Below are 70,716 nucleotides of genomic sequence, written 5' to 3' on the forward strand. Positions count from 1 at the left end.
ACAATATAGGCACTCGGCAAGGAATGAATGGTATGCTGCCGAGTGACAAGATGGCCAGAGAAAAGCGGAGGTCAGTGTGCGGCGCCGATACAAGTCCGCAAATAAGTGGGGTCGGTGCGGTGCCGACACAAGTCCGCGAACAGAGGTTGATCTGCCAGCACTGTCACACAAGGACAGCATGAAGGCCAACAGAGGTACAGAGGGGAGTGGGAGTGTTGACCTGACCAGAGGTGTCAAGGTCAACCAGAAGTGGGCAGAGGGTGCAGAGATGGGCAGAGGGTGCAGAGTGGGCAGAGGGTGCGGAGTGGGCAGAGGGTGCAGAATGGGCAGAGGGTGCGGAGTGGGCAGAGGGTGCGGAATGCACAGAAGCGGGGCATGGCTGTGACCACATAGCAGGAAGCGATGAGTGTGGTTCAGATGGAGACAAGGCAGGCATGACTGAATGCCGGGAGCGCCAAGGGCTCTGGAACTGGAGGTAAGGTCGGAATACTGGCAGGGTCTAGGTTCTGATTATTGGCCAAGTCTCATGCAGTAAGGCAGGGGGCCAGACATGGGGTTGGGGGCTGGTTAGGATGGGTTTCGGGTCGGCGGATTCGCCTATCAGCATTGGTTCGCTGCTGACAGAGCCCCGGGATTTGTTGGTCATGACATCCTCCACCAATTTCCACCATCACACCACACTCATCTGTCTCTTCCTACCCGTAGCACCCCTTCCTGACCTCCCCATTCGATTCCCCAGGTTCGTAGCTTTCTCCCGATACCAAATTTGTCCCAAATGGTTGAGATTTGACTGAGTGGTGGGCATGAGAATCCTGAAATTAGGCCTGTGTGCAGGTTTAGACATCCCAGAAAGTGTCCATGAGAGTCCCCGTGTCAATTGGATCTTCATACACATCCTTTGTGATTTTTCTGAGCACTCCAGAGTGCATTTTGGTTGTTTGTTTACTTCGGTATGGCTTGTGATTTCCATTTTGGGCCAAAAACCAGTTTCACAATCTCCTGAAGTACAGATCTTGGCTCCACCACATGGGACTTTCAACACTGTCATATCCCGGAATCCCGACCCCGCGCACTCCCACCACACCACACCTTCCTAACAACTTCACCATCCCCTACACCATGCCTCTCCACTCCCCAAGTCACCTTCCTGACTGTCTCAGCTCCGGCCTGGTTGCGGCACACCGAACCTTGGCTACTCCCATCCCGGAAGCTTGGCCCCGAGTTGGAACATTCAGAGACTCTGGATTGCTCTGATATCCCAACAGACCTCCGACATCCCATGACATACCCCTAAACCATTCCTCCACCCATTTCATTTATTGGAGTCACCCAACATCCTTTGGATACGTAACTCCACTTTTGGAGCTACCTGCATCCTTCAGTGACCCTGCTCTCGTCATCTCTTATTAGTCACCTTCCATTCTTAGCATGACTATCTTCTTCTTCTTACCATTCAGTCACCTAACCCCCACTTACCCATTTCTTGTTCCCATTCATTCTCCGGCCTCTTACTCCACCCTCCTCGACCCGACACCTCAGTTCCCCGATAAAGATATCGTTCGGAACCTTTCGGTATCTCTCGGTATCATTCGGCACCTTTCGGTGTTCTTTATTGTCATTCAGACTTTGACTAAGTCCTTTCCCATTCTCCCTTATAAATACCTGTAGATTAGAACCTGCAGTTTTCCTCAGTTCTAATCTCGACTAAAATGCTACCCCAAGTCCCTCTGAGTGAATCCCGACCCCTTCCTACAAGATACCTCAGACATAAGAAATACAAGGACTAACTGAGACATAACGGAGGCACAGCGCTCCCTCCAAGTCGCTGAGGCCACGTCCTCCTTAGAGCCTCTTGTACCATCCAGCAGAACCGGGCTTCCTGGGGAAGCTTCAGTCCACTACCGGAGCTCCTGGATCCCATCTAGTTGAGCCCCTGCCTGCATTTGGACTCACGTATTTTCCCCCACGATCCGGGGTTTTTGACAAACACCACCACCCTCACGTGCCTTTCAACATTGTGCAGAACCTTGCGGTAAGATGAGGAATCATCACCACCATTGTTCCACAACAGCTGGGTCAATCAGGATGAAATTTGGGGAATCCATATTTATGAATTTTTCTCTATTTTCTGAGCCCTTGATCATCTCTCGGTGACCAATAGCGCCAAGCGTAGTTTTCAGGCTGGACCAATTCAGTACCAGCATGTTATGTGCAATTGTACTCCGTAATAAAATGAAATAAAATGTTTTTATGCACCATGGGCTTTGGTAGCATTGGTAGGTTATCTTTGCATGCAGGGAACCCTTAGTGAGCGTAAACTGCAAAAATACTGGTGGTGTAGAGTATAGTAGGTTATCCCACCTACAGCGTCATGGTGTAGCCACACCAGGTCATGGCGGAGTTGCAGGTCTTTTGGGACATATACCTTCCCCTGGTAGAGGACCAACTCTCCATCTCTGCTCCATTTGTCTGTCCTGAGGGTTCCATCTCCCAGCTCCTTCAGTGCTTTCACCACCTTCTCGTTGCAGTCCTTCACTGTGCATATCCTTTCCAGGATGGCTGTTTCTTCTCCTTCCACTGCAATGGCCTCAGTTGCACAGGCTTCAAACCACCCCGGCTGTAGGAGGGTCAGGCTTTCATTGTCATCTCTTCCCTTCGGGTGGTTGATGTGGCAGGAGAGGGTGTCCGGTTTCCCCATGAGCTTCCCTGGTCAGTGGATGAGGGTGAAGTGGAAGCGGGACAGGAACAGTGACCACCGTGCTTGGTGGCGATTCAGCTGCTGTGCAGTGCAGAAATAGCCTAGGTTGCAGTGGTCGGTGTAGATATCGACCTTCTCCTCTGCTCCTTCTACGAAATGGCACCACTCTTCTAGCACTCGGACTATTGCGAGCATTTCTTTGTCATAGATTTCATAGTTGCATTCCACCTCGGTGAAGCTCTTGGACATGAAGGTGATAGGGTAGGGACCCATCCTTCTTCTTGACGAAGAATACGGGGGCACCTGTTACAAAAATGGGGCCGGAGGCGCCCATTTTCGTCCGTTCTGGCACAGGAATAGGGAAGGGGGTTGGACATAAGAGTTTACAGGTGTTTTCACAGATGATTTAACATGTTGTTTAACAGGTAGTGTGGCAGCGGGTTTTCGTTGATTATTGATTCGATAAACTCAATTACTATACAAATCATGTGATACAGAACCCATAAGAGTCTAAAATGGGAAATTCCCATTTCCATAACATCGCCCCCAGACTCTTATGGGATTCTGTGCAGAAGGCCCCAAAATGGAGGAAAGGAACAGAAGAGAAAGGTTGTGAGAAGTCTCACAATAAAGAAAAAGTCCCTCAGCCAGCACCAAAACCCAGTGGGAAAGCTTGGCATGAGGTTTAAATTATGAAACAAGGCATCAAAATTATAAGAAATTATAAGAAATAATGTAAATGAGGCCTCAGCCCCCCAGACCTCTATGGTCTCACAGGGAGGTGGCTCACCAGGTGGTCGCATAGGCCCTAAAAGATTTGGGGCAGGCAGAAAGGGTGCCCCAGAATGAACTCGGAGCTGAGTCGAGTCCGCGCTACAAATAGCAGAGCAGAGCCGACCCAAAGGTGTTGGAGTGCGGTGGAGAGGAGGCCGCACTGAAGGAAGTGGGGGAGAATGGTGGGAGAGAGGGAGCGGATGTGGATGTGGATTTGTCGGAATCGGCAGAGGTGTCGGAGTGGGAAGTGGAGAAAGAGAGAGGGGATGCGGCGTTTCTGGGGGTGGCACAGGGATGAGGGGATCCAGAGAGGGTGTGGGGCGCGTGGAAATGGGCCGGGTGTGCCAGGGAATCAGTGGTGGAGCAACTGGGTGTGATGGAGGGAGCGGCAGTTGCGGCGAAATCGACATTTGCGTCGAATTTGGCGGATGCGACGGCGTTGAAAGGCGCTGAGGGGCTGGAGGGGGAATTGGAACGACCAAACGCGACGAAATCGCCGGTTTGGGTGTCGATTTTGACCCAAAATCCATCAACTCGTGAACTGGACGCGTCTGCGCAAGCGGACGCGCGATTGCATGAGAATGACGCGAATTGGGGGGGTTGGACAGCGTTAGAGTGGTCGTTTGAGGGAGGGAACTGGCTGGGGAGCGCTGGGATCGCGTCAGAGCGGCGCTAGAAGGCTGCATTTCCAGCGAATATGAGGCAACAGCCTCCTTGACGCGTTTGAAATGTAAATAGAAGTCAGCCAGTCGCCTAACCAAAAAGTTCCAAGCTATATGCGAGCTACTCAGCTGGGATCCACCCAGTATCAAACTACAATCGCCCCGGGGGTCCACCTCAAAATCGTGCGGCATAAGTCCCAGTGCTGCTGCTGCCTGGGTGAATTTTCGCGCTTCTTGGACAAGAAAGCGCAGTTGGTGACGGCGCGAGCGTACGAGGCGATAGAGGGCTGATCCTGTGGCCCAATCGCGCTTGCTTTCCATCCCAATCGTCTCCAGATTCAGCTGTCTCCATTCCAATAACAGATCCAGCGGTGCGCGCGCGCCTGGAAGCGTTCCACTAGAGAACTCCTCCAGGACTTGCTGCAGAACAGAAATCGCCCTCTGGCGATTGTCTGGGGGCCTCAATGCGGGGTATCGATGCGGTATTTCCTGCGCAGGGTGTTGCATCTCTGGATTCCTGAGTGCAACCGGGGTTGGGGCACCAATGTTACAAAAATGGGGCCGGAGGCGCCCATTTTCGTCCGTTCTGGCGCAGGAATAGGGAAGGGGGTTGGACATAAGAGTTTACAGGTGTTTTCACAGATGATTTAACATGTTGTTTAACAGGTAGTGTGGCAGCGGGTTTTCGTTGATTATTGATTCGATAAACTCAATTACTATACAAATCATGTGATACAGAACCCATAAGAGTCTAAAATGGGAAATTCCCATTTCCATAACAGCACCCATCAGCAATTTCTACAGGCATATGCATCTGTTCCGCAGGTTCTCGCATAGGAACTCATCTAGTTCCTTCTGTTCTGGTTGGGACAGTGGGAAAGTCTTGCCCCTGGGGAGCTTGGTGTCTGGGGTTAGGTCAATGGTGTGGTCCCAAGGGGGGCAGCACATCAAAGGCTTCCTTTGAGAACACATCCTGGAAGTCTCTGCAGTGCTTGGGTACCAGCTCTTCTAACGTTGATGGCTTAGCCTCTGCATCCTGGGCTTCCTCTGCTAGGCATTGGGATGGCATCATCATCGCCCTCAGATCGTGTCCCCATTCTGGCAGGATTATGGCAGTGTAGATCCCATCCCCAGCCTCCACTTCAGGGGTCTGTTCGATGGCCACCTGCGGTGATCAGCAGGAGTAGGGCTCTGGGTGGATCAGATTATCCCGGATGATCCGGAATTTTCGATCCTGGATGCCGGATTAGGATTGGGGGTCAGGATGTATTCTTGATCCGGGATTGGCACCCTGGATGATCCCAGATGATCCAGGATGGAGTCCCATTGCTAGCATGCAACTAACAGCCCCCTTATTGGTTTGGGGGCCTCCTGCAATTGTAATTATTGTATTGTAGCAAAGTCATCCAAGATATTTTAACTCCTGACTCATTGTCTGTGCACATTGCTGGCTGCTATCCAGAGGGGTGTCAAGGCTGTTTCACACGGTCTAGACACACTTTACATAGTTGGATAGCCCCATTGAATAGCTTCCATAATATACAATTTGAGAGTGAATTGACCAATAAATTATCGAGAAAAATGCAAAATACTTTTTTGGACACGAGTCTGCAAACACTTGTGGCTGTCCAAACTCACTGTCTGTGCACAATGCTGGCCACTGTCCAGAGGGGTGTCAGGGCTGTTTCCACGGTGTCAACACACTTTACACCGATGGATAGCCCATTTGAATAGCTTCCAGAATATACAATTTGAGACTAAATTGACCTGTAAATTATCAAGAAAAATGCAAAATACTTTTTTGGACACGAGTCTTTTGGGGTAACTCAATGTCTGTACCCATGCTGACCACTGTGTAAAGGGGTGTCGGGACTGTTTCCCACGGTGTCAACACACTTTACATTGATGAATAGCCCATTTGAATAGCTTCCAAAATTTATTGTATGATGGGAATTCAGGTAAATACATGTTAAAATACAAAGAAGTCTTGAGATGTTATTATCCAGGATCATCCGGGATTTTCATCCGGCGGATCCGGATTGGCCATTGGGAGGTATCCCAATCTGGGATTTTTGATCCTAATCCGATCCTATCCGATCCACCCGGACCCCTACTAGCGACGCGCTAAGCGCTTCCAGTTAGAGGTCTTTTTTAATGATATTTGTAATGAGATTGGAGGCGAACATAGTATTAGAGACAAGGTCGACGTCCCACCTTTATGGCGCACGGACTCACCAGCCGCAGGAGATTTACCACTATTCCCAATCCATATTTCTTGTTGATAGGCGGCGTTGTAGGCTTAAAAGCCACTCGTCGCGACCGTTTTTTCCTCTCTCCTCAGTTACACTATCGTGAACTGAGGTGAGGTCTTATTCTTGGTCTCATTAGACCTTTACTTAATGTCTTTCATTGTCTAGCGCTAATCTGTAACGCTAGTTCTCTCACACATAGTGCATTCAGGGCTGGGAATGATGCCAACAACGGATTTCGGGCTTACCGAATATGCCACCTATGGCAATAAATAGGATGTAGAGTCGCACCCAAGGAATAGAGGGCGGGTCTGTAGTGTAACATACGGTTATCCTGGTGTTGAGGACGTCGATCGACGCACCTTATGTTGTTTGAGCAAGACATGACGACGCGCCGGTACGCATATCATGCCCATATCGGCTATCCGATATGATACCCTTTTACCATGTGTTTCGTGTTTCACTGTTGATTGCCTTCCACATGTAGCGCTGTCGCGTATCTCATTTTCTTATCACTTTTGTCTGATATCCGTGTTATTACTTTAACTACTTATACCGCTGTGCGGTTACAATATCAAGTCGGTTGTTCCCCGTTATCCGAGTGTCCCCGCTGAGAGCTACATAACAACACCTTACCTACAACGACGTTCATGGTGAAACGGCTGGCCCGGCTTTGGCCAAGAGCCCGTTTCGGGGACATGCATACCCCACGATTGAATTGGTTCTCGCGGGGATGAAGGTAGTCAAACGGGTCAATATTTAGTGTCCTTGGTATGCCATGCCATGCCATTCTCTTTTTCCTGATTGATTGTTCACGGGAGAAATGGTTGTTCCTAATGCTGTCTTCCCAACTGCCCGTTTCTCATAATCAACTCTGATATCACGATCTCGTAAACACTCGTAAACACTCGTCTCCCTGATGCAGAAGCAAATGAGATGTGTTCCTATCATGCCGAATGGAATGGGTTGTTCAAAGTAGGAACCAAGGAAGCGCATAGCACGATACCCTGGATATAAAACGTGGGTCGTCGGGTACTCGAGTATCCCCTCATTACCTGAGGAACAAATAGCGCAACGCCTAGAACATCTTTGGTACGGTCTCTTGGGGATAACCATAAACAGATCGTCTTTGGCGAGCCCCTAGTTTAGAAGAAGAAATCGAGTTTGATCCATCTTCCCATGAGCCGGAGGGATGCGGATACACATCATGCGTGGAATGCTTCCAGACGACGAAGAATTTAGCCATGACTCTGACTCTGCCCATAAATCCACAGCAAGTCCCAATTTTCAAGGTCACCAGGCATGTTATTATTCGCTTTTTCTCTCTGTATCGTATCCGTGCTTGCATGGACGGCGCTTCGTAATTACATCATCAACACGACGATGGTTATCCCTCAGCTCAGGCTTCTCCGTCCCAAACGCGATGGGAAGAAGCTTCAGGGAACAGCAGTGGTGGCTGGAGGAAGGTAAGTCCCACTTTGGGAGAAGTTCGTACCTTGCTACAGTCCCTTGTCGTGTCTTTATCGTTTCCCAGCATTGCAGGATATGCAACTGCTCGTGTTCTGTCCGATTACTTTGCACGCATTGTTATCATTGAGCCGGATTACCGAATCGAGAGAACTGCAACGCGTGTTGCTCAGCGTGGTCACTGCCATGTCGTGTTGCCACTGATGATTATCATCTGTCGAGCACTCTATTCGAATTTTGATGAGGTGGCCGCAAAGATGGGCTGTGAGGTTCGCCCTTTCTTCCGAAGGTGGATATTGGGTACGTCCTGGAACTGCAGGGCCACGGCAGCACTCCCTGGGTTTGAATATCAGAGGGTCATGTGAGTGATCAAGTTGGTCTCCCGAAGTTAGTAATCTTCGTCGATGTTAGACTGGAAAGGGTCCTCCGCGAACTTGCTGCCTCTTACGCAGGGGATTCCTTGGAGGCTATACAAGGAACCGTTACCAGTTTGCATGCTTCCACGCCATCTTCGGCTGCAATCTCTGCCGTGTCCTACAGACCTTCGATGGGATCAGCCGAAACTGTTACAATACCCTGCGTGTTTTTTGCGGATTGCAGTGGAGGAAGTGAAATTGCATTGAAATTGCTTCCCCGGGCGACTAGCAATCACATAGAGGCTCGTTCCACAGCAGCTGCGGTGGCGCAACGCTGGGGCCCATATACTCGCCGTTCTTATGCTCCGGACGCCATGTACAGGTGCTTTTATGTTCCCGTGAAGGACGAGAAGTTGAAGCACCGAATTGCTGGCCTAGTACCACGGAATGACCCCAACTCTGGAAATTGGGCCGGACTGAAAACGTTATACGCCCAGGCCCTTCGTATTGATAAAGCCGGCAGCGGAGGTCCAAAGGAAGGGATCTTCATCCAGAAGGTTCTGGATAATGAATGTGTGTCTGTATTTCTATATTCGTACTTGACATAACCATACTTTCCTATTTTTTAGTGCTTATCAGTTACTTCGCTTTAGGCGACGTGAAGCCACCCAGCAATCTTGCTCAGCTCGACCTAGCTATTCGTGACACGCATGAGGAATTATTCAAGCTCAATCCGTCGCTGAAGGAGATTTCTCTTTGGGTTTATGCCCTATTTGACCTCCTCCGAGAAAGTCAAGTGGATGACAAGATCCAAATCCTTTCTTCTAAAATGGTGTGTATTCGGGTGCGTCCAATGTTTTGGCAATATTCTTAGTTTCTTTTTTTTAAAGCGTCCCTCGTGTTACATTGACTATTTATCGGCACCTACTCCCAACAATTTCGTAGCCATCGGAGATTCTGCCATGTGTACGATACCCACTTCCATAGTGGCCACATAACTGTGTATTTACGGTGAGCTTTCCCTAGGCACGAATCCTTTTTTCGCTCAAGGGATGCCGAACGTATTCAAGAGCGTCGTTGTGCTAAATACGACCTTGCACAAGCACATCACTGGCTCCCCCAACAATACAAACATCTCCTCACTACCGATTTCGCGTTCCTATTTTGCGCTAGCCAATCGAATCTGTGGGTCCACTTACGATGCCACTCGTTCATTTGATTATGGCCACCCAGCCACGAAACCTCAAGAAGGAGAAACTTTGGAATACGGTGCCAGATTTAGGGAATACTGGAATTATCTAGATAGGGCTAGTCAGTGGAGTACAGCGGCGGCAAACGCCGCTGATGAGGTGGGTATAGGAATCAGCCCATATGTGGATTTGCTTAGCCCGCTGGTGATGGTGATGGTCTTGTGGGAACGACTCCGAGGTCGAAACGAAGCGGGGACATGTTGAACTATTTGCCTGCCTCCATCCAACAGGCTGCTCTCGGTCCTTTCCGTAGGGTATTCTGGCCATTCAATCACCCCCACCTGAGACAAATCCCAGCCGAAGTAGACCGCGAAGCCCCTATTACCTTGCTTGCAACTTGGTCTTTTTGCATACACAATTTGTGGGAACTTTTACTTTCCCACATGTTTTTTTGGACCACATGTGCTCTCTGTGCCCCTCCGAAATAAACATATGTAATTTGTCATAAATTGTGAACAACAACTGTTGGAGGAAGGGATCAAGTGATCTCCCAAACCATCAGGGAAGGGGTACCCCCCCCCTGGCATAACGGGCGAGTAGTGTATGGATGCACACTAGAAGTCCTGGGTTCGATACCAGGCTTGTCCATTTTATGTCATTTGTCCAGTCACGCTGGTTTACATCATAAGAATTTGGAGCTCCGGATAAGTCCAGTAGTCGCACCGGATACAAATTTCCTCAACAACCAGCCTAGTCATCCATCTAATGATGGCCTATAGAGGGGGGGCTGTTTGGCCTTCAAATGGGCCTAATAGGGGGTATTTACTAGTGGATGTCCTGGACATCCTGGTGAAGAAAGAAAAAAGGCCTGATCCAATTTGTATTATTCAGGGTAAACATTCAAAACATAATGCCGCAATTGAATCTGATTTCCCATGACAATCCTCAGGCTGCTCAACTGTGCACAATGCTGGCCACTGTCTGAAGGGGTGTCAGCACTGTTTCCCATGGTCTCAATGCACTCTATGCAGATGGATAGCCCCTTTGAATAGCTTCCAGAATATATATTTTGAGACTGAATTGACCAATAAATCATCGAGAAAAATGCAAAATACTTTTTTGGACATGAGTCTTTGGGTTAGTGTGGCTGTCCACCTTATGTCTGTGCACTGTCTGGAGGGGTGTCCAGACTGTTTCCCATGGTATCAACACACTTTGCATAGTTGGATAGCCCCTTCAAATAGCTTCCAGAATATATAATTTCTAAATTGACAAGCAAGTTATTGAGAAAAATGCAAAATACTTTCTTGGATGTGAGTCTTTGGGATAGTGCTGGGCCACTAAATTTCAGTGACAGTACAGTCATTGAAGTCAGACTCTTACCCAGTTCGTTGTTGCTCCATGGATGTGTGAAATCTGAGCTTTTTTGTTACTAAGTACTTTTATTCAATACTAAAGTAGTCACATTGGGATTGAAGCACATGATATGAAAATGTAATCACAAGTTCCAGTCACATGGTATGGAAATAAGGCAATCGGACCTGATCACCTACTCCAAAAAACAAATGCGACATTTCGCTCCAACAACTGGCACAATTTGGTGGTGGCGGTGTTCTCGGTAACATCTGGAAATAATACTTTGATCTCAGAAAGGCATCCTTGCCATGTCCCCTTGTCCCTCCACCACCTTTCACACCATGAACATGCCTGCAGATCACATACATAGAACCAGGCCAGATGCCTTCTGCTGAGCAAATAAGAGCCCTAAGTGAAGCAGAATGGAATCATCGTGCATGTTGGTTCCAGGCTGAAATTGCCGAGTTTCTCCTTCATGAGCCAAAGCAAAATTTAGTGTCAACAGCTGCAACAGGAACTGGAAAAACATACACATTTTTCCTTCCTGCACTCTATGAAAAAGAAACCAGGGGTTTCTTTCATAATCGCACCACTGAGAAAGCTTGCAGATCAGCATGTAGAGAGTGCAGAGAAATTAGGACTCACCACAATCGCACTGGAAGCAAGGACTGTTAGAGACTGGAAGCGAGATGAAGGATACGTCTCCATGGCAGAGGGCTTTGGCCTCAGTGACTCAGACCAGGAGCGCTGTGCCAAGTTACATGTCTGTGCCCTAATTTACTTACTGGCAGCGAGAACTAAAAAGGGGGATTAACTCTAGTCGATTTTATCACTAGGGTGTAACCTATCTACAAGTTAAGTATATATAGGTACATAGAGGGTGGGCCTGTGAATAGCGGGACAGAGCAGAGCAGAGCTAACGGGGTTAGATATTAGCCAACTGAATATTACCGATGAGTTGGGTTACGGGGTTAGTGGAATGGTGGGTTATAACCCAGAAACAGAAAGGAGGGATAGGCCCGAAGGTAGACTTGCAGGGCAAGCAAGTGAATTGCCCAGCAGGGGCAGGAGTGCGCTAGCGGACGTCGGAGCTGTCTGGAGGCCTTTGGGGTTCCGTACTTAGGGAGGCGTAGGTAATATATTGAATTGAGGGGGTGGTGACCATCAGGGGGGTCAGAGGTGATTGTGGAAACCAGAGGCTCTGAGGTTAGTGACGAAGGAGCAGAGGGAATCCAGAGGACCAGAGGGGATTGAGGATGATGGCTGTGGACGGATATGACAAGGACCATTAACAAGGATGTTGTAAAGGCATGTACATACTTGAGCAAGGATTAATTGCATACTTATATGTGAATCCATGATGACTTACTAAGTAGGCGATTGCAAGTATGAGATATCAATTTGTTGTCCTGGGTCCTGATTTGCTCCAAGGGAACCTCCTTAGACTGCTCTGGATGAAGGACAGCTTTGTCAGTAACATTAATTGTATCATTGTTGATGAGGCCCACTGTGCAGTCCAGTGGCTGTCATTCCAAACAAAATATATGAACTTAGCCTGTGTCAGGGAAATAGCCCCGAACCCCAAGCCATATGTAATTAAAGATACATATAGTCATGTGGGTAAGCAGTAACCTCCGGTTAACTGCTTACACACCACTGTAAAATACACACCATTGTATCACTTATGGCTCTGTGTGCTGAGCTACCCACTGAGACCTCACACTTTTTTAAGTGTATGAGGTGTGTTTTACAACACAACCCACTAGAACTTATCAATCTTAACATCTTGACTCAGTGTTAGACACTGGTCTGGGGTTGGCACTGAAGGTCGCTGTTGCGGGCCACTATAGGCCGTGATGGCTGTGATGCTGCAAACAAGGCCCAAGGGTAGGGCATTTGGCCTCAGCGACTCTAAAGGAGTGCTGTGCCCCCCTAGCTGTCTCTTGGCCCTCATTTCAGACTTACTGGGGTTGCCTTGTTGGGGTCAGGACTTGAGGGGTCATGGTCAAATCGATATTAGAGCTAAAGTACTATAATGTAGTATACAGGATATATATAGGAGGAAAGAATGAATGAGAGCGGACCTGGGCCGAAGGCCGAAGGGTCCAGAAGCAAACATGAATAAGGAGCAGGGTTGGCCACACAGCAGCCAGCAATGACCGAGGGTCAAAACAAACAATAACAGAAAAATAAAGGAAGGAGCGTAGGGCTGTGATAGCGGTGATGGTATCGTAGTGGCACTGGACTCGGAGTTGGGCCAGAGTCGGGCATGGGAATGGTAGCGGCCCTGTAGGGGCCAAGTGGGTGGGGTAGAGGAGTCGCACCGGGCACGGTGCCAGAGGCGGACTTGGGGTGGGGAGGTTGGTGTGGCTGTGGGGGAGTTGGCCAGGTGCAGGGGCCTCATGATCTAAGGTTGTTTTGCACTTTTCGTGCTTTGTTTTGACCGGGCTCTTCCTTATTTGGACGGAAATTGGTCTTCGCGATCTGCCGAAGTGCGGATCTCGGTTCCGATGGCCGGTTCCCTGCACATCGCCACCCTCACGTGTCATTACACATGATGCGGATTCCTATATTCCTGTCATGGGTATAACTTCACAACGGCTGGACCGTTTGGGCTGAGAATTTGCATAACTATAGTTTCCTATTTTCATAATTTCCGTGTAAATTTCGTTGTATGTTTTAATTATGGATCCTACGCAATCATCGTCTTGTCCCTGAGCTCGGACTTTTGATGTCGCTATTCCCGTTATTGGATTTCTCATTAACGCATGATCCTTTTATTATGGAAATTTGGGAGGATTAAGAGTAAATCCTTTCCTTTCTAATGGGCTATCAAGCTTGTCTCGGTCGTTACTAGTTAATCTTCGCGCTTGCTTTTTAGACATTGTCCTCGTTTTGCAGGAGTTTTAGTCATATCTCCGTCGTTCATGGGTAGTTTCCCCTATAATTACTCTCATTGGTTCCGTTTGGGTGACATCTACATTTCCTATTATAAACACGACTTTGACTTTTGCATTAGTTCCTGAGGAATCTTTGTTCTGTGGTACTTCCATCCTTGCTATGTGTGCGGACGTGGGAAAGTAGTTTCCGTGGAGGTTCTCTGATTATTTTTATAGTCAAATCTTGGTCGATTGTCCTAATTCTTGGTTTAATATTTGCTATAAATTCCCCCGAGAATTCCGTCTCGTTGATGGTAAGCTTGAAGTATTTTTGTTATTTTTCTTTCTTTCGATTTATCGTGTATAGTCGTAATAATTCGTAAAAATTCGTAAAATTCGTTAAAATTCAGGTCCTTCTATGTTCTCATATCTACTTGTCGTATGAGGTTTTGTGATTTATCTGGCATATTTCCATAATGGGTTTCCATAGTGTGGCCGTTATTTCTCCTACAACGCGTCAGCAGCTTCCACCTTGGATGTGCGTGTAGGCTCTGTCCCCATCCTGGGGTGTTGGCTGGTGTCGAGTTCAAAAGGAGTTCGGTGGGTGGATGAGTGGATGTGGCTGTTGTAGGAGAATTCCACCAGCGGGAGCCAGTCCGCCCAGTCGTCCTGTCGATGGTTGACGAACACCCGGAGATAAGCTTCAATCTCTTGGTTGACCCGCTCAGTCTGTCCATCCATCTGGGGGTGGTAGGGCGTTGAAGGGGTCAGCTTGATGCCTAGAAGGTCCACGAGCTCTTTCGAGAAGCAGGAGATGAAGGCGCTCCCTCTGTCGCTGAGGATCTCCTCTGGGAGCCCATGGTGCCTCCAGACATGCTCTAGAAAGAGCCGTGCGATACCCTCCGAGTCTATGGTCGTCATGGTGGGGGCCATGTGGATACGCTTGGACAGGTGGTCTACTACCACCAGGATGGCATTATAGCCTTTGGACTCTGGGAGCTCTCCCACCATGTCTACTGAGATCACTTGCCAGCGATGGGTGGGGACCTTGTTTGGGGTGAGCTTCCTGACTTTTCGTGAGGGGAAAGATTTGACGCGGTTGCAGGTGTCGCACCCACGTATGTACCGCCCGACATACTCTGCCATCTGGGGCCACCAGTAGTCATGGGAGACAAGTTCCAGGGTTTTCCACCACCCCGGGTGTCCTGTTGCCCATGCATCGTGGTGTAGCCGCACAAGATCATGGTGGAGTTGGGGGTCTTTGGGGACGTACACCCTTCCCCGGTGAAGGAGCGGAGCTGGATCACCTTATGTAACCAGTTTCCTACGTCCAATAACGATATTAGAGTTTGTGCTGATTTGCGTACTGACTGTGTTTTGGTTGCCAAATATATAATTGTTCACTGTCTAAACAACAATAAACACCCCCCAACGATCTCACCTGACATATAGATCGTCTATGGATAAAATTCTATATTGACTTTACTATGATTTCTAGTCAATATTACACCTAGATATACCACTTTTCAGTAGGATGTGATTTTCCTGATAATTTACTGAAGGAAAACTACTAATAAAATAATTCCGCAATAAATGTTACTCAATACAGGAGTGACCAAATTGCTCTTTCTATCGCTTAGAGTGCGTGCTAGTTATCTAGCAGGTTCAGGATCGCTCACTTTTCTCCTGTGGTGTGATAACCAAGTATTGCTGAGAGATTATTCAATTAAGAAGTCCCTCCACCAAATTCTCACTAATTCTCACTATGACACTTTTGTTCAGCTGCGTCTAACTGACCCTAACTCACGCTTAGAGTGACGTGTTAGTTTTATATTAGCTAACAACTAATATTTGCTTTTATCTTTTGGAGCAAATGAACCAACCACTGGTGAGGAGAATTAAACTTTTATTTCTACCTAAGGTTTGAGAGGGGGCAGAAGCGGCGGCCTTTTATGCTTTTCAGAGACCTCTCTACTCCCACGCCTCACACTAGTTACATGTGCTACATTTGTATTATAGATAGTTCTAGAATGATATAGGGGCTTGGGCTGTGTAAGCTTAATAATGGACTTAGGACATGACTCAGCAATAAGTAATTCATTTCTTTGTCTTTTGGGCCGATCTTAGCGGGATCTTGTAGCGCTGAAGCTATGCTCTACACCGCCTTAATTACGAACGGTTATCTTTAGAAATGACTCGGCTATAAAGGAACTTTCTAGACTGTTCTCTAATTGACCCCTTTTTGTGAAGCCACATCATTACCAATGTTCTAGAGCCTTCCCAATTAATTAACCGATCCGCGGACTTCTGAATCACTTCATGCTTATGATCCGAGATCCAGATCATCAATCATTCCTTTGTTCCGATTTATTTGAGCTTAAAATCAAAAAGTTTTGATGAATCATGGGAAAATATACAAGATCCGGTTTTTTAGCATTTTCTCCTCTTCTGATGCGATCAAAAACTGTCCGCCCGCGCCGGGGAATACTCTGTCATATGGTATTCGGTCCGCCAGACTTCCGGGCGCCAATATATTTCCCTTGAGTCACATTACTTTTTGTAAGAATTAGCAAATAAATATATATGAATTATAAGGTGTTTCGCCGTTTGAGCGATATCTCCGTCAGTTTTGAAGCTTTTAGAATGAAACAAAACCGTGGATAAAGTTAGGAAACAGTCCTTTCAGATGGTAAAAAGATTACAGTCAAGAGTTTACTGGTTCCCGAGATATTTACATTTCTTTTCCAATGTTCCTTCTTATTCTGCCGTCTATGTGCTATTTTCTTGTTGTAGGGATATATTCTTTGAATATTACACCTATGCCAGGTTCTAGGCATGCTTGTAGTAGATTAAATCTCATGCTACATGGGTGTAGATAATTTATAATGATCTTCTAATGTCTGTCCAGTCTCATAAAGATCATGAGATCTGTTAAACGTCTGAACTTGTCACCTGTTCGTTGACTATTCTGATAGATCATTGTTTTATTCTTTGAATATTATTTCTCCTACACCGGAAGTCCTGGTACTGTTCTGGGACTAGCGCCTCAAATGGTGCAGGTTCCGCCTCTGGTTCGTGGGCTTCCTGGGCCATCCGCTGAGATGGCATCATGGTTGCTCTCAGTTTGTGTCCCCACCCTGGAGGGATGATGGCGGCATAAATCCTGTCCCCAGGTTCCACTGTGGGGTCCAAGTCAGCGTGTCCCCACACTGACCGGCAGGAGGATGGGCAGCGGGACATACTGACCTTTTGCTGCGTCCAGTCTACCTCTGGGTTGTGGTGCAGCAACCACGAGTGTCCGATGATGAGGGACTGTCGCCCAAGGTTTGCAATGGCGAAGTGGGCCCGCTCCATGTGCCGTCCAAATGTCAGGAGTGCCTCTAGTTCCTCAGTTATGGCCCCATTCTCGTTTGGGGTGCCATCGACATTGTGGATGGGGATGGGTTGGGGGAGCGGGATCGTCTCGAGCCGGTGTTTTCTGACAAACTCGGGGCTTACGAAGTTCCCAGTGGCTCCTGAGTCTAGGAGGGCTGACGCAGAGACAGTGGCGAGGGAGGTCAGGGCAGTCAGCTTTACAGCTAGGTTGAGGGATCTAGGGGGGTGCTTGGACAACACGTAGATGGCGGGTGGCGAGACCACTACTTCAGGCGCCGTGCTTGGTGTTTCTCTGTCCTTACTGGTCGAGGACACGGTTTTTGTCATATCCGTGCATACCCGACCCCAACCTGACTTCCGGACCTCCACCCTCTTCACCTCCGGAGTCATAACCTACCGCTGCCGTTCCGATACTCACCTTCGGTCCTGGCAACACACCTCCTCCTTACCTCTCCGACCCTATCTCCGTCCGCTCCGATACTCATCTCGGACCGAACACCGCCCCTCTCACCACCCTCCTACTACTCCGCTCCCCCTTCACAACACCTCCACCCTCCCGTCATCCCCCTACGCTTCCCCCATCCATTCCGATACTCACCTTCGGACCTGACTACTCTCCTTTCCGCCACTCCTTCTTCCTTACCTTTCCCCTCTCTCCTCCCTCTGTTACTCCTCTGCCACCCTTCCGCCAAGTTACGACCTTCCACCGCTGTTCTGTACTTCGCACTCGGACACCGCTCGTACCTTACTCCAAGCCTCCATCATAGTCCCTACCTTGGACTTTGACTCCACCTCGGTCTTAGTCCATTGCATTGGTGACCTCATACTACGTAAACACCATTGCCAATATCCCTCGGACTTTCAACCCCGCCTCCGTAACCTCCGTAAGCTCCGCAACCCCCAAGCTTCACGGATCGCCTTCGGCACCCTCGCCGCTTGTAATGTATTTCTCGCGTTTTCCCCTCATCCCTATTTGGACTACTGCTTCTTCCTATTCTAGCCAGTTAGTCATCATCCCCACTTCCCCTCATCCTCCTGCCCCTCTGGGCCTCGCCCTCCCTACCTCCTTTCGGATGTATCACAGGTCCTGCCTTATGACCTTCGGTACCTCTCCGCTCCTTCTACCCTTTGTTCCCGTTCAGACGTCTTCGTTCCGATTCGGTTACCCTTTGTTTTCCTTGTGCTTTTGCCCCTTCCATTATATATATCGGCGCTTGTACATACTCGTTTTGGTTTAGTCTGAAATCGACCTGAAATGCCCCCTAGAGACTTCCTGCTCACCTACTGTGAAATTAAGGACCAAATGGACAAACAGCAATGGCACAGCGCTCCGCTTGAGTCGCTGAGGCCAAGGTCCCTCCACACTAAGTCTCCGATTCCACTCCGGAGTCGTCTGTTTCCGCCCCGTTCTAACAGTGGCCACGGATGGCGGAGTATGTTGGGCGGTACGTATGCAGATGCGACACCTGCAACCGTGTCAAATCCTTCCCCTCTCGTAAAGTGGGAAAGCTCATCCCGAACAAGATCCCCGTCCGCTGCTGGCAAGTGATCTCAGTAGACATGATTGGAGAACTCCCTGAGTCCAAGGGCTACAACGCCGTCCTGGTCGTAGTAGACCACCTATCCAAACGCATCCACGCAATTCCAACGGTGACAACGGTGGACTCAGCGGGGATCACACAGCTTTTCCTTGAACACATCTGGAAGCACCACGGTCTCCCTGAAGAGATCCTCAGCGACAGAGGGAGCGCATTTGTCTCGCAATTCTCGAAAGAACTCACGGACCTCCTCGGCATCAAGCTCACTGTTACAAAAATGGGGCCGGAGGCGCCCATTTTCATCCATTCAAGGCACAGGGAAAGGGAAAGGGGAAGGGAGTTGGTTCATTAGGGTTTACAGATGGTTTCACAGATGTTGTAACATGAGGTTTAACAGATGTTAGCACAGCGGGTTTTTTGGTTGTAATTGATTCGATTAACTCTATTACTATACAAATCATGTGATACAGAACCCATAAGAGTCTAAAATGGGAAATTCCCATTTCCATAACACTCACCCCCTCAACGCCCTACCACCCCCAGACAGATGGGCAGACGGAGAGAGTAAACCAAGAGGTAGAGGCCTACCTCCGGGTATTTGTCAACCATCGCCACAACGACTGGGCAGACTGGCTCCTGCTAGCGGAGTTCGCCTATAACAACCACGTCCATTCCTCCACCTGCTGAACCCCTTTCGAGCTCGACACTGGCCAACACCCTAGGATGGGGACAGAGCCCACACGCACATCCGAAGTAGAAGCCACTGATGCCTTCTCATCGAGGATGATGAAGATGCAAGAAGAGGCAAAGGCAGCGCTAGAGCATGCGGCGGACGAGATGGCCCGCTACTACGACCGGAACCGTGAGGCGGCCCCTATGTACCAAGAAGGCGACCAGGTCTGGCTCAGCACCCAAAATTACACAACAGACCACCCAACCAAGAAGCTGGACCATAAATGGACCGGCCCCTTCATGATTATTAAAGTCATCTCCCCCGCCACTGTCAAACTCCGGCTCACCACCCAACAAAGAGGGATTCACCCAGTCGTATCTGTAACAAACATCAGACTGCACCAGACCTCGTGGATGGAGAAGAGGAGTACAAAGTAGAGAAAATCCTGGACTCTAAGTGGCTACGCTGAAAACTCCGGTACCTGGTAAAGTATACAGGCTGGCCACACTCAGAAAACCAATGGCTCACGCGCGACCACCTAACCCATGCCTCAGACCTAGTCAAGGAATTCCACCAGACACACCCACATGCCCCAGGGAGAGAAAGAGAGAACCGCCCAGCCGCTTCGAGGCGAAGCAGCTTAAGAGGGGGGTGATGTCAGGGCACACCCCACCTGACCCCATGCCGCGCCGCCCTACTCCGCTTCCCCACTATCACTCTTTGTCTCTTCTTTCCCCTTTCCTTCTTTCTTTCTATTTCCGTTCCATGGTCGACTTCCCCTTCTCTATGTATTACTAACACACCTAACCCCGCTCCCCCGATCGCTGCGCCCACCGCGTGCATTCCCGCTCACAGAGCAGCACACCTCCGGGATCTCCCATGGAGATACCGAGGGGAGTGCGGCTGTGTGCGGGGATGACATGGCTCCTCCCACGTGACCCTGACCGCATGTATATAATAGCACCTGGGGTGGGAACAGAAGAAGCAGCCTTCTTCTCAACTTCCCACTTCAGACTAAGTGGTCGGGGACGCTCACCCTGCAACAGGACCATTGCTACGCATAGCCGACACCTGTCCCATCGAGTCCCTTGCACCGGGACCTCACCGCTTTCGGAGCTGTCCCTGACAGACTCCAGGGGATAGTGGGGCCCTGGAGTTTCCTGCGACTCTATCCGATCAGCTTTTTGGGCTGATCGTTCGGCGCTTACACGTTTTTTGTGCAAGTCAATCACCTCGTGAGGAGGTGAGGGATCTTCCCCAGCTTGGGTTAGATCGGTATGTCGTGGAGTTCTGGGAGTATTTGGCCCCGCACTTACTCCACGTAAGTTTCTAAAACCTTCAGGGACCAGCCCTGAGGTGGTTGCTAATGCTGGATCATGTTGATCCTCATCGTCATCTGACGACAGCTTTTGGTTTGAATCTCCCATGATGGGAGATTGCGGTTTCTTAATAAACCGCTCGTTTCTTTTTAGTGTCGCTGCAGATGCGACCTTGCCCTTGCGGGCATGTTTAGGCGCCATAGGCGCTTCCAAGTCAGATGTTAAGATTATGTAGTTGTGGGTTGTGTTGTAAAACACACCTCATACACTTAAAAAAGTGTGAGGTCTTTGGGTAGCTCAGCACACAAGGCCGTAAGTGATACAAGTATGTGTATTTTACAGTGGTGTGTAAGCAGTTACCCGGAGGTTCCCGCTTGCCCACGTGACTATATGTGTCTAATTTACATGTGACTTGGGGTTCGGGGCTATTGCCCTGACAGATGGCTACCCTGCATCGGGCCTGCCAGTACACATGCCCAATTCCCCCCCCATGAGGTCCTCAGCGCCAGACGCTATGCCCGGACCGCCTTGACCGCAGACGCATTGTAGGCAGGATAATCACCCACACACAGACTCGGCTTGGATACCTGCTTCCACGATTAGAAAACCACCTTTCATTCATGCGACAACTCGATACGAATTTGGTATCTAAAAATAGTGCTAATTCGTACGATTCCGACGATATCAAGAACGTCCCAAATGGTGGAGAATTGACGGAGTTCTGCATTGGACAGGTTAGGCATGGCAGGTCATGAGTATGTGTGGGCATGGGAAGCTCAAGCGGCAACCCAGAATTCCAGCCTCACTCGTTCCCACAGCGTCTAATAAATTGGTAAAAATGCTTATCGGCTGCGTGAGACTTATCTCCAGCTGCATTTCCAATTTCGGCTCTTAATTCTGCAAATCCGTTGAGATATCGCTTATTTTCTTATATTTTCATATTTTGCCATCATTTCAGATATTGATTGATATTCTTTTGTTGTTACTGTTACCTTTTTTATTATTTTGCCTAACAAGGTATCCAGGTGCCATATGGTACCAATATTCCCCATCTATTCTTTCTAAAAATAATTATCAGATATAATCCTGTACATACCGGGTTTTTGAAAAAGAAGTTCTCCCCTCCCCCAAATTCTCTAAGGTGCTAGGATGCGCTAGAGTTGGAGTGAGTGAGTGGAGTTCCAACAGTAGGAATAAGGGCAACAATCTAGCCTGCAACAAGTGGGTAGTGGATTTGTTGAGCCCAGACCTTGTGGAATCCCAGAGAACCCACCACAGAGTTAAGGATCGAGTCAAGTGAAGTTTAGAGAGAAAGTAGAGAGTTTCGAGAGTTTGGCCCCCACAAGCTTAGTTGGCATAGAGAGCGGCAAGCCCTCTTTCAGCGGCCCTGACAGTCAGGGTGTGTGCCCTGATACATGGCCCCAAAGAGGTACTCTGACAGACCCAACTGACAGGTATATGTATAATCAATGGGACATTGCTGAGAGCATGATCCTCAACTTAATGTTGGCTCATGCTGCTCAGGCAAGCCTACATCATCTCTACCACTTGTACATATGCCTGTGCTCAAATTTAGCTAAAATGACAGTTTAGGTGCAGTTAAGGATTGGCAGTTTTGATGCACTTTAGCCCATCATGAAACCCCCTAATGGATTACAGATGAATCTGGATTGAATCTATATACAGCCGAGCTTATCAAGGGCAGATGAGATATCAAGAATGAGAACTTTCCCAGACTCAGTTCCAATGGCTGTGAGGGACTCATGGGAAACCCATGTGGTCAGAGACAAGTGAGGGGGTATACAGAAAATGTAAGCAGCATCAACACAGAACCATTTCCCTTCCTTGATGTGTATTAGAGCCTTTCCCTGGAAGGCCACATCAAAAGCCACAGAAGCCACTGAATGAGAATGGCCCTCAAGTGTCTTGAGGTGACTCCCAGTATGAGGGTCCCACAGCCTGATGGTCTGATCATCTGATGCTGATGCAAGGAGCAATCCATCTGAGGAGAAGGCCACAGATCTCACCCAATCAGAATGGCCCTCAAGTGTCTTGAGGTGGCTCCCAGTGTGAGGGTCCCACAGCCTGATGGTCTGATCATCTGATGCTGATGCAAGGAGCAATCCATCTGGGGAGAAGGCCACAGATCTCACCCAAGCAGAATGGCCCTCAAGTGTCTTGAGGTGGCTCCAAGTGTGAGGGTCCCACAGCCTGATGGTATGATCACCTGATGCTGATGCAAGGAGCAATCCATCTGGGGAGAAGGCCACAGATGTCACCGAATCAGAATGGCCCTCAAGTGTCTTGAGGTGGCTCCCAGTGTGAGGGTCCCACAGCCTGATGATATGATCACGTGATGCTGATGCAAGGAGCAATCCATCTGGGGAGAAGGCCACAGATGTCACTGAATCAGAATGGCCCTCAAGTGTCTTGAGGTGGCTCCCAGTGTGAGGGTCCCACAGCCTGATGGTCTGATCATCTGATGCTGATGCAAGGAGCAATCCATCTGGGGAGAAGGCCACAGAGCTCACCCAAGCAGAATGGCCCTCAAGTGTCTTGAGGTGGCTCCCAGTGTGAGGGTCCCACAGCCTGATGGTATGATCATCTGATGCTGATGCAAGGAGCAATCCATCTGGGGAGAAGGCCACAGATATCACTGAACTAGAATGGCCAATCAGAGTTGCAATGTTGGAAGGCCATTCTAAATCATGCCCAGCATGTACAGTTACAGTTGGATTGGGTCCTTGTTGGAAGGCAGGCAACAGTTGGCTTTTTTGGGGAAGGAATGGCAAAACAGACTGACTGATGTGTGCTGCAGTGGCTTCAATGGTTGGAGCATGGGCCATAATCATACGGTAGGCTTCATGCAAAATATGGCCAATATGAGCCAGGTGACTTCTCCTTCTCTAATATAATAGTCAGTAATAGAGTCCTCAAGCAAGCAGCATCATCACTAACCATCCAAGGAAGAATGTCCAATATACCTCTAGCAGCATCACTGACATGCCCCATCATACTCATCACAGCAATCCATCGTAACAAAAGCCCCTTTCCAGTATTCCCAAGACCAGTGAACTTCTCCAGTGCATCCCTAATTTCACCATCATCAACCTCCTGAAGCTTTCCCAAATGGGCTGTCCAAAAGCGGCATGCATACTGCACTTCTTCCCCCACCACTGAAGTAAGCTTGGCACTCAGGTTCACCACCCCCACATTGAGTGAATTCCATGGGACAATCTCATCAATAGATGGAATGAGATTGGTGTTGAGCAGAGTAAGGCAGCGAAGGGCCATCCACCTCTCATGCCTCCCTACACTAACCCTAAGCTCAGGGTTCCCGCACCGTTCTATGATGAAATCTGGAAAGGAAGGGTGGTAGACTTCAACTCTACCCTTCGGCTCTGAAGGCAGTGGTATGATGGATTGTATGCGATCAAGCAACGGTGTAGGATTGGAGACCATGGCAAAAGCACCGAGTGCTTTCACAGGCAATGGATCCTTAAGCAGAACAACTGCATGTAGAAGACGGAAGAGCTGGGTAGGGATATCTCGAGGGGTTCCGAAAACACTGGCAGACAAGACTGCTTCATAAAGACTATCCAGCTCAGCATAAGGACTCGCATCATGCAGATCCACACCACCCATGATGGTGTGCAATCGACGCACAGGATCCCTGACATTATCATCTCCGATGAATTTGACTGCGGTAGCGGCCCAGATGAAAAGCCCATCAGCTTTCTTCGTGAGGCCAGAAACCATTTCAGATGATGGCCATCCGTCCGGGACGAAACGACTAAAATCTTCGTGAATAGATTTGAGCCGATCTTGCAGATATAACTCAATGTCATGCGAAGCGATGTTTTTATCCACTTCATGAACTACGATCTTGTCAACATTCATGGCTGGGTCAAGTTTGTTAGTGATATGGTACTCTGGCCGGCTTGTTATGAGTATCCGGAGGCCCGGGATGCCAGTGCAACGAGGGATGAGATGGTGGAGTATTTCTTTCGCATCTTCTCGGCTACACTCATCCAGAGCGTCAATTACTAGGAGAAGAGGCGCAGAAAGCTTGAGGCGTCCAACGGGCGCGAAGAAAAGCTCGGAGCATTGGGTGGAAATGGAGACATGGGCAAGCTTTTCATTTTTCTTCAGCGCATCCGCAACGGCCGCGCCGAAACTCGGAAGCTTTTTGGCGAAGTCCCGTATGATCGACCCAAGAAAGAACTTCGCATTGGACAACTCGGCGTGTTGACGGACAAAGAAGAAGCTCGATCCAAGGAGGCCAGATTTCTCGGCGTACTGCGCGATGGTGCAGGCGATAGTCGACTTGCCGATCCCAGCTAGACCGTTTACCCAGAACACAGATTTAGTCGTATCGTTGACTGGTCGGTGCAACCATTGCTCAATCTTATGAAGAATCTCAGTTCGCGTCCCCTGGAAGCAGTTGGATGGGGCACCCTGCCTGCTGGTGTCATAGCCGGCGTCGAGGGTATAGTGAAGAGTGTCAAGTAATCGATTTGCTTCTTCATCCACGCGGAGTTGCTAGAGGATTGGTTAGCTTGAAGGCTGAGAGAGCAGGTGCAAACTGAACCGCACCTCAATCCCTAAGGCAAGTCGGACTACTTGCGCAGCCTATGTCCATTAATTAGCGTTTGGCGCACGGCTTACAGGTAGCGAAGGATACATACTTGAAAGGCCCTCACTGCATCACGTATCCCTTCCCCAGCTGCCTGGACATCACCTCCGATTTTGTTATGATCCGCCCACTGGAGAACAAGACCTCGATCTAGGTACAATCTCAGCGGCGAAACAACCTTATCGAGATCACTGAAAGGGACAGTCAGACTATTTCGACTCCAAGACACTCCTCGGAGACGTAAACGCACGCCGATAAGTCATCGATTGCCTGGGCAAGCTCGGGTGGAACAGGCCCTTTCCCCTTGAATTGTTCGAGCGGCTTCGACACTGACTGATTAAAGAATTCGACACTGTTCTCGAGTTGACGAATTGCACCAGCGTTGCCACTAACTTGCTGCAAGAGCGGAAATTATTGGCATAAAGGAACCGTTGAAGGAGTTTTAGTGACTCACTTTCAGCTGGTTAACTACTTCAAGGAAGCCGCCGACCGCGCTCTTGAGTCCAGGGACCGGGACAACATCCAGAGTCTCTTTAGCAACACTCAGCAGATTCAAAACGCCATTCCAAACGGTATCAAGACCCGTTTCTTGGCTTGACGGTGGCAGCGTGGGTGCGACAGTTAATGACCCGCCTGCAAGAGGCTGGCTTTGCTGATTTTGCGATGATCCGTCTTTCTTGAAAAGTTTCCCTTTGACTTTTTCCTTGCCTTCCTTGACTTTCTTTACTAGTTTGGACATTTTGGACAAATTGGAGCGACGGTTTCAACAACACGTTGTCAGGAGTCAGGACTCAGGCGCAAGTCAGTTCAGCAACAGCCTTCAAGTCGCCTAATCAGGAAGTCCTCACAAGCACGCCTGTTCTGGCAGAGAGCGCTAATACACGGCTAGAACATTCATCATACTCTCACGCCGCAACTTCAGTGGCGTGTTGTTCCGCACGAGGAATCCACCAAGAATAGTACCTGCAATATGACCAAAGGAACTCTGGCACGCAGTCTCCCCTTTCAAATGGCCAACACATAGTTATTCATTGCGACACCCCAGTACGATGACGAATCAAGGGCATTTGGACAACAGATGGGACCCGATCGGAGGTCTTGTGACTGCAACAAGATCGAGCCCTCAAATATTGACTCCAATATTCATTCAGCCCTACAACCCCGACCCATGTTTTGCTCCAATGCCTCTCAACTCAATTTGCATATCCCCCTCGATAATGCACCATTCATAGCAAGTTCATAGATCTATTCACCACCAACGACTGAAGTTCGAACCCAGCTCCACCTAACTCGTACTCGCTGGAGTCGACCAGAACCTAGCAGCCACAGTTCCTCAACGATCCACAACGCACCTGGCCTGAGTCATAACCTGTCATTTTAAAGCGTTTGGACTTCACTTGTAGACTTCACGTTCAAATGAGCAGCATTTTCAGCTTTGACTCCGTTTTATCTTCTAACATGTTAGCGGCGTTCGGCGCAGCACTCGCCTTGTCAAGACCTTGAACTCGTGACGTTTTCGCTCTTCGCTCCTGGTTCTAGATCTATTTCCGACGGTAGTGGCGGTCGGTTCGGCCTTCCACACATCCACCGAAACCCTGATTTGCCAGCACGTTCCGCCGTCCCACAGTTCTCATTCCTCTTCGTTGGGCCACTTATGCTAATGAGGGTTTTCGTTGCCGTTGCCACCCAAGCCGAACAACCTTCACTCAACGTCACCGATGCCGACCACCGTATATGCCGTTCACCACTCTTTCCCCTTCTCCTCCCGTCATAAACACCGTTGAAATAACCCATTTTCATTACGTTGGAGAACTATCCTTGCAGTCTATCGGCGCCAGTTATTCCTGGGCATAGTGAGCAGTTGTTGGTTCTGTGTTTTTTTTTTTTTGCCTTTCACATTATATCACATAACTTCTGTACATCTCTCACTCCGCGCTTTTGCATTTACTTTTGGGTTCACTCGATGCCTGTGCACCTGGTGGCAGATGGCTCCACACAATTTTGAGATATAGCGATCCTGATCCGCCGGGGCCGACCGCTGTTTGGGTGTTGTACAACAATCGCGTACCTTGACCTCGTGCTGAATCGTGCATACCGGCAGGTGGATTTCCTTTTTTATTCTGTAATTGGGTCATCGGAGGAGTCGTGCATCTGAAGGATTGCATCGCTGACATGTTCTCTCATCTTGTTTCTTGTCAATTTGCAGACCCAGTTTGTTGTTGGATCAGCGAATTAGGCGTCTGCGATACGCATGCGCAGTCACCATTCGTCCGGAATGCTCGCTATTGGCTTGCTCTTCTCCTCCAATGAGGGGCCCGATTCGTTCACCCAGCTGTTTGCTTGTCGATCGTTGCATTCGACAGAACGTGGTATTGAGGCTGCCATTTCACGTGTGCATGCAATTGGTCTCATATCGCACGGACATACATCAGTTCGTCCTTTGTTTCCACCTTCCGACTGGATTTACTATTGGACTTTATTGGGATATCTCAATGGCAGCCTACTGGGAATTGGTATGACCTTTCATTCGGAATGCAAGGGACATATTCGTTGTAATTCCCAGGCACCCGCCCCTTCAATTGGCAGCGAAGAGCGCAAAGGAGTTATTACTCGTAGTGGCCTAGGGGTGGTTCGGTTCTGGGGCGATTTTTTGAGAACCAAGTTCCGGTGATGACATTGAACCGCTAAACTACAATACATATTACGATGTGAAATTGCCGCTACTCTGCAGCGGGTCTTGGACGCGTAGACTGAATGGCCGTGCACAAATATTGGTTATACCCCGGTTATACCTTTTTTTTGCCTCAGCTTGCTGACATACGATTTTAGCTCATCACGCTTGCCGACAGCTGAACGCTGGAAACCTCCTTGTTCATGTCCACGTGCTTTACAACCTGGCTTATCCGATCTCCCCCTCGACACCAAGTGCACTCTCCCCTCTCCGTACTCTTGCACTACACCATGTCGTCTTCTCCCAACTTAGCGTTTTTTCACGGTTCGTGGCCATTAATTTTCCTAACCAATGACGGGGTTTCCAATTACCATCTCACCAAAGAAACGATAGCTCACGGCCTGTATGACTTCTCATTGACGATCAACGATCAACGGATTTTGCTCTTACGCCACATTCTCTGTGCTCATTGCTATTCCAGCTGTCTAGATGCGTGTGTTGCTCACCGCTCTCAATATCCTTCGCGTGATCTCTTTTGCCGCGCTCTGTTTGAGTACCTCCTGTCTTCTCATGCTTCGCACGCTCTTCGTTACTCCGTGTGCATCGCTCTTTATGCTATCGACCCTAATCAATCGCTCCCCTCTTTCGATGCCTGCCGTGAGTTTTTGCTAGGTTTCAATAACATCCACCAACAATTCCCCAATTTCACGCTGGCGTTATCTGATAAGTCCGCGGAAGATACTTTTAGAGGACCTCTTGCACAGATCGCGAAAACTGCTACGGAATAGCGGGAATATTCCTCGCGTTCGATCTTTCTCCCTGAGACATGATGGATACTGAATGTCATGGGCATATTTCCGATCTGGTCTGCGTGGGGTTCGGCCCCGCCGCCCTGGCCCTTGCAATAGCTTTCCTTGAAAAGAAACGCGCATATATCGTATGTGAAGTGCGCTCTTACACATCATACACACTCCAAAGTCCAAGCATTAGGCACGAGGAAAACCACTACCCCCAGATGCCATAACATTTATTGAAAAAAGCTCGTCATTTCAGTGGCATCCGGGCATGCTCCTGCCAGGCGCAAGCATGCAAATCAGGCGAGTCTTGTGAACCTATTTCTCCGTTCATGACGAAATTTACAGACCGCAGCTTCCTAAAAGATCTAGCCATGCTACGATCGCCAACCTCTTCATACACTTTCCTCTCCTACCTTCACGAACACAATCGTCTCGTCACATTCATTAACCGAGGCTCTTTCATCCCCAGTCGACGTGAATATTCCGACTATCTGATATGGGCTGCGGAAAAAGTTGCCCGCGAGCCCGGTGGATTGGTTCATTACGGCGAGAGGGTCTTGAGCATTCAAAGCGATGGCCTAGTCGTCTCAGTAACCTCGCTTTCCGAGAGTGAACACCCCGTAAAACGCGTCCGGAGAGGAAAGCATCTTGTTATCGCGCCCGGAGGAACACCGAGGGTACCTCCCTCGCTATCTGCGCTTGCTGTCAGAGCTCCCAGTCGAATTATCCACACCTCAGTATATGCGCACCGCATCGACGGCATTATGCATGATATCCTGAGTGACATCATCTTCAAACGCCCCTCAACTACGACTGAGAGTGAGAGTACCAATTTTCGACCAGTCCGTATCGCTGTCGTTGGCAGCGGTCAGAGCGCAGCTGAAGTCCTCCTTGACATCCAAGCCCGTTTGAGTGTCTTCCCTCCACCTGCCCCTAGCTCCGAGCACTCAGTTCCATCCAACCATTCCGTCGATCTCATCATTCACCGAGGAAGTCTCAAACCATCGGATGATTCTCCATTCGCAAACGAAATCTTCGACCCCGCTTCGACGGATTTTTTCTTTAATCTTAACAGCAAAGAAGCTAGATCAGAGGTAAAGCGAGAGTATGAAAATACGAATTATGGTGTCGTCAATCCCAACACCCTGGCCAAGGTCAGTAGCACTGGTATTCTTTGTGCAATGGCAGCTGTCAATATGTCCAGATATATACGACCAGAAAGTGGAAGACGGAGCACATGCCCGGGGCACCTTCCGATGCACTGAAGACCCCTCGGATTAACATTCTCAGATACCGAACCATAGTTGCAGCCACTCAATATTACACGACTTCGGACTCTTCATCCGACGTAGCCCCGATTGCACACCGAGCTTCTTCGCATTGGCATGGATTACTCACGCTTACGCTCCAGCACCCGGGATAATTACTAAGCCTCGATCACTTGGAGCAACTCCTTTCCGATACTCCCAAACATAATTAGGTGCCCTGGGGCTCCTCGGATTGACATTTGTGCTTGTTGGAGACTCTGGAGGTGATATGACAGAAGGTACCCAATCGAGACTCCGTTCGACATTGTTGTGCCAGATGTCCAGGACTTTCCACGGGGAAAGCAAGGTAATAACTAAATATAACTGGAGCGTCGAGCAACTGTATTACGGGAGTAATAACTTGTGAGAATTTGTTCCTTAAGTAACGATTCAGTGGTAACCCTAAGTGTAATTGGAACTTGGTGGAATCGACTTTGAGGCGCTACGGTGAGGACGAGGACTCAGTGACAGTGACAGTTGAACGACGAACGCGTGCACCATGCTCCTTCCACGCATTAAATGCTGCATTTTTCTGGTTGCTGTAGTCCGATTTCATGACAATACCGAAGACAGTCACCTCCGCCAGTTTGGAACGATCGCTGACCTCCGTGGAATGGAAAGCATTGTGGGATTGAGGAAGGGTAACGATCGAGAGTAGAAAGGATGCAGGGAGAAGGCAGACGAAGTGGGATGAGAGTATATTGAGTAATGATTGGAGGACCCTGGGTTATTGAGAATTTGCAATAATGGAGGACCTGGTCAGAAAATGAATTTAGTCCCGGGCGAAAAGGCCCGCCTAAGCCGCCAAGCGGAGCTGTCAGAGCCCAGGTGCGCGGCTACGCACAGGACAATGATGGACCGAGGGACGGCCCATGAATTGATTTGAGCCAAATCCAGTGGTCCACATGACAACTCATGGAGACTCCAAACGCGTTTACTCCCTGGCTAGTGCGTCACCTTCGTTCTAGTGGTTCCATCCACCCTCATTCCAAAGTGGTCATTAAGGCCGGAGACGTCAAGAAAGCACCCCCGGGCCCAGCGCTTTATGTCAGGCCTGTATTATCGGGAAATGAACTTGACAAAACTGAGGCAAAACACAACCCAACTTAGGGTCGCACTTATTTTATGTAGGTTTTGCGATTAACGGAGGTCAGCCTAGATAGTCTGCTAAAGTACGTACCATCAGAACAGCGGAGTTGTCTTCTGTTCTGTCCTTTCATCTCAAGCACTCCCGCAAATGGTTCGGTCCCATCCTACTTCGTTCTGTGCACATCACAACGGAAAAGTTGCTAGATAAATAACCAACCTGAGCTGGTTATCCTTAGTCTTGCCTCATTGGGTGGTCTCATTTAAAACCGCTGCAGGAACTACCCTAACCTCCATGACGAACGGGGTCGAGAGGCAGGCTCGCTCATTGTTCAGTTGCTGGACACTACGAAGCGAGTTCCTCAAGCCGCGCACACGACATTGCCAGGACCTACCTACGTCACTCGAGATTCCCGAGCCGGTTCGAGGCGCTACTGACTCAGCGGCTGCGGTTCGAGATCTAGGCAGCGTGCTCAAAGTGGTCGACAAGACCAAGACTGTGGTGGATTTTGTCGATAAAACAGCCAAGGTATGCATTGCTCCGCGGTAACATATCTTTAGTTTGCGCTGACGCCGTCGGGCAGCTCCATCCTTACGCAAATATTGTTTGGCAGGTCTTGAGTTCGGCGTACCAGGTATGAACTCGTCGTTATTATAGCGCAAACCCGTGCGCTGACAATTTCGAGCGGTTGTTTCAGGCTGTTCGAGGGCAGATTAGAGAGACGACGCACTCTGCGGTCTTGTCGCGTCTATGGCTGACCTTTATTCGTTCATCGATGCCGTCGATGAGCTGAAAAACAAAATTCGGCTCCTCGAAGCCAGCATCATCCGAATTTCTGTCCAAATGACGGAATGCGGAATTTTCATTAAGCAGTATGTGTTCCGTTGACTCATAGGTAGGCCGCTCGTTGTCGGTTGTGTTAGTTCAGTGAACAATCAATGTGCCCAGGCCGACTCGTTCACCAAACATTCTCAAACACCTCCCAAACGATCTTGAACCTCTTGGGGGTGCTAACAAGGACCTTTGTATGGGTGTAACATCTTACAGTGCATTCATCTCGGTCCAAATATCCAGGGGCGTGGAAAAACTTGGTGCGATGACTTCCACCTTCTGTGCACCGGACATTACTTACCTTCAGGGTTTGCAGTTGAAATCGAGGCATTGAAGCCTGCGACCATGGATGTGGGAGATCGAGATGTTGTAACTCAGGTTATGGCACCTCTGAGATGAACTGTAATGTTTATACAAGAGTAGAAACAGATAGAGTTCATCTCTGCAGTCATGTGACACATAAAAGGAAAAGAAAAGGAAATCAAACAAGAGGTAGATGTACTACAACACGAGATACATGCTTGCCTGGGACTCGAGTAGACATCTTGAAAAACCTCATCGATTCCCTGACAGATCCTAGCCTGCCTCCCGGTCATAATGTCATCTGGCTTCGTGGACCGGCTGGATCCGGCAAGAGTACCATGCTCAACACGGTTGCTCAACACTTCTCAGAGCTGCGCCGACGTGGCGCTTTTCTGTTCTGGGACCGGAACGACCCTCACCCCTTCGTGTGATACGTACTCTTGCCTTCCAGCTGGCTCGTTTCAATCCCACTTTTGCCGTGAAAATGGCTGAACAAATCGAAAAATTGCCCGACATTACTACATCCTGTCAGGGATCGGCCCCTGACCCCGCTGTCAGGGCACCCAACCACACCCCAGAACCACCTTCCCAGACTTCCCTCACTCCCCAGACCTCCCCATCCCTACATACCTCTCACAGCTTCAGCCCGCATGTGAGCCCGCGGGAAAAATCACGTGGGTTAAGGCGAGCAACTCGCCTTAACCCATGTGACACCTTTTCCGAGTCGCGGGAACATGCTCGGCTTCTACCCGGAGTCACGTTATGAACTGTACAGTACACTTCCTTTTTATAGTAGCCAAGCGGGGAATAGGGAAACTTACCCTTCTTCTCAACTCAATCCCCGCTTAGGCAAGTTGTAGTTACCCTCTGTAATACATGACAACTCAATCCCCGCTTAGTCCCTTCAGTGAGTTTGAGGAGCTGAGGACAGGGTCTAGCGCCCAACCACCTGGAACACCGCACACACCTAGGGCTGAGGTCGGGCTGTCCCTGATCGAGGACCGAGCCCTGACACATCCACCCTCGATATGCAATTCAAGCATCTTCTAGAGGTGCCTCTGGCCGAACTCGCAGCAGAGCTTGATTTGGGCTCTATTGTAATTGTCCTTGATGCCCTTGATGAGTGTGGTACTATGGAGACGAGGACAAAGCTCCTTCACGCACTCTCTGAAGGCCTTGCAAGGCTTCCGAGTACCTTTCGGTTCCTGATAGCCAGCCGGGACGAACCCGACATTGGTGCTGCCCTGTCGTGTCTGGGTGTTGACGTGCGTGACGTGCCGATTGGGGATGAGTCGACATCATCTGACATCAAGCTCTGTTTCCAACAACGGCTTGCCTGCAGCGCTGATGCCTTCGTAGGCCATGGTCTGTCATCCAATTGGCCGGGAGACCCCGTAATATGGCAGCTTGTCGCTCTGTCCGGAGGTCTTTTCATTTGGGCATCTACAACCATTCGCTTCCTTGAATCCCACTTTCCTGAAGAAAGGTTGAAAACGGTGCTAAGTGCATCAGTACAGGCCCCACCGCATGCTGGGTTGGACAATTTGTATCGGGTCGCTCTTACTCATCCATTCGACTCATACGACGAAAACGAACTTGTCAGAGTCCGCGCGTCTATTCGCAGCGTAAGAGTATCCCCAGGAAACTAGTCGATATCAAAGCTGGGGGGCTAGCCCAGCTGGCATAGTAGCCTTATGTACATGAGTTCTGCTAACTCACGAGAGCGCAGTTACATTGGGAAGATGGTAACTAATAGAAACACGACATCAAATAGGAAGATAGAAGATGCGGGAAATGAGGGAATATCGGGTAAGGGGTGACGCGATAGCGAATATAGCGCAATGAGTTATATCTGCGTTCTAACTACGTAATTATCTCACGCAATCTTGGCTAACAATTACCTCATTGATATCGCTTAGAGTAAAGGGGGGCCGGATAACCAGGCGTCCCCTGACAACTCAAAGCTGTACATTCCATCCTCGGTGCAATAGTAGTCGCTCGTGAGCAGCTAACAGATTGGCAGCTCAGTCAGCTACTAGGACTGGAGTTAGGTAAGGTCCAGGTGGTGCTCTCACGGTTGCAATCGCTGTTGCAGGGTGGTCACGGGCGTCCTGTTCAAGTCTTACATACATCCTCTACCGATTTTCTGTGCGACTCCAAACGGTGTCAAGATCCGCAATGGCACATGAACACCTGTTCATCACCTTGATCTTGCATCTGGCTGTCTCCAGGTGATGAAACGAAATCTCAAATTTAACATCTGCAGGATCGAGACATCCTATTACCGGAACAGGGAAATCGAGGGAATTCAACAGCGAATCGATCAGGCCATAACGCCTGCGCTGACGTATGCAAGCGAATACTGGGCAGAACATTTGGATTTTGGATCTATGTCAGAGCCAGGTTCGCATCCCCTTGTCGATGCGGTTATGAACTTCATCAATCGCCAGTTCCTATACTGGATTGAGGTATTCAGTGTGAAGGACCGCATGTTTATGATACCCTCTATTCTAAGGAAGGCGGCTAGTTGGGCTAAGGTAGGCCATTTTTCTCATGTGCAATGGGAACGAGTGATTGATTTACTTACATAGAATTACGAGCAGGGATTCGAAGAAATCATCTCAGAGGCATATACATTTGTGAACATCTTCGGGTATCCAATCGGTCAGAGCGTGCCACACATCTATCTCTCAGCTTTGCCGTTTTCACCTTCTCAGTCTGCTGTTCTACAATGTATGCGCAATGCATTCCAGAATACTTTGTCTGTTCAATCAGGGCTTCCCAAGCAATGGCCTGTGATTCGTCAGACACTTAGAGGACACTCTGGCTTCGTCCTGTCACTCGCATTCTCTCCCGACAGCACCCGCATCATCTCAGGCTCTTTTGACAAGACAGTCCGGATTTGGGATGCTGTGTCAGGTGCACCAATCGGCGAGCCTCTGTGGGGGCACTCTGGTTGGGTCCAGTCAGTTGCATTCTCTCCCAATAGCACTCACATAATCTCAGGCTCTTCCAACAATACAGTTCAAATTTGGGATGCCGTGTCAGGTGCACCAATCGGCAAGCCACTGTGAGGGCACTCTGGTGCGGTCTGGTCGGTTGCATTTTCTCCCGACGGCACCCGCGTCGTCTCAGGCTCTGAAGACGAGACGGTTCGAATATGGGATGCTGTGTCAGGTGCACCAATCGGCGAGCCTCTGCAAGGGCACTCCGGTTGGGTCCACTCAGTTGCGTTCTCTCCTGATGGCACCCGCATCATCTCGAGCTCTTCTGACAAGACAGTTCAAATTTGGGATGCTGTGTCAGGTACACCAATTGGCGAGCCTCTGCAAGACTACTCTCGCTGGGTTCACTCGATTGCATTCTCGCCTGATGGCAACTACATCGTCTCAGGCTCTTCCGACGACAGCACCCGCATCCTCCCAGTCACCCCTGATAACACAGTTCAAATTTGGGATGTTGCATCAGGTGTGCCCATCGGCAAGCCTCTGCAGGGGCACACTGCTGCGATCCGGTCGGTTGCATTGTCTCCCGATGGCATTCGCATCGTCTCAGGCTCTGAAGACGAGACAGTTCGAATTTGGAACACCATGTCAGGTGCGACAATTGGCGAGCCTCTGCAAGGGCATTCCGGAAAGGTCTGGTCAGTTGCATTCTCTCCCAACGGCACCTGGATCATCTCGGGCTCATCCGACAAGACAATTCGAATTTGGGATGCAGTGTCAGGTGCACCAATCGGCAGGCCTCTGCAAGGGCACTCTCACACTGTCCGGTCGGTCGCATTCTCCCCTGATGGCACTCGCATCGTCTCGGGCTCTGGTGACAAGACAGTTCGGATTTGGAATGCCGTGTCAGGTGCACCAATCGGCGAGCCACTGCAAGGGCACTCTGCTGAAGTCTGCTCAGTTGCATTCTCTCCCAACGGCACCTATATCACCTCAGGCTCCTTCGACAAGACAGTTCGGATTTGGGATGTCATGTCAGGTGCTCCAATCGGCAATCTTCTGCAAGGGCACTCTGCTGGGGTCTGTTCAGTTGCATTCTCTCCCAATAGCGCCTACATCATCTCAGGCTCCTTTGACAAGACAGTTCGAATCTGGGATGTCATTTCAGGTATACCGATTGGCGAGTGTCTGCAAGGTCACTCCAACACAGTCTGGTCGGTTGCATTTTCTCCCGATTGCACCCGCATTGCCTCGGGCTCCCAAGACAAGACAATCCGAATTTGGGACGCTGCATCAATCAGTGAGCCCTTGCAAGGGCGCTCGGCCCCATTGACCGTGCTCTCCCCCGATGGCACCCACATCACCTCAGCCTCGCCCGATAAGACGATTCGATCGTCACGGCCTTTGGCAGGGGCGGCTGACAGTATATCTCGATCATCGCGCTCTTCTCTCGCCCTGTCCGACTCCATTTCGGAGAATGCCGATGTGCGTGACGGGGCGCCGATGTTTTCTGATGGCTCATTGCTTCGTAGTGATGGTTGGATGACTACAACAGACGGGCTACTTCTCTTTTGGGTCCCACCAGAGCATCGCCTTGGCCTATTCCGGCCCAGTACCCTCACGGTTATAGGAGTTCGGCCAATCCGACTGAACATGCAGCGTTTTGTTCATGGTTTGCAATGGACACAGTGTCACACTGGGGATTGCTAAATTTGTGACTTGTACACTGCGGTAACTTTATGGTATCTCCAACTGATTTGCAAGCTTCCCAATCGGTATTTTAGGAAACCCTGTCAAGGTGAGATACTATGAGAGATTGACTGCTAGGTCATCTTCGTGACTCTGCCCCTGTGGTCGCATCATAATGCCTAAACAAATAAAAGAAGTGTCTTAAGAGGCTTCAACGTGAAATGCAGCACCAACAGGCAAATACTGAAGAAAGCCATCAGCTCATTCTGTTTCATAAAAGAGCCTTGGCCTCACACCTCGGTTTCCTTTCATGCTGCAGGTAGATGCACAGCATGGCGTCCCAATGTAGGCAGCAAGCTTGTGTCCATGCACGCTGGGGCACCTGCTCAAGAACACGTCTTGTGTCCTGGCTATGGAGAAATCTGAGCCGGGATATATAATTATTCTCGCTTGAGTAGGGGACAGGGACATGCAGAGTTCGTTCTGTACTGTTGAACAATCTCGGGGAGGCTCAGAGGATGTGGGGGGAATGGCCTGTTAAACCCAGCGTCTGATTACACAGGTCCCATCGCTTAAAAACTATCAACTCTACGTAGAATGTGTGACTACTTATCCACCCAGAGTATCGCATGTACCTAGTGCCCGGGGTTGACAGGTTCTTGCACAGCCTGGATCTCAAAATTTGTGCAAGTCTATGTTGCTCGGCTCAGCTCAGTCTCGCTAGAAGAGAACCGAGAGGGAGGCGAGTCAAAAAATAAAAATAAAAATCGCCCCCTTCGATAGGCCTGTTGACATTTTCTCAATATATTCATTGGTGACTGGAGGGCCATTTTCAGGAGAACAGCAAACCCCTTTTGGACAAACATCCATCTGTGGAGTGGAAGAACAGAACATGGACTTCAAAGGACTCAAGCTCTAGTCCCAAGGTCTGAGCCTGATGCAGTCCAGATGCAAGGAACTCACCATGCTCACGGAAACAAACCAGAAGGCTCGAAGCGATCAATGAACAAGAGCGCATTTGTGGTCATCCTGAAGCTGCTTCTGTTCGGATTCATCTTGTCGTCCAGTTGTGTGTAAAACGTCACTTCATTCAAGGAGGGAATCAGGGCTGAAAAACATAGGGGCTGTTGCCACCGGATGGCGCAGAAGCACAACCAGCAGCATCGTCAGACATTCTTGGGCTTTCGCTGGCAACCTAGGTGTGTTCGCTATTATGTCTCCAAGTTCACATGCTGGCAATGCGCCCCACGAATTGCCAGGTCCTCAGTGTAGTTTGTCATCTCAACTTTGCCATTTGGTACGCAGATAGAACCACGAGTTTTGATGTGAGAAAAAAGATTGCTTCGCAATCTCATTGAGTGTTTGTGGGTTGCGTCGATGACGAGAATGGGTCCAATGAATCAGCTCAAGCAACCTGCATTTGGCGAGCACTATCAAAGATAATCTCGTACTGCAGAGTCTTATGATCCTGGTAATAAAGCTATCGATCATTCTGGGGATGTTTCCAGTTTCGATATATATCCGTGGAGGTAAGAAAAAGCAGTGGCGGGGGAGCTGATTTGACTGTTGCACTTTATGGAACTACAAAATGTAATGGCAGTATCCAATGAATAACAACGGATCCAACAATACAACCCAGATCCCAAATGGGTGATCGCTGTTAAATTGTCTTCTTCACATCGTTCCAGCCCCTTATAACTCCCAAGACTCTTGCCCATAAATTGATCTGGCAATGAGGACACTCCACACACTGAATCACCCATTCAAAAGCGGTAGTGATCCACGTTGCACTGGCATCTGCTGGTGCCTCCCAGGTCAGGTAGCCGGCGATCAGACCATATGCCCTTGTCGTCCCTATTTGCCTCCTCCAGTTGCAAAACGACGTATCTTCATGACACTCTGGTGGCTCCATAAGCAATCTGTGAAGCGCAGCTCTTCGAGTTGCATGGAGCCGCAACAAGCGAAGCAGGTACAGCAGCCCCATCATGATAGAGCTGCCTTCATCGACCCTACTGTGTCAGGGACCGACCTGGGGTTGAGAGTGTTGTAGGTGGGATAATCGCCCATGCACAGACTCGGCTTGGATACTGTACTATAATGACCATAGGTTCATTCCCACGGTTTTCGGGGATTGCCATCTCCTTGCATAGTTCATCTCTCAGTGTGACATGCACCACACATCACGTGAAATCTTGAACTGAATTGAAACTGAATTGATTTGCTAATTCCGGCAACTCCCGGATTTCATGGGAACCAGTTGTCAATACATTTATCTGTTCAAAGTCTCGCTGTGACATGTGACAAAACCTACTTTAGTTCAGTTCACAGTTTGCATGTGACATGTGACTGAACCAATGGTTGTTATAGTACAGTACCTGATTCTATGATTAGGAAACGACTTTCATTCACGCGATGACTCGGTACAAATTTGGTATCTAAAAATAGTCCTAATTCGTACGATTCTGACGATATCAAGAACGTCCCAATCGGTGGAGATTTGACGGAGTTCCGTGTTGGAGAAGTTAGGCCCAGCAGGTCACGGGCATGTGCGGGCGTGGGAATCTCAAGCAGCAACCCAGGATTCCAGCCTCACTCGTTCCCACAGCGTCTAATAAATTGGTAAAAATGCCCATTGGCTGCATAATAGTTCCATTCAGCCACATTTCCAATTTCGGCTCTTAATTCCGTAAATCCGTTGAGAAATCGCTTATTTTCTTTTATTTTCATATTTTGCCATCATTTCAGATATTGATTGATATTCTTTTATTATTACTGTTACCCTTTTTTCCAGGTGCCATATGGCACCAATATTTCACATCTATTATTTCTAAAAATAATTATTTCTTATAATCCTGTACATACCGGATTTTTGAAAAGAAGTTCTCCCCTCCCCCATTTTCTCTAAGGTGCTAGGACGTGCTAGAGAGGGTGTGAGTGTGTGGAATTCCAACAGTAGGAATAAGGGCAGTGATCTAGCTCACAACGAGTGAGTAGTGGACACTGAGCCCGGACCTTGTGGAAATCCCGGAGAACCCACCACGGAGTTTTAGGATCGAGAGCATAGTGAAGTTCAGTCAAGAAAGTAGGAGTTTAGGGAGTTTGGCCCCACAAGCTTAGTCGGCATAGAGAGCTGCGAGCCCTCTTTCAGCATCTGGGTATATCGCCCGGGGCTGAGGGCCCGGTAGGGTGCGGCATGGGCGTGCGTAACAACGGGCCTGAAGCAGGTAAGGGTCCGTGGCCACTTAGACTAAAGTGGGAAGTGTGTTATTATTATTAGCAGGGGAATGTAAGCTACTTGCCTAAAGTGGGAAGTGTGAGAAGAAGGTTGCTTCTCAGTTCCCACTTAGGCTGTGTTTATGTACATGCAGTTGGAGGTCATGTGGGGGGTGCCACGTCATCTACGTGCACAGCCGTGTCCGCCTGGGTATCTCCATAAGAGGTCTCAGGTGCATCCGGTGTGTAGGGCGTCACCCGGTGTGTCCGGGTCTGGGCGTGTTGTGCAGCCTGGTTACTGGTACATCGAGCAAGGAAGTCATCCGTGTAGTAGAAAAGGAAAGAAGGAGAAAGAAAGGAAAGAAGGAGAAGGAAAAGGGAAAGGGAGAAGGAGAGAAAGGAGGAGGGAGGATGGGGGCAGCGGGTGAGGATAGTGGGATCAGGTGGGGTCGGACCAGGTGGAGTGGGGTCAGGCAGGTGTGCCCTGACATACTGATGGGGATGCGAAGTGTGTAGTAAGAGCACTGGACAGCGAGTTCTTCGAAATCATGTGAAGCTGCCAGCGAATAAACTTTCAGCGCATCTGTATTGGGTTCTGCTGCATGGCAGACGAGGTTGGTGAAAATCTCGGAGTCCTGGGGAATGCATTCGGAGAGCCGGCAACCGTACTTTTGGAGAGTCTCGAATGCCCGAGCGATAGTTTCAAAGTCGGGACAGTAGATGCACGATGATGTGCCCTAAAAATGGGGAGAGATATAAAGAATGGGGGGAATCACAGATAGAACCTGGCACATGTATAAGATATGGAGAACGCAGTTCATGACTGTAGCATCTTCTAGGACTAAGAAGACAACTAACAACCCGTTCAGCCCAACGGTGCCGTTATCTGTGAATAGACCACCAAAAGCCGTGCAGGAGCGGGTTTGAAGCCTGTCGCGATGGACATGAAATAATACCTCATCTGATGTCTGTATGATGGAGTCGGGAGGAATATTGGTGTAAGGATAAGGGAAGTGAATATTTGGGTTGAACGCAGTGGACGTTGCAAGAGGGCTAGCGGCTCTCTATGCCGACTAAGCTCGTGGGGCCAAACTCTCCTAAAACTTCACTTTCTCTCTAGACTTTGCTCGACTCTCGATCCTTAAACTCCATGTGGGTTCTCCGGGATTTCCGCAAGGTCCGGGCTCAGCGTCCACTACTCACTCGTTGTGAGCTAGACAGCTGCCCTTATTCCTACTGTTGGAATTCCACTCACTCACTCCAACTCTAGCGCATCCTAGCACCTTAGAGAATTTGGGGGAGGGGAGAACTTCTTTTTAAAATCTGGTATGTACAGGATTATATCTAATAATTATTTTTAGAAAGAATAGATGGCAAATATTGGTACCATATGGCATCTGGATACCTTATTAGGCGAAATAATAAAAAAGGGTAACAGTATCAATAAAAGAGTATTGATCAATAACTGAAATGATGGCAAAATATGAAAATATAAGAAAATAAGCGATTTCTCAACGGATTTACGGAATTAAGATCCGAAATTGGAAATGTAGCTGAATAGAACTATTACGCAGCCGATAAGCATTTTTACCGATTTATTAGATGCCATGGGAACGAGTGAGGCTGGAAATCTGGGTTGCCGCTTGAGATTCCCACGCCCGCACATACTCGTGACCTGCTGTGCCTAACTTCTCCAACACGGAACTCCGTCAAATCTCCACCGATTAGGACGTTCTTGGTATCGATGGGATCGTACAAATTAGCACTATTTTTAGATGTCAAATCCGTACTGAGTCGTCGCATGGATGGAAGTGGTTTTATAGTCGTGAAAACGGGTATCCGAGCCGAGTCTGTGCATGGGCGATTATCCCACCTACAACGTCATGACGAAGTCTGAACTGATTACATTTTCTTCAGTGCCATAGGATGAGGGCTCCAGCTGAAGGTTGTATTGGTCAATGTGTGGGTATAGACAGCCTCCAGCAGAACCTGGGGTGCTCGCGATGGAAGTAATAGAGTTGTGCAGGAGGTGTGCCAGTGAATCCCCCATTTTCATGTTGGTGTAAGTAATTGTAAATGGGGATGGTAGGAGGCTTTATGTCAGGGCCCAGCCTCGGACTCGGAGGCTCCCTGACCTCAACCCCCATCTGGCCTGTCCTCACACTATGCGGGGCATGAGATGTATAGTAAAAGGAAAGATAATATATACACTTGCCTATGCGGGGCATGAGATGAGAAGAAGGGTAAAGGTCTCATCTCCCCGCATGGTTGCTATATAAAGGAATGGGTCACATGCCCACAACTATACAGCTCTTAGAGTTGTGTAGTGTGACCCGGAGGGAACATCCAGGTGGCAGTGCCAAGCGTGGGAACGTTCTGGGCGAGTTGCTCGCCCAGAACTGTGGCTGTGACCCGTGGGAACATTCTGGGCAAGCTGCTCGCTCAGAAAGTTCCCACGCTATCCCGTGCGCGCGGATACACAACACAGAAAGGCAACAACAAGGCAACAATGAAGGAATGGAAGGAAGGGATTGGTTGGGGAGTCTGGGGCACCCTAGGGCAGGGTGCTGAACCCTGACACTTTATACCTTTGGATTGAGTATTATACTAGGTTGGGATCTGAGGTCAATGCAGGACAATAGGCGACCTGCCCCTTACATGATTCATCATAGGGGGGGTTCTCCCAGATCCAGCACGAAGAGCATGTCATTGATGGGCCCAAACAGAGACGAATAACCTGAGAAACAAATTGTCAAAATTCATAATTTGTTCAGCATTACCTGGTGGTTCATCAGCAGCAGCTTCAAGTGTCAACATATTTGCCTCCTCATCGATATTAATGGGATTGTCTGAGCCCTCCTTAGAGTGGTATCCTCAATGGCGATCAAATTAAAAGCGGGCGTGTGGTGGTAACCTGAAGAGAGCCCAGCAGACTCCAAGTGCATTATGTAAGTGGTCGGTACATGTGGCGATAGAATTCTACTCGTCCATGCCGCGAAAAGGCAATGCAGCTCTACGTCATCACATCCCGTTTAAGGTTCGAGCCGCAATTTTGCCCTCCTGGATGATCATTCATGCGAAGATAGAAGCCAAATAATGAGATTACACTTAGAACTGGTCGCAGTCTCTGCATTATGATTGTTATACATTTATTCGGAAGCTGTGGACGCTTATCGCAATGTGTCTAGCTACCAGGGCCTGTACCTTATATATAATTTATCATTGACCCTTCTTAAGTTCATGGTGTCACTACATAGGCAGCCCAACATCAGCAAAAAATTGTTATGCTCCTGAGTGCTCCAGAGTATGGGGAGCACTGGGAGAATCAGGAGGAGATTGGCTGGTCCAGGAACAGCTCATTTCCTCCAGAGTTGGTCAGGTACTCCAGGGCACTCCCAGGAGGGCATGGAGCATTGCTTTGTGCACAAACATATCCAGTAAATACAATTTAATGCTTCAAAATGTATAGGGGTGAGAAGCTTCTGGGAGCTCCTGGAGCATTTGAAAATGAAAAGGAAAAAAAAAGAGGGAAGACTCCCCATGAATACCTCCTACCACAAGACTAACACAACAAGACACTACTTAACATTTAGGTCAAACACTATACTATACATCAAGGACACTGAGACTCACCAATACATGGTCAAAATTTATGGCCTGATATATGATTAATCTGGCAACTTAATCACTTTCGGACTTGCAGAATATGGAGGAAGGGGAAATGGGGAGAATGAGGGGGAAATGAGGGGGGAAATGAGGGGGAAATGAGGGGGAAATGAGGGGGAAATGAGGGGGAGAATGAGGGGGAAATGAGGGGGAAATGAGGGGGAGAATGAGGGGGAAATGAGGGGGAAATGAGGGGGAAATGAGGGGGAGAATGAGGGGGAGAATGAGGGGGGAATATAGAGGGAAATGAGGAAAATTTGAAAAATAGGGACTTCTAAAAAGTTGGAAAAATAATTAGGGAAAAAATCAAAAAAAATTCAGGAACTGTAGTGCCTTTGAAGTGCTTTCAGGATATATAATTATTTGTGAAATTGAGGAAGAAATGATGGAGAAAAATGGAAAATACTTTCGGAGACCCGAGAAATAATGAGAACTGAATTGATGGGAAAGTCTGAAAATTGAATAGGAAAGTGAGGGGAAGCCTTGTAGCATTGTTATTTTCTGCTGTTCTAATTTTTCCTGATTCTTCTTGGTCTCACTCCCAGCTGCTCCTGGATACTCCTGGAAGCTCCTGGGAGGGTCCAGGAGCAGCTAATGGAAAATACTTTCAGGGACCCAAGAAATAATGAGAACTGAATTGATGGGAAAGTCTGAAAATTGAATAGGAAAGTGAGGGGAAGCCTTGTAGCATTGTTATTTTCTGCTGTTGTGATTTTTCCTGATTCTTCTTGGTCTCATTCCCAGCTGCTCCTCAATACTCCTGGAAGCTCCTGAAAGCTCCTGGGAGGGTCCAGGAGCAGCTGGGAGTGAGACCAAGAACAATCAGGAAAAATCACAACAGCAGAAAATAACAATGCTACAAGGCTTCCCCTCACTTTCCTATTCAATTTTCAGACTTTCCCATCAATTCAGTTCTCATTACTTCTCGGGTCTCCGAAAGTATTTTCCATTTTTCTCCATCATTTCTTCCTCAATTTCGCAAATAATTATATGTCCTGAAAGCACTTTAAAGGCACTATAGTTCCTGAATTTTTTTTGATTTTTTTCCCTAAATTTTTTTTTTCAACTTTTTAGAGACCAAAATTTTCCTCCCACTGCTCCTGGCACATTGCATACTCCTCACCACTCCCAGCTGCTCCTGAACCCCCTCCCAGGAGAACACTATTGGCTCCAGGAGTGCCCAATCTGCTGTTTTGTCTCCCACATGCTCCAGCCACTCCTGATGCTCCGGAGCATAATGGACTTTTGCTGATGAATGAGCACTGACTATTGGGCTCAAGGCTCAGGGGGTCACTCGGATTGTAAGGGCTCCATGGTGGAACGTTGCGTTGCTTCCACACACTCTAACTGAATTTGAAACACCGAGGATTTATGCAGATAGGCACAATTACGTACCTACCATCAAATCCTGTACAAACTTTATCCATTCCCAGACCCTGGCCTGACCTTTACAATGAGAAGGAAACCACGCTCTTTCCCTTTTCACTTAATGGTCTTGGTAGTGTTCTTGGGTCACCCAAATAGGATTAAGGAAAACCAGAACTCTGGACCTGATAAGGGGTGCTGTTACTAGAAGAACCAAGCTGTCCAGAAAGGCTGAGAAGTGGTTGGTACATGCATTGATTTGAGAGAATGGAGATGGCATTGTGCACCAAACGAATTGGATTGGTGATAGTCAAGCCAATAAAGCCTTGTGGAACCATAATGCTGGCACGTACTCTGGCTAATAAGAGCAGGAGTGAATGGCATGAAGCCGGAGACCACAGTTGATCTGTAATATGGCAACTGAGAAGAGCCCAATGCAAGGCAGTCTAGGTATAGATTTTTCGGGGAATCTCCCATTCCTAAGTTGTATGCTTCTGGAGGGAACTGCCACATTTATCGCTCAATTCACATTTGATCACACGGGGATCCTAGATGCCCAAAATCCCACATTCCAACCACCCTTCCGTTAGTAGCGCTCCGGGTTGCCCCTACTTGCATATATATGGGACTATCTGAGACCTGAAACATGAAGGTGGAGAGTCAGCATAAGGACGAGGCGGATGAAACAGGGCCGGGAAGGTGGCAGGGCCCATGGAACGTTAATGCCAAAATATACTAGAGTCAATAACTAAGAGGCCAGAGATAGGTGTAGGAGATGTTCCTGAATTCTTTCCTGATCCTCCAACTGGAGACGAGGATTCCCCACTGCCAGATAGTAAGGTTAGTAACATGGTTGTGAAACACTGATCATCACCATCACCTTGGCCTCCCACCCAATCCTTCCCCTCTGCCCACCTCCCACTGATGCATGCATACAAACACACTTACACACACCTCCCACATGAAGAAATTTCGGCCCTCCCAATTGTCAAATAAATACTGTTTACCGTCTCTCGTAACAACATGTGGCATTCTCACCAAATCGAGCGAACCATGAGGTCGCATACTGATGCTCAGACTCTTATGAATTAGGCCCAATATAGAGGCACTATCATGAGTGCTGTAGAGGCTGGGATCCTGCCTAACGATGAGGTCGCTTTGCAATTGGGCCAGGATAGCACATGCTCAGTCAAAGTCCGAGGTAGGAACTATGACAGAGGCTCGGAGCAAAGGTACGAACGGTGCCTGAGTACGAAGTACGGGACAGCGGTGGAAGGTCGTAACTTGGCAGGAGGTTGGCGGAAGAGGACCAGAGGGAAGAGAGAGGAGAGAGGGAAGAGGGAAGGAGTGGCGGAAAGGAGAGTTGTCAGGTCCGAAGGTGAGTATCGGAGCAGACGGGAGAAGAGTAGGAGGATGACGGGGGGGTGGAGGTGTTGTGAGGAGGGAGCGGAGGAGTAGGAGGAGTAGTAGGAGGGTGGTGGGAGGGGTGGTGTTTGGTCTGAGGTGGGTACCGGAGCAGACGGAGATGGGACAGGAGAGGGAAGGAGGAGTGGAGGTGGCATGGGAGGTGAGAGGAGGTGTGGTGCCAGGACCGAAGGTGAATATCGGAATGGACAGTGGTAGGGTAGGACTCCAGAGGTGGTGAAGAAGGAGGTCCAGGAGTCAGGTCAAGATCAGGTATGTACGGATATGACACTAGGGATTGGTGGCCAGTGCCAAATCACCATGATCATGTAGGAAATCCAATGTCAGCAGATGCCAGCAATGTTTTGACTCCCCCTTCAATGCCAGCTCTAAAAAAGGAATCACTGAAATGGGAGGCATCACCTCAAGGTTGGCTGGAAGGTATTGCAGAACCTGCTCTTTCACACCCAGACTCTGCCTTGCCCCCTACACCTTCATGGTCAGCTTCCCAAAAATGGGCCAAGAGAGCATTACGAAATCTGCAAAGCAAGCTGCATGGCTCCATTAGTGCCATGATATAATATACAATGCACTGGAAATCTATCTAGAAGTAGAGGCAAAGAAGGCAGGATGCATGCCCCTTGCCACCCCCAGTGAGATGTCACTTGACAGAAATGGAAAACTACAAACTGTTAGGTACCGGGTTGGCATGTTACAGGGATGGGGGAAATTCCCCATTCCTCGATCCGTTCTTATAGAGGGATGAGTGAGGTCATATTTGGTCTGTACCATAACAGGATATGTAATCGATGAGTGATCCCAGTCTTGCCTGGGGGTGGATGATCGAATTCCCATCGATCGCGATTGGTGATGTAGTGAGCTATAAAGGGATTGATGGTAGGTAGTCGGAGATGCCAGGACGGACGGGTCAGCCACGGGTACTTGGCGCTCCTCAATGGTGTGTACCGTGTGTGAGGTCGCGACTTGTGAGATGGGTGAGAACTTCATATAGTTGCCATCGGGTACTTGGCGTTCGCAGTGCGAACGTACCGGTAGCGGGTTGATGTCATAAGCGTGCAATGAGGACTGACTAGTAGGGCCTTCGGTGACTTGGCGTTCCCAAAGGGAACGTACCGTTGGCGGGGAAACATGATGACTGGTGAAGGAGGGAACAGACGGTGGATGGGCGGCAACTTGGCATTCGCGTAGCGAACGTGCCGGCATCACAGGAAGATGGGCCTCAAAGTATTCGCGATCTCCAAGATCGTGAGGTGACGTCGTATGTTGAGTACTGGGGGGAGAGCGGAGTGATGAAGACCCATAGGGTACAGATTCAGTAGGACGATACACATGTCGAGAGTCTTCGACTCTCGACCTCGAGTTCTCGTGGCGAGGGCCGTTAGAGGACTCGATATAACCAGACTTATAAGACATATTGAGAGTTGTACAGTCACACGGGTTCAGTTGAGTCACAGGGAGGGTTGTTACAGAAGATGGTACACGAGACAGTTGTAGAGCAGTTGTTAGTTAGCGGGAACTGCCTTCAGCGGTTTCCGTACAAGACACGTGACTATCTACAAATGGTAAGGTCGCGGGAAATCCCGTGAAACACAAACAACCTCGGCCAGCACCAAAACCCCAATGGGGAAAGCTTTGCACGAGGGGGGGGAAAGGGGTAGAACGGGTAAGGAGGATAGGGTATCAGGATAGAGGACGGAAGGGAGAAAGAGGGGAGGAGCGATAGAGAAGGGAAGTCTTTGACCATGCAACGGATATGGTCGTTGGAGACTCCGTATCCGTAACATGGCAGCTCAAGGAACAAGGCCCCAGGGGGTTGGGCTTTGGCCTCAGTGACTCTGAAGGAGCACTGTGCCCACCTACTGTCTCAGTGCCCACATTTCAAGGTGACTTGAGGCTGCCTTGTTAGGGGGGACAAAACCTAGTCAATATTCAGACATGATGTATATACAGGTATATATATAGTAAAGAGACTGAATGGGTCAGGTGAAAGGAGATAGACAAGGGCCAGCATCTGGGTCAGAATGCATGGTTGTGACACAAACACTGGCAGTATCGCTGTGCTCTCACTGCAATGCGTCTCCCCAGTTTCATTTGCTCATGATGATCACATTCTCCGGTACGTTTCCATTCTGATCTTGCTTAATAAACAATGACCCAATGACCCCAGGCCAGGTGCCATGTGGTGGACATTTGAATATTGTGAATGTCTGTCTAATACTCTCCCACTTAGCATCATCCAGTTTGGCTACTTTCCAGGGTCACCTGTAATGCCTCAAGTTGCCTTCCATTTGAATGTCTGTCAGGGCAATAGCCCCAAACCCTGAGTCTGATGTAACAACAGTGTAAATAGAGTCACATGGCTAAGCGGCAACTTCTGGTTACCGCTTAATACCATTGTAACACTTATGGTCTGGTGTGCTGAGCAACCCCCTGAGACCTCACACTTTTTTAAGTGTATGAGGCGTGTTTAAAAATAAACACAAACCACCAACTCTCTACATCTAAAACAATCTGACTTGGTAGCGCCCATGGCACCAAAACATGCCTGCAAGGGCAAGGTCGCCTCTGCAGTGACAATAAAAAAGAACGAGTGGTTCATAAAGAAACCACAATGGGAGATTCACAACAAAAGTCATCGTCAGACAACAACAAGGATCAATGTGATCCTCAAAAAGCAACCACTTCAGGGCTGGTCCCTGAGGGTTCAAAAAACTTATGTGGAGTAAGTGCAGGGCCCAATATAGAAAACCATAGGATGAGGCCACAATAGGGCCGGGGTCGGACCAGATGAGAGTAGACCACTTGATAGAATTGTCAGCACAAATATATGTAAATACATGTTTTGAGGTTGATCTCCAACACCCAATACCCCTAGAACTCCATGTTACACAAATCTTACCCACATTGGGGAAGATTCATCACCTCCAGAAGAGGTGATTGACGACTTACACTGTAGGTGGGGCACAGCCAGTACCACACAAATGAGCTGATTATTGTGATTCTACCACCCATGTCACGCACCCCACTTTCGAAACACATCTACCACTGTTCCAAATACCCCTTCCACGTTTCCCATATTTTTTTCGATTTTTTCAAGCCATTCCTGACCACAGACAACCATCAGTTTCCAAATTGGGCAACTGTCACCCGCATATTCTGCCGCTTCCTCTGTATCTCCATCAGTTCTTGACCGATCCGGACGAATTTGGTATCGTTGGAAAGCCCTTGTCAACAAAAGTCGAACGATGTCACGAGTGACGCATTTGGTTCAGCGGTTGTTCCGATCGCCATGGTTCTTTATTTCCTTAACAACATTAATATTACTTTGATATTACCAGCGCCCAGAGCAGCAAATATGAAGCCAAAGAGGCTCAAGACATAGTACAGGGACAGAGTTCCCATTAGTTTGATTTCTAGTGAGATTTACGAGTTTTTTTCCTTTTTATCACATCGCACCTGGACCATTTCTCCCTGTCACAACTGACAAATCCCAGGGCTCTGTCAGCAGCGAACCAATGCCGATAGGCAAATCCACTGAGCCAAAACCCATCCTAACCAGCCCCCAACCCAATGTCTGGTCCCCTGCCTTATTGCGTGAAACTTGGCCAACAATCAGAACCTAGACCCTGCCGGTATTCCGACCTTACCTCCAGTTCCCAAGCCCTTGGCACTCCCAGCATTCAGTCCCTCCAGTTCCTATGCCTGCCTTGTCTCCATCTGAACCACACTCATTGCTTCCCACAATGTGGTCACAGCCATGCCCCGCTTCCACACATTCTGCACCCTCTGGCCACTTCTGGTTGCCCTTGACACCTCTGGTCAGGTCAACACTCCCACTCCCCTCTGTACCTCTGTTGGCCTTCATGCTGTCCTTGTGTGACAGTACTGACAGATCAACCTCTGTTTGTGGGCTTGTGTCGGCACTGCACCCACCCTGCTTATTTGCGGACCTGTATCGGTGCCGCATGCTGACCTCCACTTTTGTCCTCTGGCCATTTTTGTCACTCAGCAGCATACCATTCATTCACTTAACTTGCCAACATTGGCACTTGAACCATGTGCTGATGCACTTCTTATTCTTATTACCTGTCAATATTGGCACTTGATCCACTCTTGCTTTTGTTTCATTGCCTCCCATTTCCTGGGCTCTTGTCCTTCATTCAGTTTGACAATCCCTGCTTATTTCCATGCCGGACTGACTGGCCCTTCTGTGTTTTCCTCCTGCTATTTATATCCTGTAAATACTTTCGGGGACCTCAGTCTGAAATCAACTAGAGTACCCCCCCCCTGTCTGGTCTGAGTCCCTCCTTCTGCAAAGGGCTTCCCCCCTTCTGAGTCCATGCTTGCAGGGTCCACACTCCTCCTACAGGTCCGCTCTGCCTGCAAGTCTTGTTTGAAGTCCGCTGTAAGTGTCGGTCTGTAAATATGGGATCTCCCCAAAACATCAAGCTCAGGGCACAGTGCTCCACCTGAGTCGCTGAGGCCACAATCCCACTCTGCTAACCTTGAACAGTGCTTCTGGATGCGCTGCATATTTCCGCCCGCATATCCACACATGCATGTTCCAACAGACTTCTGCCCACACCTCCAACCCCAACTCAGACAGAAACCCAATCCATCTTCAGTCCGTCTTCTGACAGTATTCCCGACTCTGACACTCCCCCCTTTCCTCTTCATCTGAACCTCCCCTGAGCATTCCCAACTCTGCGACCCCCTCTCTTTCTTGTTAGGGTGGTAGATCCCTTGCCCCCTTACAATGTGATGAATGTGTAAGCACCAAGAAATCAGCCCAAAAAGCTGATTGGACTAAGACACAGGAAACTCCAGGGCCCCACTATCCCCTGGTGCCTTCCCACATCTCCCTACATCAAGCCCTAAAGGTAGACAAAGGGAAACAGAGGGAAGAACCTCTGTGTCAGCTGTCCAAAAAACTACTGGACTTGTTCCAGGTCCCATTGGAATGGAGGATGGGAGTTGAAGAAGAACTCTTTCTCAGGCTGAAGGCCCAAGAGAGTGCAAAGGAATGCTCTGAGAGCAGGATCCCTCAGAGTGCAGAAGCTCAAATAGAACTTCTGCTACCTGCACAACCCCATGCCATGCCAGACAAGACAAGGTTGCCAACCTTGGAGGAGGTCTCCAAGATTATGAAGAGAAGGCGAACTGAAATGAGAGAGTTCACTGAGGAAGCCTCATGAAAAATCAGCGAGCAGACTCTTCCATGAAAAGGAAGCACCCTCCATGACTTCCTCACCTAAACAAAGTGAGCATGGAGTTTACACTCCAAGAACTCCTTCTGGAACCCCCAGAAGTGGCAACATAAACTGGGGAGAGTCACTACTTGCCCAGCCTAACTTCCTCCTGGAAAACCAGGAATCGCACATAATAAATGTGATAAACTCGATCCTGAGAAAATGTGCAGTAATTGATCTATAAGCGCTAGCTAAAGGCAATATACATATCATGTAAGTTACAGAGTAAAAGGGATGAAAGAATAAAGGAAGTATCACTGACCTCAGTCTCAAGCTATATGTGTGAGAACTGAGGAAAAAGGAAATAATTCAATGAATGAATGTATCAGTGGCCCAGTACGGGTAAGTCCAAAATAGTAGAAAAAGGAAGTCTTGTGACTGAGTAGTCACATGGTCCAACTGAGTAGGTCAGACTGTAGGATCTGGGAGAATCCGAATCACAAGCAGCTGTGGGAATGTGGCTGTACAGAATGCTCGCTCCACTCCCATAGCACACAGTTCTCCAACAGATCCAAAAAAAGATCAAGGAAACAAGCCACAATAGTACAGTCCTAACCCAGTCAATGCACACGCAATTTTGCCTTGTGTTCCCACGGTGCTCACACATTGATGACAACACCAATGGGCACAATTATTGGGGATAATGTACACTAGATAGTTTTCTAAATAATATCAAAAGTTGGAGATCAAGCAATTAAAAATGAAGGAGTAAAGTGTGAATCTTTACCATGGTGCATTTTATATTGAAAAGTGCATTCCCATCCAATACAACAAACTACTCACCATCATCCTCTGAAGTGAGTCCATCCTCACTTGAGCTCCCTGGCCCCCCAAGTCCACCATTAACACTCCCTTCAATCTCTTCCTCCAATTCAGGGTCCATTACAAGTGCCCAAACCTCTGCATGCATGGCAACACATGGCCTCTGTGGAGGTTTCTCACCCCAGCTGCAGCACACTTCCTTCAGCGATTCCCAATTCTGCAACACCATCTCATTGTCTAGCTTAGCAGCTTCCCATGCCTCTGCCCTCAATTGCTTGAGCACTGCAAGCTCATTGGCAACTTTTTTCTGCATCTCCCTTTGGGTTTTCCTGGCAGCGGCCTCATCAGCCTTTGTGCATTGAAGTGCCTCTGCCCTATCAATCAAATCCGACATTTCATCCTCTGTCAATACAACTGCTTTCCCAGTCTGCAACCGGTGCCAATCCTTCCCATGGTTTTTCTCTTTCTCAGCATTTTGCTTGAGAAATCGCTCAAGGAATGATTAGCAGAAGGATTTGTGTATTAGCTGCATCAAATCTGTCCTGCATCTCCTTGCAAAGTTTAACTAATGCATCATCCAAATCCTTTATCTCTTTTCGCAGCACCTCATTCTCAGCCTGGAGTTGGGTTTTGCTCGGTTCCATCTGTGGTACAGGCAGTGCACTGTGTAAGTGCCTCTTTAATGGTGCATACTTTTGATAAATTATGGGTGGCAATGCCACATCTGATGGTAATTGGCTAGGACTAAGCAAAATGGCTGCTGATGTGTGAGATAGAGACTGGCAGAATGAATCCTCAGCAGATGAGGAGGCCTGGTGGAGGGGAAGAGAAGGTGAGTGTAGTGCTGGTGTTATGGAAATGGGATTTTCCCATTTTTAGCCTCTTATGGGCTTATGCAGCACAATATCACGTGACATGTATATAGTAACAACTCAACCATCAATTACTATTACTACCCAAAAACACTCCTGTCCATGTTATTGTAAACACCACTGTTATAACTTCTGTTACATTAACTGTAACACTCTTTCGATGTCATGGCCCTCTCCTGCACCTGAACGCTATAGAAATGGGCCAATTAGGCCCCATTTTTATAACAGCTGGATCTATTGCCAGAGTGTGATGCGCTCTGGGAGTTACAGGTGTTCTAGATGCTGGATATGGAGAATAGCACATTATTCTGGATGATCAGGGAGTTTTGGGCCCTTGTGTCAGGGGACATCTCACAGGTCCCTGTGACCCCCCCCCCCATGGCCCACAACCCTAAAGGAAACACAGCCCTGTCCAGGGCACACTGCTGTGGGTAAGAAGGCGAGAAGGAAGCTAACTTCTCACCTTCCCACAGTGGCCCAATATAATCGAAAACTTCCAGAGATATCCAGAAGTCACATGAGGCCCAAGACTGGCCTGGGGCATCCAGCCACACAGAGCATCTGGCACAGGGCATGTGCAGGGGTGCAACGGCCAGGTGTGCGTTGTAGGAGAAATAATATTCAAAGAATAAAACAATGATCTATCAGAATAGTCAACAATCAGGTGACAAGTTCAGATGTTTTAACAGATCTCATGATCTTTATGAGACTGGACAGACATTAGAAGATCATTATAATTATCCACACCCATGTAGCATGAGATTTAAGCTACTACAAGCATGCCTAGAACCTGGCATAGGTGTAGGAAAATATAATATTCAAAGAATATATCCCTACAACAAGAAAATAGCACATAGATGGCAGAATAAGAAGGAACATTGGGAAAGAAATGTGAATATCTCGGGAACCAGTAAACCTTTGACTGTAGTCTTTTTACCATCTGAAAGGACTGTTTCTAAACCTCATCCACGGTTTTGTTTCATTCTAAAAGTTTCAAAACTGACGGAGATATCGCTCAAACGGCGAAACACCTTATAATTCATATATATTTGTTTGCTAATTCTTGCAAAAAGTAATGTGACTCAAGGGAAATATATTGACGCCCGGAAGTCTGGAGGACCAAATACCATATGGCAGAGTATCCCCCGGCGCGGACGGACAGTTTTTGATCGCATCAGAAGAGGAGAAAATGCTAAAGAACCGGATCTTGTATATTTTCCCATGATTCATCAAAACTTTTTGATTTTAAGCTCAAATAAATTGGAACAAAGGAATGATTGATGATCTGGATCTCGTATCATAAGCATAAAGTGATTTAGAAGTCCGCGGATCAGTTAATTAATTGGGAAAGCTCTAGAACATTAGTAATGATGTGGCTTCACAAAAAGGGGTGAATTAGAGAACAGTCTAGAAAGTTCCTTTATAGCTGAGTCATTTCTAAAGATAACCGTTCGTAATTAAGGCGGTGTAGAGCATAGCTTTAGCGCTGCAAGACCTCGCTGAGATCGGCTCAAAAGACAAAGAACTGAATTACTTATTGCTGAGTCATGTCCTAAGTCCATTATTAAGCTTACACAGCCCAAGCCCCTATATCATTCTAGAACTATCTATAATACAAATGTAGCACATGTAACTAGTGCGAGGCGTGGGAGTAGAGAGGCCTCTGAAAAGCATAAAAGGCCGCCGCTTCTGCCCCCTCTCAAACCTCAGGTAGAAATATAAGTTTAATTCTCCTCACCAGTGGTTGGTTTGTTTGCTCCAAAAGATAAAAGCAAATATTAGTTGTTAGCTAATATACAACTAACACGTCACTCTAAGCATAAGTTAGGATCAGTTAGACACAGCTGAACAAAAGTGTCATAGTGAGAATTAGTGAGAATTTGGTGGAGGGACTTCTTAATTGAATAATCTCTCAGCAATACTTGGTTATCACACCACAGGAGAAAAGTGAGTGATCCTGAACCTGAGCCTTTGGTGCTCCTGGCATCCAGTCCCTCTGGTTCCTCCTAGGCCTATAGCACAACTCAGTCTCACATCCCTGCCTCCACATCCTCCGCATATTTTGCATCTTCCATATTCTGCACATCTTCCACCTCCGGACCTCTGCCCACCTCTGCACCCTCTGCACCCCTGCCACTCCTGGTTGACCTCCACACCCTGTAGTCAGGTCAACACTCCCCTCTGTACCTTTGCTGGCCATCATGCTGTCCTCATTTGTGACAGCACTGACGGACCACCCTCTCTTGCAGACTTATCAGCGCCACGCTGATTCCTGCATCCCATTTTGTGGACTTGTGTCGGTGCCATGCACCGACCCCACTTTTCCTTTGGCCTTTTGCCACTCAGCAGCATTCATTCATTCCTTGCCGAGTGCCTATTATGTTCACCCATTTCATTCACTTAACTTGCCAATATTGGCACTTGATCTGTGTGCTATTGCCACTTTCCTATTCATTCATTTAATCTGTCAATATTGGTACTTGATGTCACGACCCAACATATCCATCACTTCCGTCAATGCGTCCTAGTGCCACTTGGCCCATCCCGCCCGCTATCATCATCATCTGTCCATCCATCCATCCACCCGTCACCCTCATCCGCACTTCCTCCCCCGCGCGCATACCTTCCAACCTAGGTTGCCCGCTCCATTGTTGTCCGCCCCCAGCCGGACGGCTTGCTAGACGGCCTGATGGCCTTTTCTCTTTTGTCCGCTTGCGGACTATTGTTCCTCCTTTTGTTTCTTGCTTTCCTTTTGTTGACCAAGTTTGCCAATATTAATTATTTGTTTCTTTCTTCATTCATTAATATTGCACTTGATCCGCCACTCCTTCCAGGCCAGTCCTATTTAGTTACTTGTGTTTATAATGTGTGTAGGTTACACCGGATGTACCTTAGTTCGTATATCGACTTGGATTCCCCCTCTAAACTCTTATCCTCATCATAAGGCCTCTGTCTGAAATTGGGACACCAACATAAGAACGAAGTGCAGCGCTCCACCTGAGTCACTGAAGCTAAAGTCCCGCCCCTCCGACCTTACGAGCCCAGACGACCTTGCGTGCCTTGTGGGTCACCCGGATACGTGTCTGGCACTTTCCTGACACTTGATCCACTTTGACTTTATTCATTCCTTGCCTCCCATTTCCCAGGTTCTCATCCTTGGTTTAGTTTGATAAGTCCCTGCTCATTTCCGCTTATTTCCGCACCAGACTGACCGGTCCCTCTTTTGATTTCTCTTACCTACTTATACCTTGTAAATACTTTCAGGGACCTCAGTCTGAAATCAACTGGGGTACCCCCCCCCCTGTCTGATCTGAGTCCCTCCTTCTGCAAAGGGGCTTCCCCCCTTCTGAGTCCATGCTCACAGAGTCTGCGCTCCTCCTACAGGTCCACTCTGCTTGCAAGTAAGTGTCAATCTGTAAATACAGGATCTCCCCCAAACGTCAAGCTCAGGGCACAGCGCTCCACCTGAGTCACTGAGGCTGTGATCCCACTCTGCTAACCTTGAACAGCGCTTCCAGACGCACTGCACATTTCTGCCCGCATATCCACGCATGCGCACTCCAACAGACCTCTGCCACAATCTCTGACCCCAACTCAGACAGAAACCCAATCCATCTTCAGTCCATCTTCTGACAGTCTGCCTGACTCTGACAATAATCCCGATTCCGACAGTATTTCAGTCTCTGACAGTATTCCAGACTCTGACACTAGCATGCACTCTAAGCAATAGAAAGAGCAGTTTGGTCACTCCTGTATTGAGTAATATTTATTGCGGAATTATTTTATTAGTAGTTTTCTTTCAATAAATTATCAGGAAAATCACGTCCTACAGAAAAGTGGTATATCTCGGTGTAATATTGACTAGAAATCATAGTAAAGTCAATATAGAATTTTATCTGTAGACAATCTATACATCAGGTGAGATCGTTGGGGGGTGTTTATTGTTGTTTAGACAGTGAAAAATTATATATTTGGCAACCAAAACACAGTCAGTAAGCAAATCAGCACAAATTCTAATATCGTTATTGGATGTAGGAAACTGGTTACATAAGGTGATTCAGCTCCGCTCCTTCAGCATGTGAATGCGGGTGCGAGTGCAGGTGTGGGCTAGGTCAGGGTGTATGCCCTGACACCTTGAGATGGTTCCCTTGTTGCATGAAAGTTCAAGTCCGGAGTTGGTGAGTGCCTGCACAGCTGGGATTCTGCCTCCCTCTCATGCATGGCATGGAAGAATTCCATGCCTTTTTTAACAGGTGAGGGAAGCATCATTGGAACTGCAGAATTCACATCAAGCAATGTCACGGTGCTTGGTTGCATCATCTCAGGTGTAATGACATCCCAGTTTAGTGGCCAAATTCCAGACTTCTTTCATAACTCGGTCACCAGAAAACTCGTGATCCTGTACTGCTTGTGCCCATGCACTCTTCAGTGGTGAAAACATGACAACATCAAGCGGTTGGAGGGCATGTGTGCAGTGGGAGGGGAGGAGATACAGTATAATGTTATACTCTCTACAGAAGCGTATGGCCTGGGGGCTTTCGTGCAATGCATGCCCACTAGGATCAGGAGACGACTCATCAGCAAACTTGGTAGGGAGCTCTGTGAGCAAATTGAGTCTTTTTGCTGTGCACCCTCTACACATTGGGTGGAGAAAATTAAATGTTTGAATGATTTTGTTCTCCTAAGGATGCAGAAGTGCAAAGATAATATGTATATACATTTTTGGAAATGCATATTAAATGGCCAGCATCATTACTTGAAAAGCTCTATAAGCTCATAGAGCTTTTTGTTTTTAAATAATGGATGGTCTTCATATCTCTGTCAAAAACCCGTTCGGTTATGGAAGAGGGGGTAAATGCGTGAGTCCAAATGCAGGTGGGGCTCAACTAGAGGGGGGTCCGAGGACTCCGGTAATGAACCGAAGCCTCTCAGGGAGCCCGGTTCTGCTGGATGGTACAAGAGGCTCTAAGAAGGATGCGGCCTCAGCGACTCGGAGGGAGCGCTGTGCCTCCGTTACGTCTCTGTTAGTCCTTGTATTTCTTATGTCTGAGGTGTCTTGTAGAACAGGGACAGGAATCACTCAGAGGGACTTTGGGTGGCATTTTAGTCGAGATTAGAACTAAGGAACTACAGGTTCTAATCTACGTGTATTTATAAAGGAGGATGGGGAGGACTTTAGTCAAAGCCCGAAATGACGAAACAGGGAAAACACCGAAAGGTACCGAATGATACCGAGAGGTACCGAATGGTTCCGAACGATATCTGAAACGGGGAACCGAGGTGTCGGGCCAAGGAGGGCGGAGTTGGAGGCCGGAAAATGAATGGGGAAGACAAATGGGGAAGGGGGATTAGCCGACTGAATGGTAGTAAGAAGGTAGTTGTGCTAAGAATGGAAGATGACTAATAAGTGATAGCGTGAAGGAGATCACCGAAGGATACGGTTAGCTCCGAAAGCGGAGTTGCGTGTCCGAAGGATGTTGGGTGACTCCAATAAATGAAATGGGTGGAGGAAGGGTTTAAGGGCATGTCACAGGATGTCGGAGGTCCGTCAGGATATCGGAGCAAATCCGGGATCTCCGAATGTTCCGACTCGGGACCGAGGTTCCGGGATGGGAGTGGCCAAGGTTCGGTGTGCCGCAACCAGACTGGAGCTGAGACAGTCAGGAGGGAAGGTGACTTGAAGAGTGGGGAGGCAAGGTGTAGGGGATGGTGAAGTTGTTAGGAAGGTGTGATGTGGTGGGAGTGTGCAGGGTCGGGATTCCGGGATATGACAATCTCCATGAAATCTGCTTAGTTATTTTGGCACCAGTAGTGCAAAGATAATATGGATATATGTGTGTGTAAAATGGCCATTGTCATTGCTCTGAAAGCTCATATACCTTTTGTGTTTACTGAAATCAGCACCTTATTTGTTTATTGCTATTTACAAAATATGAGGAAAACTCTGAAATTCAAAAATTTGCACTTTATCTTTCATCTCATTTCTTGCTCAAAACTCAACCAATTTTGATGATTCTATGTGAATTGGAAAGCACCAAAGTGTGGCAATGTAACCATGCATGTTATGTAGGGTATAAATCAGTTTTAAAAAAGTGTTCCAAATGAAGTAAATTAAAAATACCACCCAATAAAGCAAACAAAAAGCTGATGTATTCTTCAGATATCATCCAAGCCTTTGACACCAAATTTCCCGTGGTCAAAAAGCCATGGTTATTTGGCTCACCAAAACATGGTGGGAGGACTGAGCCCTGACAATGTCTTTGTCACGAATTCATGCAATTGAAAGTCCATATTCAGTGATTTTTTTGTATGTAAGTGGGAATCCACAATCACCAATCTCTTTAATAAAGTTGATGAGTGTTTGAGATTCAGTTGGTGTCAGAAGAGCCTGTTTAGCAGCAGAACTCTGTTTGGAATCCTGGGAATGTTTAAGATGGTGCCAAAGGGTAGTTCTGTCCACTCCAGGAAACTGAGCAGCAACTTTTCCAATGGAGGGCAATGGCACTTCAGAATGAGAAGCTTCTTCACAAGCCTTAAGCCATGCTTCAGTGGCTAATTCATAGAGCTGTTCCCTTTCCTAGGACATTTTTCATTTCATAGCCTCCTTGGAAAGAGCATGAGGCATTTGGCTGACTGGATTTAGGCACAAATAGGGAGCAGAATCAGGTGATTCAACTGTAAGCAATTTTGGATCCGGTTTTCGCCCCATCAACAAACAACTGCAAATGCAGGGCCCATAGACTACCTAGGCACTTGTATTCTTCATAGGGTGCTCATTACTTGTTTACCTATTTTTTAGAATTTTTTTGGGTGTAGTTGTCATTGAAAATGAGGACTTTTCATCGTTGCAAAAGTATCTACAGGGATTGAATTAGCATTGATGTTTAACTACCTCCAATCTCCTGACTCAGTCAGTCATTAGCTCTGAAAGTTGGCATGGATGATGTATATTAACAGCTTGCTATGTGCCCTTAAATTCAGGAAATTTTGATGTGTGGAACACCTCAAACTTGAACTTGTTGCATTGAATGAGAATGTGCATTGCCTGGGTTGGGATGGTACAGCTTGTCTAGAGATAACTCTAGAAAGAATGGCCAATGTGATCGATGCATTGACTGTCATATCCATACAACTCCAGACCTCTGCTCCTGATTCTGGACCTCCATCTCCTCCTCCAGAACTCTACATCCTCCACCACCTCCTCCCCCTGTTGGCTGTTGAGAGCCCACTCTACCTCTGGCTCCAACACAACATCCAACACTACCTCCGGTCCGATAACAGGAGGCCTTCAGGAATCCTTAGGGAGGCATAAGTAATATATTGGATTGAGGGGGTGGTGACCATCGAGGGAGCCAGAGGTGATTGCAGAATATGGAGGCTCTGAGGTTAGTGATGAAGGACCAGAGGTAGTGGAGGATGATGGCCATGGATGGATATGACAACAACCCACTCCACTCCTTCCTCTCTTGGCCCTGCCCTTTTGGGAAGCACCATAGAGTTCCAACCCTTGACCCTTGGGGTTGTTCCCTCATCCAGTCCCCCTTTGTCTCCTTCCAGTTCCCTTTGTCCTCTGACTCCACTCCTGTATTATTATCTTCCTTATTTAGATGGCTGCTTCCTTTCCATATTAGTCAGCTGTCATTCCCCACAACTGTCATGAACATGTTCCTGGGGACAGGACCGATCAGTGCCCAGGCAACACTGTCTGGTGGAGCTTGGTATTCTGGGTCATCCGACAGTGGGTCGAAGACAGACCAGAGGTGGGGCAGAGCTCTGAGGGTGATGGGGTGTTGAAGGGACTTGGTTTCAGCGACTCAGAATGGAGCACTGCACCTGTTATGTTCTCGTTGTCCCCAATTTGTCAGGGGAGCTGGCAGCGGAGGAACTGAGGCCGCCAGCAGGAAGGGGCTGGAGGCCCCCCCTCACTACTTAACAATGGAGGTGTTAGTGAGGGTCAATCGTTCATCACGTGATTTGTTTGGTTTTTATACCAAGGCACCTTTAGATGCGCCTGTACTCAGCTCTTAGTTCAGGGTAGAGTAGCAGATGAGTGGGACGCGATAGACATCCTGGAGGAGGTTATTCGAGGACTGAAGACTGTTTATATTATAACTGGGGGAACTATTTTACTGGAGGGGTACGCATGTACATATAGCAGAACAATTTGGATCTGAAGGTAAACAAAGGTTACCAAGGGGAAGGGGAAGTAAATAGAAAAGAATCCACAGGACAAATTAGGAATAGGTGAAAAGCCCAAATTACATCTGAGGTTTGTGGAGTGGGAGTCTTAAAAGCCAACTGAATGGCAAGGTCTGGAACCATCTAAGAATAAGCAGGGAACTACTGAGAAAGATGTCCAGAAAGGTCCGGAGCCTGGAAGTTGTAGTCCGGAAGATTAGGGTTGTAGAAAATATCAAATGATAAAACAATAAAGATTATCAAGACCGGAGGTCAGGTAGGGGAAGTTAGCCGACTGAATGGAAAGAAGACAACAGTCGTACTAAAAATGGAAGGTGACTAATTTAAGTTGACGAGAGCGGGATCAGAGGATGTGGGTAGCTCCAAAGCTGGAGTTACATGTCTGAAGGATGTTGGGTGACTCCACTAAATGAAATGGGAGGGGGAACAGCTTAGAGTTATGTAACAAGATGTCAGGGATCCATCAGGAGGTCCAAGCAAATCCAGAGGTTCCAAATGTTCCAAATCGGGACTGAGCTTCCGGGATGGAGATTGTCAGGGGACATAGCGTAAGCGGTTCTCTGTTACCCTATCGATATCGCAGAAGACTATATCACTGCATGTAGCCACATCGGCCCTCATATATCGTAAATCCCTCACCTTCTCCTGATCCGACTCTGCCCCCTGATCCGAGTGTTCCTTCATCTCTATTCACTTCGTTTTCTATCGGATCATTGTTTAGTTCCTTTGATCCTATCTCTTCCGATTGATTGATGTCACTCATGTATATAGCTCTATGTGCTGCTGAGGGTTGGAACCTCAGCTTTGTCTATGACTAGGTTTTCAGGCGATATTCGACTCGGACTGACGAGCGATCCCTGACAGAGATGGCCAAGGGTGGGTGTGCCAAAGTCCAGGCCGGAGCTGAGACAGTTGGGAAGGAAGGTGATGTTGGGAAGTGGGGAGGTATGGTGTAGGGGATGATGAGGTTGTTAGGAAGGTGTAGTGAGGTGGGAGAGTATGGGGTCGGGATTCTGGGATATGACATTTGGTATCAGAGGAAGCTTCTACTTCCAAGGCACCTGTGCCAAAGAAGAAGAAACTTGTTTTGAAAGTTCAGGAAACCAAAAAGTTGCCTAACCTCAGGAAGAGGAAGAGGGCAAAGGCTTAGCTGAAGAGTCTGAGATTTTAAAGAATTTGTACAAATAGGATGAGGATGGGAATTCATTGCGACTGGGATATATTTATGAGAGGAGAATGCTGTGTTAGGAAGTGTAGTATTTGGAATGTGGAATTTGTGATATCATGAGGGACCATGATGAAGAGCTAGGCCTGTATGTAGGAGTGCATAACATGTCAGAGACCAGGTTGAGACGAGGGAATGTCTCCGTGGTGGAGGGCTTCGGCCTCAGCGACTTATGCCAGGAGCGCTGTGTGTCATATCCATCCCCAGCCATCGACTTCTGGTCCCTCCTTTCCGTTTCTGGGTTATCGCCTGCCTTTCCGCTAACCCCGTGACCCGACTCATCGGTAATATTCAGTCGGCTAATGTTTAACCCCGTTAGCTCCGCTCCATTCGGCTCTGCCAATTGCGGACCCGTCTTCGCTGTAACCATATATATATCCCACTTGTACATAGGTTACACTCCAGTAATAAAATCAACTAGAGTTACCCCCCTTAGGTTCTGATTGCCAGTCTGTAAGTTAGGGCATGGACATGTCACTAGGCACAGCACTCTTGGCAGAAGTCGCTGAGGCCAAAGCCCTCCGCTACGGAGACACTCCCTCGTCTCAAATCTGGTCTCTGACACTGTGCCAAGTAACATGTCCATGCCCTAACTTACTAAACTGGCAACCAGAACTGAAGGGGGTAAACTCTAGTCGATTTTATTACTGAGGCGTAACCTATGTACAAGTTGAGTATATATATAGTTACAACGAGGGCAGGCCTGCAAATGGTGGAGCCAAGCGGAGTGGAGCTAACAGGGTTAGACATTAGCCGATTGAATATTACTGATGAGTTGGGTTACGGGGTTAGCGGAATGGCAGGCGATAACCCAGAAATGGAAAGGAGGGATAGGCTCGAAGGTGGGCTTGCAGGGCAAGCGAATGTATTGCCCAGCGGAGGCGGGAGTGCGCTAGTGGACATCGGAGCTGTCCAGAAGCCTTTGGGGCTCCATACTTAGGGAGGTGTAGGTAAAAAATTGAAAGGAGGGGGTGGTGACCATCGAGGGGTACCGAGGGGATTGCAGAATACGGGAGCTCCGAGGTTAGTGAAGAAGGAGCAGAGGTAGACCAGAGGGATCGGAGGGAGTGGAAGTCGATGGCCAGGGATGGATATGACATAACGGGTGTGCTCAATTTCATGGAACCTTACACAGCAAATACATCAAAATTGGGCACTTGCCCTTGTACATTATTAGGAAAAAGGAATGATAGAGGGGAGTAATATAAAAGAAAAAGAGGGTTTTCATATGAACCAAAGAGCCTTTCCATGAAGGGATAGGTTGAGATTTGGTGGATGTGGGAGGTCATCCAGTGTGTCCAGGTCCAGGCTGTCAGGGCACACCCGCCTGACCCGGCTCCACCCGGCCCAACCTGACCCGGTACCCCACTGGTCCACCCTTCCTTACCTCCTCCCCCTTTCCTTTCTTTCCCCCTCATCCTTCCCTCCTCAGCTTCTCCTTATCCTACTTCTTCTTTATTCTCTCTTTATTCTACATGGACGACTTTCTCTGTATCAATGTACCATTGACCCATCTGCAGCACGCCCACCATGTACCTGGCCCAGGCACCTTGGGTGACTTCCCGCTGTGCCCAGCACATGCGCCTGCACCGGATGCCCTCGGGATCTCCCATGGAGATACCTGGGTGGTTATGGCTGTGTGCAAGGGTGACGTGGCACCTGTCATGTGATCCAAGCCGCATGTATATAAACGAACCTGAAGTGGGAACCGAAGAAGTAGCCTTCTTCTCAACTTTCCACTTCAGGTAAGTAGTACAATATCTCTCCTTTAATGATAATAACAACTTTCCACTTCAGTCTAAGTGGCCAGGGACCACTGTCCCGCATCAGGCCTGTCAGTACACACGCCCGATCCGCCCCCCGCCAGGCTCTCAGTCCTGGACGCTACACCTGGGCCCCCTCGACCCTGGACGAGTCCCTGACACAGGCACGTTGCACTGCAGTGTCATATCCATACAATCCCGACCTCTGCTCTGGGCTCCTGGAACTCCGAAACTGACTCCAGAGCCCTACTTCCCTTCCATCACCTTCTCCTTGCTGACTCCCAAGAGGTTATCCCACCTCCAGCTCCGACACCACCTTTGGTCCGACTCTGGAACATTCCAGGTCCGACCTTAACCTCGACACCTCCCAGATGAGCATGCAACACCTATGCTCCTGACTCCGGACCTCCGCTCCGGAATCCCATTTGCGTCTCTGTCTCCGGAACCTCCAGTCTTAGCTCCGACCTTGGACTTTGACCCCACCTCCACTTATACCCATTGTATTGGTTAGCTCATTCCATTTAATTACATTTGCCAATATTTCGGAGTTTAACTTCCGAGTTCGGACTTTCTGGACTTACTTCGGACCTTGCAACTATTGCATTGTCCTATTCAATTCCGCTATACTCCCTCAATCCTATTTGGGCTGCTGCTTCCTTTCTATTCAGTCAGCTGGCCATTCCCCACTCCCATCCTCCTTCCTTCCTCTTTGGGCCTTGGCCCTTCACTCCTCCTTTAGGAAACACCATTGAGTCAAACCCTTGACCCTCGGTGTTGTTCCTCCTTTCAGCTCCCTTTGTCTCCTTTCAGAGTACCCTTGCTCCTTTTGATTCCAGACCCCTCCTTATATACAATGTACATAGTAACTTGTAACCTCAGTCCAAAATCGACCTGAAATGCCCCCAAGAGACTTTCCCTCTGCTAGATCTGAAATTAGGGACCCCCAGGACAACCAGCAATGGCACAGCGCTCCGCCTGAGTCGCTGAGGCCGAGGTCCTTCCACACTAAGTCTCTGATTCCACTCCGGAGTCGTCCAAATCCGCCCGTTCTAACATGCAGCCAGGTCAATGGTACATTGATACAAAGGAAGTTGTCCGTGTGATAAGAAAAGAATAAAGAGGAAAGAGAAGAGAGAGAAGAGAAGAAAGAGAAGAGAAGAGAGAAGAGTAAAAGGGGAAGAGGGGGGAGGTCGGGAGGAGTGGATGGTGGGGCACCGGGTCAGGTGGGGCCGGGTCAGGCAGGTGTGCCCTGACGCCAAGCCCCTATATCATTCTAGAACTATCTATAATACAAATGTAGCACATGTAACTAGTGCGAGGTGTGGGAGTAGAGAGGCCTCTGAAAAGCATAAAAGGCCACCGCTTCTGCCCCCTCTCAAACCTCAGGTAGAAATATAAGTTTAATTCTCCTCACCAGTGGTTGGTGTCAGGGCACACCCGCCTGACCCCACGCCACACCCCATGCTGTACTGCCCTACTCCGCTCCCCCTGCTATCACTCCCCATCCCTCCTTTCCCCTTTTCCTTTTTCTCTCTATTTCTATTCCATGGTCGATTTCCCTTTTCTCCATGTACCACTACACACCTAACCCCGCTCCCCTGATCACTGCACATGCTGCACATGTTCCCACCTACTGAGCGACCACTGGGATCTCCCATGGAGACATTCAGGGAGGTGCAGCTGTGTGCAGAGATGACGTGGCTCCCCCCACGTGACCCTAACCACTTGTATATAATAGCACCTGGGGTGGGAACAGAAGAAGCAGCCTTCTTCTCAACTTCCCACTTCAGACTAAGTGGTTGGAGATGCTCACCCCATGATGGGACCGTGTCAGGGCCCGGCCTCGGACTCGGAGGCTCCCTGACCTCAACCCCCATCTAACCTGTCCTCACACTATGCAGGGCATGAGATGTATAGTAGAAGGAAAGATAATATATACACTTGCCTATGCAGGGCATGAGATGAGAAGAAGGGTAAAGGTCTCATCTCCCCGCATGGTTGCTATATAAAGGAATGGGTCACATGCCCACAACTATACAGCTCCTAGAGTTGTGTAGTGTGACCCGGAGGGAACATCCAGGTGGCAGTGCCCAGTAAGCATGGGAACGTTCTGGGCGAGTTGCTCGCCCAGAACTGTGGCTGTGACCCGTGGGAACATTCTGGGCGAGCTGCTCGCTCAGAAAGTTCCCACGCTATCCCGTGCGCGCGCGTGTACACAACACACAAAGGCAACAACAAGGCAACAGTCAAAGAATAAAAGGGGGTAAAGTAGGTGGGGAGTCCGGGGCACCCTAAGGCAGGGTGCTGAACCCTGACAGACCGCCACTACACATAGCCGACACCTGTCCCATTGAGTCCCTTGCACTGGGACCTCACCGCTTTCGGAGCTGTCCCTGACACCTCCCCACCCAAACTAAAGAACCAGGGAACAGATTGGCAGTGGTCTCAATTGAACCTCCCAACTGTCCTTCCTTTGTTCTCTCCTTCAATGTGTACATAAGACCTTGTGCTGGAGTGGGCATGTCCCCCAGCTTTGTTATCAACTACATTTCTGGGGCTTTCCTTGTTGCAAGCATGCACAACCCTGACAGTTGGTGGTCATAGCATTGCAGGCAGGCACAGCTGGTACCATGCAAACAAGCCAATTATCGCAATTCTACCACCCTCATTAAGCACCCCACTCCCAAAATACATTGAAAACAGTCCCAGATACCATTCCCATGTTTTTTCCAATTTTTCCAAGCCCTTCCTGACCACGCACAACCATCAGTTTCCAAATCAGGCAACTGTCACCCATGTATTCTGCCATTTTCTCCATATCTCCATCAATTCTCCACCAATCTGAACGAATTTAGTACCGTTGAAAAGCCCTTGTCAACACGAGTCGAACAATGTCACGAGTGACGCATTTGGTTCGGCGGTTGAAGCGATCGCTATGGTTCTTTATTTCCTTTCTTTCATCATGGCACCTGGACCATTTCTCCCCCCTTCCTCATCATCCAAACCTCCCCTGAGCACTCCCAACTGTGGTCCCCTCTCTTTCTTGTTAGGGTGGTAGATCCCTTGCCCCCTTACAGCATGAGTTGTCTAAGAGCAGGATGGTGTAATGGGTCAATCACCTTGACTCGAGACAGGAAAGAGGGGGAGGGTTGTAGTGTGTGTGGGTGCAGGTTGTAAGGTTGGAGGTTGGGTCCTGGGTGCTATTGGATCTATCAAAACCTCAACTAAGACTCACCTATGTCTCTCTTGGACATCAAGGCTGAGAATTGGCAGGAAGTAGAGTTCTAGCAGGTCTAGGATGTTGTAGGGGATGTGGATGGCATCTTTGCCACTTGGATGCAACTAATTTTTCACTCTGGTACCGGTCTATTCAGTACTAACTTGTTATGTACAAGGTTTTTCTCTTTTATGTGAACTAGAAATGAAATAAAAGGAATGGAAAAATGCATATGGCCTGATAGGCGGCCATAAATAAGGAGTGCCCAATCAGGAACAGAGAAACAATAAATGAAATATGAATGAATGGGGAATTTGTGACAACAGATCAGAAATGGGAATTGTAATAACTGTGCAGCATGATACCTCAATTAGTTAGGTATGAGTAGTGATGGACGGACTTGCCTGTGCAGTGCAATACCTCAATTAGTGAGGTATCAGCTGCTAGCACAAGTCCGGTCCTTATATACATCTTGTAATGACTCTATGCCACTGAGGTGAAACATGAGTGGTAACAACAAGTTGAAAACAAAAGCATGAAAACAAAGAGTCAAAGAGTTTGCTGCCGTTCATGCCTCAACATCAGCAAACTTGGTAGGGAGCTCTCAGAGCTCTCAGAGCTCTGTGAGCTCTGTGAGCAAATTGAGTCTTTTTGCTGTGCACCCTCTACACATTGGGTGGAGAAAATTAAATGTTTGAATGATTTTGTTCTCCTAAGGATGCAGAAGTGCAAAGATAATATGTATATACATTTTTGGAAATGCATATTAAATGGCCCGCATCATTACTTGAAAAGCTCTATGAGCTCACTGAGCTCATAGAGCTCATAGAGCTTTTTGTTTTTAAATAATGGATGGTCTTCATATCTCCATGAAATCTGCTTAGTTATTTTGGCACCAGTAGTGCAAAGATAATATGGATATATGTGTGTGTAAAATGGCCATTGTCATTGCTCTGAAAGCTCATATACCTTTCATGTTTACTAAAATCAGCACCTTATTTGTTTATTGCTATTTACAAAATATGAGGAAAACTCTGAAATTCAAAATTTTGCACTTTATCTTTCATCTCATTTCTTGCTCAAAACTCAACCAATTTTGATGATTCTATGTGAATTGGAAAGCACCAAAGTGTGGCAATGTAACCATGCATGTTATGTAGGGTATAAATCAGTTTTAAAAAAGTGTTCCAACTGACGTAAATTAAAAATACCACCCAATAAAGCAAACAAAAAGCTGATGTATTCTTCAGATATCATCCAAGCCTTTGACACCAAATTTCCCATGGTCGTCAAAAAGCCATGGTTATTTGGCTCACCAAAACATGGTGGGAGACTTTTCTAACACTGAAACATGCATTGCTACATTGCCCCACTTTGGCACTTTCCAATACACATTGAATTATTAAAAAAGTGATTTAATTTCTTTTCCAATTATTCCTAATTTCCTGACATATCTCTCCCTAACTTATCCCAAATTTTCTGATTTTCCCCCTAATTTCCCCTGATTTTTTGGACATTCTCCATTTTTAGAAAGTCCCCCATTTTCTGAATTTTCCTTAATTTTCCCTGACTTTTTAGAAACCCCCCAGTTCCCCCTCATTTTCCTCCCATTTTACCCTTCATCCCCCCCCTCAATTTCCCCCCATCCCCCCCTTTGATTTTCCCCTCATTCCCCCCCCCCATTCCCCCCTCCCAATTTCCCCCTTCAAATTCCCCCTCATTCCCCCCGCATTTCCCCCCTCAATTTTTCCCTCATTCCCCACCTCATTCCCCCCCCCCAATTCCCACCTCAATTTCCCCCCCATTTCTCCCCCATTCCTTCCCAATTTCCCCCTCATTTCCCCCCCCCATCCCCCCCATTCCCCCCTCAATTTTCCCCCATTTTCCCCCCATTCCCCCCCATTCTCCCCTCCAAATTTCCCCCTTCAAATTTCCCCTCATTCCCCCCCCCATTTCCCCCCTTCAAATTTCCCCTCATTTCCCCCCCATTCCCCCTTCAATTTTCCCCTCATTTCCCCCCCCCATTCCCCCTCCAAATTTCCCCCCATTCCCCCTTCAAATTTCCCTTCATTCCCCCCCTCATTCCCCTCCTCATTCCCTCCTCATTCCCCTCCTCATTCCCTCCTCATTCCCCCCTCATTCCCCCCCCCAATTCCCTCCTCAATTTCCCCCCATTCCCCCCCTCAAATTTCCCCTCATTTTCCCCCCCATTTCTCCACTCATTTTCCCGCATTTTCCTTGAGTAATTTCAGATTAACTGTATATGTATATCCCTAAATTTGGTCTATATATTAATTTGGCTATATACCCTTGGTGTGTAGTGCCACATTGGGGGCTGAAAGTTAAGCTTGGTTTGTTCAGTTTCCTGCATGGTAGGGACTTGGCTGTGACTCATCACATGATGCCAGAGTCAATGCTCTTAAATTTTAATTTTTTATATCAGATAAATTAAATACTCAGGGAGCTCATATAGATAATAGTGCCCTGTGTGCAAATATAGCTCTATGAGCTTTGACTACTTTTCGGAGCTTTGACTACTTTGGGGAGCTCTGAGAGAAGGGGACCTGCAATTTCAAAGTACTGAAACTCTGAGAGCTCTGAGAGCTCTCAGGCCTCCACATCCAGGTTTGCTGATGAAAGCGCCCCTCCCCTTCCCAAAGTGTGAATGTCTGGCCCAGGTGACTCCCTTGACCACCAGTGGCATTGGACTGCAACTTCTAACACTCCCCCACAGTCCAACGTCCACACATCCATTTAGGCCACAAACTCCATCCCAAGCATTAGGCAGAAGCAATTGTGCTTTGCCTTGACTAAGGACTTCATGAGTACATCAGCTGCCATATCATTCATTCCAATGAGCTTCAGATCAACCATTCCATCTGCAGCACATTCCCATATGAAGTGATACCTGACGTCGATACTGTTGGTCATGGCATGATTGACAGGGTTTCGAGCAAG

General features: G+C 48.3%; 8 protein-coding genes across 8 annotated transcripts; 6 read left to right on the plus strand and 2 right to left on the minus strand.

Annotated features, from left to right (window-relative positions):
* Positions 1–7,210: 7,210 nt before the first annotated feature.
* EI90DRAFT_3054973 (uncharacterized protein) lies at positions 7,211–9,778 on the plus strand. The gene is made up of 8 exons (XM_039060121.1): positions 7,211–7,600; positions 7,681–7,849; positions 7,918–8,211; positions 8,262–8,779; positions 8,836–9,038; positions 9,097–9,172; positions 9,233–9,671; positions 9,710–9,778. Exons 1-7 carry the CDS (start codon positions 7,576–7,578, stop codon positions 9,658–9,660), a joined length of 1,713 nt encoding a protein of 570 aa, XP_038916748.1. The 5' UTR covers positions 7,211–7,575; the 3' UTR covers positions 9,661–9,671; positions 9,710–9,778.
* A 15,422-nt stretch (positions 9,779–25,200) lies between these two features.
* EI90DRAFT_3289042 (uncharacterized protein) lies at positions 25,201–25,984 on the minus strand (the record flags this gene model as incomplete). The annotated part of the gene is made up of 3 exons (XM_039067141.1): positions 25,627–25,984; positions 25,423–25,568; positions 25,201–25,363 (listed from the first exon to the last, which is right to left on the minus strand). The coding sequence occupies exons 1-3, from the start codon at positions 25,909–25,911 to the stop codon at positions 25,201–25,203; spliced, it is 594 nt and encodes a 197-aa protein (XP_038916749.1). The 5' UTR covers positions 25,912–25,984.
* Positions 25,985–27,944: 1,960 nt separating this feature from the next.
* Positions 27,945–28,989, plus strand: EI90DRAFT_846278 (uncharacterized protein). Its single transcript, XM_039068150.1, has one exon. It carries the CDS (start codon positions 28,047–28,049, stop codon positions 28,629–28,631), a length of 585 nt encoding a protein of 194 aa, XP_038916750.1. The 5' UTR covers positions 27,945–28,046; the 3' UTR covers positions 28,632–28,989.
* Positions 28,441–29,398, plus strand: EI90DRAFT_3055008 (uncharacterized protein). Its single transcript, XM_039060122.1, has 3 exons — positions 28,441–28,500; positions 28,582–28,780; positions 28,834–29,398. Exons 2-3 carry the CDS (start codon positions 28,670–28,672, stop codon positions 28,951–28,953), a joined length of 231 nt encoding a protein of 76 aa, XP_038916751.1. The 5' UTR covers positions 28,441–28,500; positions 28,582–28,669; the 3' UTR covers positions 28,954–29,398.
* On the plus strand, positions 28,769–30,368 carry EI90DRAFT_3055009 (L-lysine 6-monooxygenase). The gene has a single exon (XM_039060123.1). It carries the CDS (start codon positions 28,970–28,972, stop codon positions 29,903–29,905), a length of 936 nt encoding a protein of 311 aa, XP_038916752.1. The 5' UTR covers positions 28,769–28,969; the 3' UTR covers positions 29,906–30,368.
* A 2,012-nt stretch (positions 30,369–32,380) lies between these two features.
* EI90DRAFT_3192663 (uncharacterized protein) lies at positions 32,381–33,817 on the plus strand (the record flags this gene model as incomplete). The annotated part of the gene is made up of 2 exons (XM_039066398.1): positions 32,381–32,690; positions 33,184–33,817. Exons 1-2 carry the CDS (start codon positions 32,653–32,655, stop codon positions 33,815–33,817), a joined length of 672 nt encoding a protein of 223 aa, XP_038916753.1. The 5' UTR covers positions 32,381–32,652.
* Positions 33,818–36,652: 2,835 nt separating this feature from the next.
* On the plus strand, positions 36,653–36,805 carry EI90DRAFT_2897445 (uncharacterized protein; the record flags this gene model as incomplete). The annotated part of the gene is made up of 1 exon (XM_039054022.1): positions 36,653–36,805. A coding segment is annotated over one exon (153 nt), but the record flags the coding sequence as incomplete, so codon positions are not given.
* A 15,690-nt stretch (positions 36,806–52,495) lies between these two features.
* On the minus strand, positions 52,496–53,126 carry EI90DRAFT_3015919 (uncharacterized protein; the record flags this gene model as incomplete). Its single annotated transcript, XM_039056941.1, has 2 exons — positions 52,496–52,960; positions 53,049–53,126. The coding sequence occupies 2 exons, from the start codon at positions 53,124–53,126 to the stop codon at positions 52,496–52,498; spliced, it is 543 nt and encodes a 180-aa protein (XP_038916755.1).
* Between the last annotated feature and the right edge of the window lie 17,590 nt (positions 53,127–70,716).

The sequence above is a fragment of the Cantharellus anzutake genome, assembly GCF_015039405.1.
Source record: "Cantharellus anzutake strain C23 chromosome Unknown EI90scaffold_20, whole genome shotgun sequence".
In the NCBI taxonomy this organism is placed as follows: domain Eukaryota; kingdom Fungi; phylum Basidiomycota; class Agaricomycetes; order Cantharellales; family Hydnaceae; genus Cantharellus; species Cantharellus anzutake.

Coding starts and splice junctions, on each gene's coding strand:
- EI90DRAFT_846278 (XM_039068150.1), top strand. CDS start 28,047: ATGTCCACGTGCTTTACAACCTGGCTTATCCGATCTCCCCCTCGACAC.
- EI90DRAFT_3055009 (XM_039060123.1), top strand. CDS start 28,970: ATGACGAAATTTACAGACCGCAGCTTCCTAAAAGATCTAGCCATGCTA.
- EI90DRAFT_3055008 (XM_039060122.1), top strand. CDS start 28,670: ATGATGGATACTGAATGTCATGGGCATATTTCCGATCTGGTCTGCGTG. Junction 28,781..28,833: donor AAAAGAAACGCGCATATATC/GTATGTGAAGTG, acceptor TCCAAGCATTAG/GCACGAGGAAAACCACTACC.
- EI90DRAFT_3054973 (XM_039060121.1), top strand. CDS start 7,576: ATGCGGATACACATCATGCGTGGAA. Junction 7,601..7,680: donor GATACACATCATGCGTGGAA/TGCTTCCAGACG, acceptor TTTCAAGGTCAC/CAGGCATGTTATTATTCGCT. Junction 9,039..9,096: donor AAATCCTTTCTTCTAAAATG/GTGTGTATTCGG, acceptor TTTTTTTTAAAG/CGTCCCTCGTGTTACATTGA.